The sequence below is a fragment of the Ricinus communis genome, chromosome 7 (genome assembly GCF_019578655.1).
Source record: "Ricinus communis isolate WT05 ecotype wild-type chromosome 7, ASM1957865v1, whole genome shotgun sequence".
NCBI classification, from domain to species: domain Eukaryota; kingdom Viridiplantae; phylum Streptophyta; class Magnoliopsida; order Malpighiales; family Euphorbiaceae; genus Ricinus; species Ricinus communis.
Window position 1 is genome coordinate 22,032,589 of NC_063262.1, and position 72,089 is coordinate 22,104,677.

Sequence of the window (72,089 nt, forward strand, 5' to 3'; positions counted from 1 at the left end):
ACCTCCCACACCGACAGTATGCTACTCAACTCATCTTTTAAAAGCATTATATAAACTTTTAAAACATATCTTTTTTTAAAATGACTTAAAATATATTTAATTATTTCTCCAAAAATTATATTTTTGTAAAAAAGTGATATTTTATTTATTTCTTATTTTTTATTAAATAAATAATAGATACATATTTCTAAATAAATTAAGATATAATAAAAAGTTAATTATTTATAATTTAATAAAAATATAAAATATTATAAAGTCACGTTGAGAGTGTGAGCAAGTTAGTAGGAACATCTAATAACAATTACGCTCTTGACTTCTTTTTATCAACTTAAAGTGATTTTTAATTTTATTTTATTTAACATCTAAAGTTATTAAACTCTTAATTAAATCAAAATATATTTTTACTAGTTTATGCACATGATTTTAAAAATATTATTAAATAAATATTAATGTTTAATCAACGAATGAAAAATTGACTCACACTAAGCTAAAAATCAAAACTTTTAATAAAACAAAAAGAAAAGATTCTTTAGCAACCAATTGGGATGAAAACAAAACAAAATAAAGGAATGGATTATTTAAATATTTGAAAGGGGAGGGAATAAACTAAAAGGGAGGGTACATTCCTAAGAATATGCGGAGGGGGGAGAGAGAGAGAGGTGGAAAGGCCATGCGAGGACCGTGCGCCACGTACTATTGCTTTGTCACTTTGTGCGCTGTGCAGAAAGCGCACAAAGTGTACTTAAGCCCTCGAAGCCCCCACGCCACCACAGCCGTTTCCCTCCCTCTTTCCTTCCCTATATGCTAAAACATATCATACTTTCTTTTTCTCCTTCCCATTTTTTAAATATTGCATTTCTGACTAAAAACAAAACAGTAATGGAAACTAAATTATGCCTTTCAAGAAAAAAATGGAAAGTAAATTATTCTTCTTTTACAACAATTTTTTTCTTTTTGGTTAACAGGAAATTAGCTTCTTTTTTTTTTTTTGCTTTATATTATTGCGAGTGGAATCAATTTTAAAATGGGCACTGATGTTTATTTGCCCTCTAAACTTGTGGATAATAGTGAATCATTCCAATGTATTAGTCTATAATGACTTAATTTTTATATGTCTTTATATATTTACTGAATTAAAAATTTATAAATTTTAAATCTATTTACATAAGAAATTTTAATATGTGGTTATTATATAAGACTAAATTTTTTTTATATAAATTGCCAAAAAGGAACAATTTTTATATATATTTAATCTAAATTTTAGTAATTTCATGAGTTAATATAGAAAAAGATTAAAAAAATTAAGCCGTGTAAGTTACAATATTTTAAAATTTACCAATATATTAATATATTTTTGATATTTTACAAATTTATGATAATTAATACTATTTTAAATAGATAACCAGTTAATTATGTATATTATTTAGTTATCAACTAGTGAAATATATTAATTTTATTTATAACATTACTTACTTTATAATTTAATTAGTAATATTTGATAATTATTAAATTTATTTTATATAATATTAATTTATATAAATAATTAAAAAACTTATATAAACTCATCAACCGTCTAAATTAATAAAAATATAAATTAACTAGAAAAATACTGATTATTTATTTAGTGATTAAATATAATACTCTAATAAAACTCATTAAGAGATAGTTATTCTTAATTATAGCTTTATATGGCTAATTATTCTCAAACGCTTACTTTAATAAACATGTGTATCTAGTTTGAGTTAACGATACAGTTGCCTGAAACTCCTAGCACGATCTCAAATTCAAAAATGGAGGCATCGGATATGGGGATAAACTTGGACACCTAATTAGAGCCAAACACCTAAACTGTTTAATTAGTTTTAAACATAAATATTAAATAACCTAAAAACATTTTAAACAAGGAAAATAAATTTGTTACTTTAATTTCTATTAAACTTCAACTCGATTTAAATAAAGTTTAAACTAATTATCTGAATTCAAATTTAAACTATTCAAAATGGAGCACGAATCCGACCTCTTGAAAACTCGATCCCTACGGTGCTGGTTTACGCCCATAATACGGCGCATGGTCACGGTTCTCAAGGAGTGACGTCAGACTCATCATATGTGTACATGGGCTGTCCTCCCATGAGTAGTAGTTGTTGATTTGGGGTGGCGTTCTGCCGAGCTAAGACAACTGTAGAAATTTGTTGGCCTAAGAATTAAACATTAGAGTAATGTAAATATCTCATTAACAAATTAATTTTAATTATTAATATGACTTAATTAAATTAACAATTTTTTTATTTTATTTATATTCTCTTGTCTATCCAACGTCGGATAATGCACAGAGTCTACTTGTCTGTAGCTCACATGGGCGGAGTCCATGCAATTCTCTTGCTGATATAAGCAGACTTATTTTATACCAGCAACACAACTGCACTTAGTAAAGCGTCCAGACTAAATTCCATTGGTAAACAATCAGCATTGCAGAAAGAAAGTGATCACTGCCTCAAAATCGAATTTCAAAAATTAAATTAAAAGTTGAAATGTTTAATTGGAAAAAAAATAGGGAGAGAGAGTGCTGTTGTTGTTGCTGGAAAAGGCAGCCCTATTAGTTGTTGTTCTGTATTTTGAAAGGTTGGTTGGGGAGGACAGGCTGCTTATTGCCTTAGTCATTTTGCAAGGAGACATCCTCAAATATTTATCAGATGACCCTTTCTTCTTTTTTCTTTTTATTATTATTATTATTATTATTATTATTATTATTATTATTTTTAACACTTTGATATAAATAAATTCTATAAAATTTATTTTTAAATTTATAATTTTATGCGTTTCATATAAATAAAATTTGATTAAATTCTGTTAGATTTTGAGAGAATTGCTAAATGAGTTTAAAATATATATATATTTTTTTATTTTTCATCTATTTTCTCTCATGTCTCCGACTCTAAATTAATTATTAAATAAATTTAATATTTAATATATATTATGCTAATAAGCAACTTTATTTGTAAATAAATATTATAAAAACTCAAAAAAATAAATTTGTTATAAGATTTGAATCACACACAATATTAGTACTTTTATTTGTAAGATTGATAGGAGTAAGTTTTAAAGAAATTATACTTTGAGCCAACAGATCAAGGAGAAGATAACTCTACTCTATATTCATAACATATAAATAGAATAAAGTTCAATTTGACCATTAATTTTCTCGTTCGAGCTCAATTTAAACTAAATTTATAGTTTTTTTAGCCTAAATCCTTGTATTTTTTATCACAAATTAACTATAGTTTAGAAGAAAAAAAAAAGAATGAGAGTTACTCTCTCTCAAAAATAACAAAATAATTATAATAATATTTAAAAAATATTTTATAATTTTAATACAATTAATATACTTAAGCAATAAGTAGTTATTACTACTATTATTCTCGCTGAAACAGCTCTTACCTCCATTGTCCTCAACACCACCACCATTGAAACTGTTTTTTTCACCGTCGTTATTAAAAGAAAAAACAGAACGAACACTAAAAGTAGTAGTAATAACTTTTTATTGTATTTTTTAAATATCAAAATAAATTTTTAATTAAACAATTTAATCTAATAAAATAAACTAACATCTTTTATTTTTTATTATATCTACTCTTTTTTAGAATGTGTAATTCACTTTCTATTTTTATAAAAAATAAAATTAATTTGAGCTAAATATATAAAAATTTAGACTAAAATCTATAAACTTAGAAAAAAAATTAAACTCAAACAATAAGCTGAGTGATGAAATTGGAATTTATTCCCATATAAATTGTAACTATCTATACAAATAATAATAACAATAAAAGTGGTATATATATATAAAAAATAAAAGTGGCTGAAATAAAATTTTCGTAACTTATGGCAGGGCATGTGCAAAAAAAGAAAAAAGAAAAAATAATTAGAGCAATATTATAGATTATATATACAACTAATTGACTATTAACAAAGAAGGCAGGAAACAGGCCTCCCGAGTGTCGTGCATCATTCCACACAGGTACACAATATGTTGCCACACCCAAACATTTTTATAACTTAAACCTTTTATATTACAATAAAAAAAAAACCTCAAATTTGAATCCTACGTTCACTGATGAGTAAATATGTCATTGCTGACGTTTCTTACTTTATGTTCATAAATTAACAACGCCGAGTCTAGACTGTGTTTTCTTTATTTATTATCCTACTTTTCAAATAATCATTATTCAATATTTGAATTAATTACATAAAAAATGTGTCATGTGAAAATGAATACTGTAAGTGAAATGTGATAAAATTAAATTTTATTATATTTAAATGTAATCATAAATTGTACTTGGTCTAAAGTCTATGATTATAAAAAAAAATTAATATATATTTTATTGAATTACTAATATTGATATATATTTTCTAATTAATCTCAAAAAAATTGAAAATAAAAAGAAATAATATTGTGAAGCTATTTTTAGTTTGGAGATTTTATATCTTGAATATGAAATTTTAAATTAAAGGGCTTTAATAAATTCAGACACAATATCGATAATCCTTACTTATTTAAAAAATTTAAAATAAAAAATTCAATCTGTAGTAAAATATAAATAAATAATTTATTATCAGTTCTTTATAATTATACACTTTAGTTCAACAAAGATTAATATTTCTTCACAATATAAATTTTATTTAGTTTAAAATGTATGATTGTGAGAATGTTATAATTTAATAGAAATTTAAGTACTAATTTAATTTATGAAATTATGATAAAAAATTAAAAATATAATATATTTTAATATCTTATTATATTATATAAATTAAATTGATGAGATAAGAAAATAACACCATAAAATAAAATATAATATAATATAATTATTTTTTAAATTTTATATATAAATATTATTATATAGAAATATTTTTAAAATATAATTAAAAAATATATTTTATTTTAATAAGGAGTTTATTTTTATTATTATTATATAAAATACATTATAGGGATGTTTGCCGTATTCCAGAGGTGACTGCATTGACAAATTAGGAAAGCCGGCGGTGCTGATCATGCAATAAAAGGATTAATTATAAGAAATCTATAAAGGACGATTACTATAATGACATGAAATGTCAACTTATCATTAAATAATTATATAATATAACCGAAAGTCGCCAACGCAATTAGAGCTTACAATAAAGTTTAATATATATAAATTAGCGGTCCATAACAATTTTAGCGATGTAAAGTGAAAAGCAGTTTGTTAGATTTTGGGTCCATTTATGATTTCCTCTAATGTTTACAACAATATGTAGTTTTTTAATGGCAAGGGGATAGACTATAGTTAATTAGTAATTCAGTATGCCTTTTATATTGTCGATCAATATTTTATTTTTGAGCCAAATCATAAGAAACTGAAGTGTCTTAATTTATTTTACTAGAGTTTAATCTGCATTAATCATGCAACTATAATTAGTTTAATTTAATTTAATTCACTATTTGTTACAAATCCAGTGACATTATTAATATTGTACCTAATAAATATTTAAATTTAGTCTTTTAGTTGTTAAAAATAAGATTTTTAGACTCTGGAAGAAGAAATAGAAACACTGGCTTTGAGAATTAAATTCTCACAGGGGTTTAAATTTCTGATAAATTAATAATAAAATTAATAAAAGTTTATAGGGGTGAGTTTGACATTGTGTTTTTTTAATTTCAATTTTTATTTTGAATAATCTTTTAAGTTTTAAAAATTATTTTTTTAAAGCAAGTGAATTAATATTTTTTTTAAAAACAGATTTGAGAAAAACGGTTTATAAATAAATTAGAAATTTAATATATTAAATCAAAAAATTTAAATTTATTTTTCTAATATCCAATCACGATCCCAAACCCACCCAGAGTATTTAGCATAATAGCTTTTTATTTTCTACCAAAAAATGTTTAGCTATTCTTTTTGAATAGCAGCCTGTAGTTGTAGTTGTTATGTTACTGAAGAACTCCAAAGTTTTAGTTTAAAAATTTTACCAATAGTTTTCAGTTTAAAAATGAATAAATTAATTTTTTTTTTTTATTCTTTTAACAATTATAACTGTTATTTTTTTAAGTTTAATTTATAGTAACTTAATCTAAATCTTTTCTACCAAAAAAGATTGAGACTAAGATCAGTTACATGCCACCTATTCTAGCGGGCAATTTATTTTGGAACAAAATCCAATTTGGCCACAAACTTTATTACTCAGGTTTAATTTAATTTTTCTCAAAATTTATAGATATTTTAACTTAAAATTTTACATATTTAGCTCAAATTGGCTTTATTTTTTTTACAAAAAAAAAAAAATAGTGAGAATTTAGCTTAATTAACAAGGAACCTCTCTGAAAAATGCAAGGATCCCCCTCCGCCGCATGTAGAGGAAGACATGAGTGTTAAATGCCCTCACGTTGTGGAACAGAATAATATTGAGGATGGTGGTGTAACATTTAAAGATAAACTTTTAGAGAATCACATGAATATTGAGGAAGAACTATAGGAAGAGGATGATAGAATTAATTTTGAGCAAGAGGATTTCTGTGTAGTAGGAGATGATGGAATGCCAAAAGCTATGTTCTCGCAAAAGATCAATTAGAGAAGCCCTGGAAAATAGCAGTTGTGGTTCGGTTGTTGGGTAAGAGTATTGGTTACAAAGCTTTGTGCAATTGGCTAGATGTCTTGTGGAGTAAGGATGCGGAATTCTAGGTTATAGATATGGAGAATGACATCTTCTTCGTAAGGTCTGCTCATCCCTCTGACGTTGAATTTGTTCTTATAAGGGGGCCTTGGATGATTATGGGTCACTACCTCATAGTGCAGTCTTAGAATCCTTTGTTTGACAGGGATGATGTGCATGTAAACTCTGTGGTTGTGTAGGTACGTCTCCTCGGTATGCTATTGCACTTCTATCACAAATGTGCTCTCAAGGCAGCGAGTAAGTTTTGCAAGATCTCGGGTATTCTTCTCAAATAATATGCCTCGTGGTCAAGCTAAATAGTCTCAATGTAAGTGCCACATATGGTCTTGGAGTTTACCATGACAAGCCTCTCTTGCACTCTCGTGTTAATAAAAATACATAAGAGGGGTCAAAGTCGTCTTTCTAGTTGGAATGACTCTGGCCTCTCTATTGCTGGCATTAATAATGTCTAATTTATTATTATTATATATAATAAATATATAAAAATAATATCTATATACATGATAAATTATTAGTTTACTTGTTTGATAATTTATAATTGATTTGACTTGATTCACATGAAAGAAAGAGGGAATGAACGATTCTCATTGACGGAGTAATTTCATTCCGATTTTGGTGTAATTCTTTATAATTCAAATACCAGTAATGGAAAACACTGATTCATATTCTCATTTCATCTTATTTTTTCACGAATCAAACCGCTTATATAAATCGACTTAAGAAAATAATTAAATCTTGAAAAAGCTAATACTATTTGAATTTGAATTCACCATAAATAAAAATTCATTACCAACTAAAAGGGGTAGTCTTTTGCTTGTAATTGTGAAATTGGCCACTAATGTCAACTAAAGAAAAAGTCATATGTACAGGAGGAGTAAGCATTATGGGGTGGCTTATTTTTCTTTTGAATAAATGACCACATTTCTCTACTTCCAACGCCCAAGAAAATGAATGAATGCATTATCCAACAAAGTCAGATATAGACACCGTGTTACGAAAACTGTGTGCATGTCTCTATTCGCATGACAATTTCTATTTTTTTTTCCCTTCCAAACCCAGTGTCCATATTGCTCAACAATTTGCATTTATTAATTTTGGCGTATGCCCTTTTTTTTTTCTTTTAAATTGCATAATAAATAAAATGACACATATTTATTAATTTTAAATAATTATTATATATTAATTATTTATATTAAAATATAAATTATATATACATGTCATTCATTTAGCATGTATTTTAATATGCATAATATTATTAATTGTAAGTCAAACTTAACTAATCATTACCTGTGCCTTCTACTATTATTATAATTATTTTGATTATAAATAATAATATAAATTAAAATTATAGATAAAATTTAATATAATTTTTAATATTTAATGATTATTTATGATATTTTAAAAAAATAATAACAAATTAAATTTTTAAATGTCTCTCTTATATATTTTTAATATTTTAAAATTTTATTAATATAATAATATAATAATTATTTATTAATTAATCTTTAGTATTTTATAGATTAATATTATATATACGATTGATATTATTATTTTTTAAGATTAGAAATTATTATATGATTAAGAAATTAATTTATTAGTGAATATAATATTAAAAAATATTATTTTCTAAAATTAGAATTGTTATGTAATTAGAAAACTAGCTTTTAGTTAATATAATACTAAAATATAAATTAAATACTATTTTTGGGATTAAAATATTATTTAATTAAAAATCTAATTTATTAATCACTAAATTAAAATAAAATTATAAAATTATACATAAATTTAAATTTTATATGTCAAAAATAAGTAAAAATATCAAAAAAAAAATTATATATCAAAATATAATAACACATATAAAAAATATTACGTCTCGAAATTTTATATATATATATAGATGCTTTCTTAAATTTAGATCATATATAATCGCAAAAGAAAAGTGTCATCTTTCTATCCAATATTACGTCCCTGTTTTAAAATGGGAAAAGAAGAAGCAAAAAGGGCAATGGGTAAAGTCATTGGAGTACCCCATCAAAGTTTGAAAAGCATGAGTCCTATTAGATCTATGTGGTATGATGTAATGTAATCTCATTGTTTCCCTTTTCTATCTTCATCGTCTTGTTTTGCTCTTAGTCAATGACAATGAGGCTGGCTTTGCCCATGGAAGCCAGTAGGCTTGACCTTTAGTTCCTCTGCATTTTCTGTTTTGCTTGGGTGATATCACTATGGCACCACCATTAATTAATGGAGAAAATTTGAATGGGTTTCGCAGAAAATATGTCAAATGAAACGACAATATTCACTTCATTCTTATGATTTCTTTTCTTCACTGTTTCAGAATGTATTACAATATGTTATTATTGAATGAGCAATATAAAACACATGTGGTTTTCTTCTTGAGATTTAAGAGAAAATAAGCAACATAATATATATATATATATATATATATATATATATATATATATATATATATATATATATAAGATACACATATATAAATTAATAATTTTTTATTTATACGATGGTTTTTTTTTTATCTTCTACTCCACCAGCTGAGCTATCCGATCATTTTTGACGTGCTATTTTTACTTTACGGAATTATTTTTTATTTATATCAATTAAAAATGATAAAAGAAAATGTCTAAAATTTTATCCAGACTCGAAATATTTTATATTTTAAAAAAATAAATATGAAAACAACTTTCTCAAGTAAATTTCAATTCAAATAATATTTTGAATTGTCAATTATTTCATTTTCCGATGGAATGATGGTTTCTTGTTTTACTCAAAGATGTTTATTTTATGTATATTATATTTATTCTAAGACTTATGAAAGAAAAAAAAAGGCAGAATGTGTTGGTGAAAGAATCTAACGAATGAAAAAGATTATACAGTTTGAACCGTTGAGAAAAAGAAATAAGATAGAGAGCCGAGCGGGCACGTATATACTGTGTGTTACATTTACAGAAAACTTAAGCTCCACGTCAAGCACCAAAAGTAAACTAATTAAAGAAAATATATCAATTTTGTTTAATTATTGTTGCACAGTTGAGAAGCAAAATTATTTTGAGGTTTAAGGGATTTAATATAAACCTAAATACTCTCAAAATCAACTAAATAATAGGACCTAAACTCGGGTATGCAACAAAAATCAATCAATTTAAAACTTTTTATTTTCATAAAATAAAAAATTTATAAAACATGTTTACTTACTATTATATAAAAAAAAAATTATTTAGATAATTTTTTATAAATTTGGAATAAATAAAATTAAAACTCTTTATTTTCATTTTAAAATAATTGACTTTTTATATAAAGAAAACATAAAGAAATATGTTAAATTTATTTTTAAAAGTATAATTATAATTTTCATATTAAAAGTAAAATACTTTTTATTTTTATTTTATAAAATAATATAAGTAAATATAAAGTTTTAATTTTTTCATTAAGATTATTTTATAAAGAATTGGCATAATCTTCTATAAGTAAATAGCTCCATAATTAACTTTCCAAAATATTCAAAACTTAATATGACGATTGAGAAATTTGAAAAGCAACTTGAAGTTATTACACTTCTGAAAGTAAAAGTGATGCAAAAGTGGGTAAGATATTTAGCGTTCATTGCTAAATATATAAAAATTTCTTAAAATTTATTTTATTTTTTGCATTTGGCTCTTAACTCAACTTTGATTTAAATAGACCTTTTAATTTTACAGATTGTTAGTCTAAACTCTTCCAATTATAAATATTATGCGTATATATTTTATTCCATCTAAAAAATATATAAATTTAATAAAATAATAATATATTTAAAATATAAAATAAGTAAAAAATAAATTAAACAATAAGTTTTAATCTTTAAACAAAATTCATTTTTTTCCTTGTTACTGTTACTAGTGTTGGCATTGCCTGTAAGCATAAACAGAAGTTTTTAATAGTATAAATATTGAAAGCTTACAAATAGATCATTTTAGTACTTTAAGAATATATATTATATTTTATTTTATGAAGTTAATAAAATAATTTTAATATATAATAAATAATACATATAAATAATAAAATAATTTTTTCATAAAAAATTAATCTAATATGTTTAATCTAATACGGTTAATTTTTACTTAAAAAAGGTTTAAGTATGATAACTCATAAATTTAAATACAAAATTGAATCAAAATTAAGTTAAAAAAAGATTTGGAAGAGGGTGCCCATTAACAAGGAGTATATAACTTAATAAACTCATGGCCGACAACTTCTTTTTCTGAGCTTCCTACATTAATACTTTAACTGGCCAAACTAAGTGGTGATTTGGTTACTTTTTCTATATTTCATGAATGGATAAAGAAAAAAAAAAGTTGAATTTCTTATTGTTTAATAAATATATTCCAATAAGTTGATAATTTAATTATTTATGTGGTGAACTATAAAATATGTATATCTAACATATTTCCTTGCTGGGCCATTCCAAAAATTAGCAAAGGCTGGGTTGAGGGACAGTTCCATTTAGTGGGCTTAGCCCACGGCCTACCTGCTCACTCCCCGTATGGCCTCGAATATAAAAATTTATAGAAGAAATTTCATAGCACACGATTTCTTTTCTCTAAAATTTTATTTTTATAATTTTTTTTTTCAATTTTTTATAATTTTTTTATAATTTTATTTATACAGATATTTATTTTTCCAAAACTTCATCAGAAAAAATATTTAAAAGCATACCTAAAAGATATGGAAAGAATATCATTTTTAATTTGTATTATTATAGATAAGACAAATGAGGTAGATTTATCATTTTTATTTTCTACCTTTATTTTTGGTATTTATGAATTGAATGATATTATATATATTTTATAGCAACTAGTATGTTTTTATGACACGTAGATGCGTTATTCAAATATATATTATAATATACTAGAATACAATTAGTAATACATGAAGGTACAATTAAAATAAAATTAAAAGAATATTTAGCCAATTAAGATAATAATTTTGTGTTTATAGCAACTATTTTAAATTTTTATGATAATAAAAAGATGGATAGAGATTAAGAATGAAAATAATATTATTATAATTTTATTTTAAAAAATAATATCAAAATAATAATATATCAAAAAGATATTACAATGCAGTTTCAAAAAAAAAACCATATAAATAAAATTTTAAGTCATAAAAGATATTTTAAACCGTAAAAATAAGATTTTGCAACCTATTTCCTATATATTTGTAAAAAAAATACGAGTATATAGTTATTTCAACACAGAGTTTCTATTATTATTTATTAAAAATAATAATCTCTTAGAAGTTTTATTTGTATGATAAGTTTTCTAGTTATTTGTATTGTTTAGTTAATTTTGAAATTCTTAGAAATTTTTGAATATTTTTTGCATTTGATTTTACAGACTCCGAGTATTAATTATTATAAAATATTATATTAAAAGGTTAATTAAAAAAGAAATCTTGAATTATTGGAAGCACCATTACAAGAGAGCAACAGCAAATGAGAGATTCCTTCCTATGCATTAGCAGCACCAATTTTGTAATACAATAATATTATAGAGATCGCAAATCCCCACTTGCTATTGGCAGATCTGTAATGCATCCTCCTCTCCATCTCGCCATCTAATTATATTAGAGTTCGTTTGCTATCCTTCTTTTTGTTTTTTCATTTTTTATTTATAGAAAAACTTTAAGAAATTTATAATATTTTTTCTCTTTTTTTTTTCAGAAAAAAAAATAAATCTTCATTCATAAAAATTAATTCATATATTTTCGATATGTATGCATATTACAATTACAACTACAAAAAATATATAAAAAAAATTATCAGATTTCTTTAGATCTGTTTATAAAATTTCAATATCGATAAATACCACTCAATTAATTTTTATTTTTTATTTTTTAATAATATGGTACATACAAATAATTATTTATTTAAACTTTCATGTTGGAAGACCGAAAATACCCCCACATTCACGATGAGACTGAAAACACTTTCATATATAATGATCTATAAATCCCAAATTAATATAAAGAAACTAAACATAAACAATTAACGAAAAAGAAACTAAAAAAGAAGGGTGGCCACCATCAATATTCACTAATACTGAAGGCAGCCAAAGGAAATTGTGGAAGAGATACAAATATGTAGAAAAAATTAAACACAGTTGATTTTCTTTTTTTAATATATATTTTTATTTAATTTATATAAAAAATGTAATGAGAAGAAAAAGAATAAAAGAAGAGAAGATTGGAGAAAAAATAGGAATGCAAAATATAAGAGTATACAAAGATAAAAATAATAGAAAATAAAAATTTAAAAAACAACATCCAGTGATTTATTGAAATAGGATTTTATTTTTAAAATACTATGTAAAAGAAGATAAATAAAAATAACTCTAACAGACATATTTTATTTCTTTATTATAAGTAAATATATACAATAATAACAATAACAAACACCTCCTTAATTTTCTTGGATACACATGATAATTGCTGAGGGTCAAGTCTTTGAACATGAATTCTCGCCTCAAATCAACCTCTTTCCCACAAATTGGACTTAATTTCAGGAATTAAAATAGGGTTGCCAACTCAAAGGAGCTCTTAATGATAAATTGGAACAGGCAAATTGAACTTGATTTCAACAATTCAAATAAGATATTGAGGAATTTAATTAGGCATGATAATTTGGAACAGGCAAATTGAGCTTAAATTCAAGAATTCAAATAGTATATTGGGGAATTTACTTAGCCAGCTTAAAGAAGCTCTTGATGATAAATTCCATATGAACATAATCTTGAAGCACTTGAAGAATTTTCATGAAAAAGTTTGATTTTGAGATAATTAATTATTACAGTTTTTCATAAACACTTAGTTTAAGTTTTCATTATTTTTTTAAGATCTAAGGTACTTTTTAAGAAGTGGAGACTGATGACCAATCTTCTTCCTACTTGAAAAAATTCTGGATCTAGAGGGAGCTTTAATTTTCAGTATTGTTTTATATCTTTCTATTTAATACCATGATCATTGGGTTAAATATGTTAGACTAGTTTTCATAAGTGTTTAGTTTAGTTTTTTCATTTTTGTATGAACCTTGTTATTTATTTATTTAATGAATAATTTCCTTACCTTCATATCTTTATTAGTTTCAGTTTCAGTTATTATTGTTAGTTAACCATCATATTAATTTAGCAACAATAATTGTTATGAAGATTTTTAGGTTTAAAAATATTAGAAACATCATCTTTACTTTAATCTATGTTGGTATAAGAAACCTGGATTACATCATTAGCTTGAGCGATTTAGGGAAAAAGACACATCACTATCTTATTCATTAGATATATACTTAAAGTAAAATAAAGAGATTACTAAATAAATGGCTAGACTAAATACTATTTTTAGCATATAGTTTTAGATCATAAGCATTTGCATTTGCATTGCATATTTACTTTATGAATATTACTCTATCAACATGCTAATTTAGAGTGTTTAGATTTACTTTTATTGTTTTGTGTTGATAATTAGTCTTTATAATAAGTGGCCTCATAGTTCCTTAAGAGATCGACCTCGTAGTAAACTTATTTTTACTATAGGAACGGTTCGTGCACTTGTGAGTACTAAAAAAGACACATCACGTATATACTTAAAAAAGTTTTTTTACACTTGGAAGTCAAATTTAAATGGCAAGAATATTTATTTGTATGAGTGAAATGTTTCACGTTCGAGTTTGTCTCTTCATATTCACTTTTACAATTTGTGTAAAAGAATGACCACCATGTTGTGTAGTTTATGTCTCATTAATCTCTTAAAAACAAAAAAGATGTCGGTATCTTCTTTTATAGAAAAATATAAAAAAAAAAAAAAAATTATCTAACGGCCGTAAAAATTAAATCATCTATATAATAATAGAGCATATCATCCGTTTCAGATTTCCTAACTGTTGCATATAATTCAAAATATGGGCCCAAAAAATAATTAAACATTACCCTAAATTATTTAATGGCAGTAGGCGCTGGGTTCACTCATATGATAGGCATTGATTTGATTGGGGCACACTTTTCTGTATATGTAATCGTTAAATTGAGCCAAAAGTATCTAACAAGATACTAGAGAAAATCATGCACATATAGACAAACATATATTAATTTCATTATCTTTTCGGTGTATTTTATAAATCTTTTTAATATTAAATCATAATATATATAAAATTGCGAAAAATAGAGATAAATAAATTTACTGAAATATCTAACTGATTATTTAATTAATTATCTTAATATAATTATTTATTTAAATTTATTAATAAATAATATTACTAAATCATCAATTATATATGTAATTCTAAAAGTCTAACTATTAGAAGTTTTAATATCAATTATGTTGTTTCTATAATATCAATTATAGGGAAAAGGACAAATAAATTTAGCAATGTTTGTGCCAATATTCTTATAACAACGAGTTAAAGAATGAGTTAATTTAGTCATTAATAGGTACAATCTAATTAGTAATATTATCTAGATTTAATAATAGTGTTTTAATCAAATAGCATTAGCGTTAATTGAATAAGTAAATATTTTTAATTTTTTATTAAGTAAAAATTATTTATAGGATTAGAAATTTTTTAACTAAAATTTTAACTTTATTATTTTTTCGCCTCATTTTGATTTTTTTAATCCAACCTAAAACATAGTTTATCTTTTTAATTATTAATTTAATAGCTAAATATCAACAAAGAAAAAGTATGTATTAGAGTGTGATTCATCTAATTCGGAAAAAAGTGTAATAAGAGTATTAAAAAAATATGACAAATTAATGATTTTAACCTAAAATTTATTCTTAATAATTTATGAGTAAAATGAGAGTGGCCTGTCAAATTTATTTAACGGAGATAAAGAAAAAAAAGTTTTATTAAGAATTTATTTTAATAGATTTGTTATTTACAAATTAATTATTATCTAAAAATATTTATAGAATTAGGACCTATAATCTAAATTCTTATTTAATTTTATTAAATTAATTAATTAAAAAAGAACAAGTTCAAATATTGATATTCATATATAATATACATGAGTAAAAACCCAGTATGTATAAAAGTGAAAAAAAGAAGGAAGATAAGTAAATTTATCGAAAGAATCTTATAATTAGCATTGCTAAAATTAATTGATTTAATTTGTGTTACTATTTTATTATAATTTAATTGAAAATATAATAAATAATATTAGTACAGAGAAGTTGCTGATAGAGATAGGAGACTGATAATGAAAGTGTTTGATGCAAACTAAATATAATTTAAAGTAAAGCTAAGAAAAAATAAAAAGATAAAGGAAAAAATAAAAAGGGTGGAATTGTAAAAACTTGTTTTTCTTTTTTCAAAACTCTCTACCATTCTCTTTTTTTTTTTTTTTTGTCGTATTTAGCTTAGGGCATCATAAATAAATTTGTGATATATAAATAATTAGGTGTTGACTCTATATTTGAATTAATATTATATGATCACGTATATTTTATTTTAAAATTTAATAGATGTAAAAATGTAATATTTTTATATCATTTTCTTTTAAAATAATAAATAGTTAATTACATATGATCCAAAAAAATTTATAAATATAGCGAGTTACATGCAATATTTAAATGTGTATTATTTTATATTAAGTAAATAATTTACTTTACTACGTGAATAATAAGTAGTTAGAACATAGAAGAATTAAATTAATTATTTAAATAAAAAAATCAATAGTTATGTGATGCACTAAAGGAATTAAATTAAAACTTACAAAGAAGAAATACGTAATATTTAAATTATAGTGATATCAACTAATTTCATTAAATTCGTTAATTATTTAAAATATGATCATTCAATACATAATTTTAGAATATAGAAGAATAAAGAAAAACTAAAAATATTTTAAACTAATAATAGTAAGTGTGAGTCGAGCGGCCCTGTTTTGGGGATACACGTCTTGCTTTTACTGCTATATCGGGGAATGTATTTATGTTATTTTAGTATTAATAATTTTTAATTTAAATATAATAACTATTTCATTTAAATATATAAATAATAATGAGTCAATATATTAAAATTTATGTGCATGAAAAACTAGATAGTCTTAAAAGAATTTCTTTTCTTGAAATGTAAGTATTCTCACGTCCAAGTTACCAATCCGATAATAAAATTTGAATATAACATTCACTAACTCTAACCTTTTTTTATAATCTTTTTAAATATAAATATTACATTATAAAAATTAATAACTACATGTAATATTAAAAATAAAATAAATATCAAATATCAAAATGTATATATAAAAAATATTATAAAATATATACAAAGAAAAAAATCTACTTATAACAATCATATATTGATGGCGCAATATATTGCAATTATACAAGAAGTATGTTCCATTCAGTAGCAATAAGCCATGTATCGACTTACAACACCAATTGAACGTCGTATTGAATTTCTTCATTTTCTTTACTATTTTCATTTAGAAAAAACTTCACAATTCCATCACGACTTGAATAAAAGGATAACTCAACGCTACTATAATAAAATTTTATAAATTATTAAAACTAACTAAAATTTAATTATTAATATTAACTAATATAAAATAAGAAAAAAATAATTATTAACAATTTAAAAGTGATTATTAGGGGACCAAAAAAATAATATTATTATGATAAGTAAGAAGTAATAAGATAGAAAAAAGAAAAAGGGCTAGGTTTTTTCTGGTTTAGAATTAGTAAATTAATAGGTATTGGTAACTTTTTCAAATTGGTTTTCTACAAGATTTTAACACATTGAATGGTTACATTAATGGATCCTGTCTTTAGGGCCAAACATTACCCTAGAAGTAAGGTTGGTAGGATCTGCCAGCTTGCCATTATATAATTATTCGCATAATATGAGCATGCTTGTACAATCCCATAATTTTTCCTAAATAAAATGATTTTTTAAATATTTTCTGTTAGAAAATTTATCTATATATACAAGATGTAAATTTGCAAAGATATTTTGATTAATATATGTTTAATTATTTAAAATTAATAAATATATTATTTAATTTTCTATTACTTAATGAAATAGGTAATGACATACACAGAGAGTGTACAAGCAATTTTCATTGACAGAAAGAGGCAAGGCAAACATTCACTGGACTTGTTCAGAGTAACCAAAGGCTCATGCATTTACACTGCATTAGTGAAAAAAGAAAAGAAAACAAGTAAAAAAGAAAAAGAAAAAAACAGAAAGGAAGAAGTGAGTAATAAATAAGAGGACCATATGAGATTGACTAGACAATGCAGAGAGAGCAGTGAATAATAATTACATACGACATGAGAATTAGGGCATTGTGATTCTGTTTTGTAGGAATTCAGAACAATGACAAACAGAGACAAAAAGGAAAAGGGCTGCACAATGGATACAGATACTACAACATTAAACTTGTAAGAAACCAAAAAAACAAAAAAAAACATAGCCCTTTTCTTGTTAAATTTCTAGGGTCCTGTTTATGTTATTTCTCTTTCCTGCTGTGTTTTTTTTTTTTTTATAATTTGTTTCCCCTCTCTTCTCTTATGCAGTGGAGATAGAGGGAGAGAGAGAGTGATATGGGTTTTTTTCTTCTGCTGCATTTAAGGCGTTTGCTTAATTAGGAATAGATGGTGTGCAGAGGTAGTATCTTCAGTGGTCAAAGGGCCAATTGCTTAGCCTCTGTGTTATTATGATTATGAGCACTTGTTAAATGCACCACCCCTTCCTTCCTTCCTCTCTTACACTGCTCCTACATCAATTCTATTTTTACTTTTTTTCTTTTTTTTTTGTTTCAAGTTGGATATGCCATGATGACAGGAAGAGAGAGGGAGAGAATTACTGCATTAGGGCAAAACTTTGACTTGCACCCTTTACAGGGGACCACTATATATATATATATATATATATATATATATAATATGCAATAGAACTTCACATAAATCATAAGCAGCTCATATATTGTACCATCAGATTTTTGCCCTCTCTGTTTATTTTTTCAGAAAAACTATGCTCTTTCAGCAAAATGAACTTATTACTTGGGTGGTTGAACCTAATCATAATAGAGTACTGAGTAAATATTATATGGATTGAGAATGAGAATCTCCTCTTGAATATCTGTACTTAATCTGTTAAATTTCTTGCAAGCACCAGCGTTAAATTTATTCTTTAGTTTGCTACTACAAATTTACAAACCAAAATTAAGTACCCAAAAACTCATAGTGCACTCTATTACAGTATCATAAAGATATTTCTTTTCTTTCTTTCTTTCTTTTTGTTGGGACTCACCTTTCAGTTCAAAGCTTTTTGAAAAAGCAAAAAAAAAAAAAAAAAAAAAAGAAGTATTAGGGTTTAAATTCTCATACTCACATGACTGTTGAAAATGCATTAGATCATTGGACAAATAGCACAACTACTAGTTAAAGAAATGTAAAAAAGAAAAAGGTTGTTTTGACTTCTGTATGCAAGAATATTTTCAAGAAGCCCTAATGGTTATTGCAAACAGGGAAAAAAATCTTGCCCCAGCCTGGAAATGAATAAGTTTGCTATGGATATCAATTCAAGAGACAAATTGCTATTATTCTTACTGTCTCTTTCTTTACAGAAAATGACACATCAATCCCATCTGTTTTTGAAACACCCAATTGTACCCTCGGCCTTTATTTCATGCTGAAACCTCATTTTCATCTGTATATATAAATAGGACCATCCATATGACATTCCTTATCTTTCTTTCATAACACAAAGGTCAAACCTCAACATGACCTCTTGTTATCTTCCTTGTTCTCTGGTTTCAACCATGGCTCTCCAAGTTGCTAAGAAACCTGTGTTTGGAGCCATGGTCATTGACTTTGGTCTATGTCATACAGCAACAAACTCCAGTAATTTAATGTTGTAGAGGGCATGGCGGTATCTCTCCTGAGCTTATCCTTCTTATTTCTTCTTCCTCCTTCTTCCAACTATACAAAGGCGGCTCAAGTTTTCTTGACCTTGCAAGTCCGAGAAACTGACATTTCTAGTCAAAGTCGTCTTTTCCATTCTTCAAGAGGACCCAAAAATGAAAAACCTATCTTGAATTCTGGAAGTTCTTCCTCCCTTTCTATCCCTCCTGAGCTATATCCTTGACATCGAGCACTTTTAGGTGTGTTCTCATGTTGTATATGTCGAAGTAGTTTTCATTCTTATGTTTCTTGTTTTCTTGTTTTTAATTTGTTGAAGAATACGTTGTATATACAATACATGTATGAAGCAGACATAGCTTGTATGGATACCTTAACCAGTTTGTTGTACAATGCTATTTTGGTTAACATATTTTTATTCTTCATTGTCAGTATCTAAAATTATGTAATGGAGATGCAAACTAAAATAGAGAAAATATAGTAACTTTTTAAGTGACATTTCGTACCCACCAAAATTTGGAGAAGTGGTGTTTTCCTGATGCGGCATTTGTACCATTTTTTTCATGTCTTCACTTCACTTTCAGGATTTAATTATCATCTAAAGCTATAAAGTTCACGAAGGAGAAAAAGGTCCGATTTTTTCTGTTTTAGGAACTCGACGAGCCACACTGAAATGGATTAGATTAGATTTGTATTTTAGGGTTCTGCATTAGAGTTTCGTGACTGTAATATCACGTGACCTTTGTTAATAAGAACTAAAGGCTACACATGACACATATTTGCAAGCAGGAGGTTCACTTTTCTTTCCTTATGGATGGTGCATGTTTTCATTTATAATAGATGATTAATATATATATTTATTAATTTTAAATAATAAAATATATATCAATTATTTAATATCAAAATATATAAAACATATGTTACTATCCTGTTAGCTATATATATATTAAATTAGATAAGAATTTTTCCTCAAATAAAAGAGAATTCCATCCATCAGTGCACGTGCTACTCTTACTCTCCATACCAAAATGGAAAAGTTACTTCTCCTCTCTGGTATTCTATTATAGAAACATACAATTTTTATTGTGTATTTTACAAGCTAATAGAAATAAGTTTAAAGGTAAGTTAAATTTCCTGTACGGATAAACCCTGCTGTCTGCATCATTTTAAATGTTCCTAAGAAAAAGTTCATCAATGCCAACTACATTATAAACAGTCTTGCCAGAAAACTTGCAACAGCTCATAACTTTTATGCTAAAGCCCTTCATATATCAGCCCAATTATAAGTTCTCCCATATGAAGCTGGGGAGCAACTGTGAAACGTTTCTCACAATTGCCAATTCCTCTTGGGTCGAGCTTTGATGTTTTGAGCAAGACACTGGTCAGATATGTGACAAAATCCATTAACGAGTCTGTAGATATGAAAGGTAGAAAAGCCCATAGTTTTTCAGAGATCAAAGTATTTCAGATTGTAAGGTGCCGAAGCAAGACTAGAATCCGACTTCCCTGAAATTCATACCTACTATATATAGAATTTTGAGTGCAATAGCAAACATGTGACTACATTTGATGCGAAAAAGCTTGTACTATTATCAGCCGGAAAAAAGAAGAAAAGAAGAAAGGAATTGAAGAACCACAGGCTCCCTAACCGCCCAATTGACATTTCAATGATATATACAAGACAAAAACCCAATCACCTATATAATACACCACTAGGTACTTTCAACACATTCATTTCATTTTTCTTTCTCTTGTTTTCTTTTTTCTCTTCTACTTTTTATCATTTACTTAAGCTGCAAGAACTAATACTTTTATTGTACCCTGGCTATTTGCTGTTAGCATTGTCGGACTATCACTCTTCCAGCAGACAGCACTAATGAAGTACGATCCTGCATCCTCATCAGCATCGTCCATTTCCGGTGAACCAAATCTATGCCATGTCACAGGTCTTGAAATTTCCTGAAAGTAAATTTAAAGAACTTCACTTGAATTATCTTGTAAAAGGAGAACTTGTGAATGTGTAGAGGTCAAAGTTGTGTGTAGCTAACCTTGTGGTAGACATACACTTCATTTGTTTCACTCCCACATGCAATGTAATCACGATTGACAGATAGACCCACAAAATTTTTCTCATTTGTGTGGCCTCTGAATGTACGAACCTGAAACATCAGAAACATAAAGCAAATCAACAGGGTTATTAACTTCTTCCAAATGTATTATTTGAGACAAAAAGAGTATAAATGATGCTGATGAAACTCCAGATTAACCACCATAAAAAAGGTAAAAGAATAATGATAATAAATCCCCTTACTAGGGTGTTAAGAACATAATAGCAGAATAAGACAGGTTCAGAATATCCTTTGTAGTCTTGTTCTCAATTTCATGCACCATCTTACATTTAGTTCTTTTTTAATAAAAAAATCGTTATTTCCTAAAAATTGTCTTGCATATTCTTCTTTTTATGAAAAAAAAATATGAAAAACTATGAAATAGAAAAAGAAAAAAGAAAAAAATCAGAATGGAATAGAAAAGTCTCCATTATCTAATGGATGGGAAAGAGGTCTTCTAAACCGTTGGTATAGGTTCAAATCCTATTGGACACAATTTCTTTTCATATAATATAATAATCTATATACAGATTTTATATAGAATATAAAATAAAATTATTATTTAACATCAAAATCTGAAAATTGAAAAGTCTGCTTCAATATTATTCAGTTATTTGAGAGCTATAGGATGCATAATGCTGGTCATTTGGGGCTAAGACATAATATCAAGCATAAAAATATAGAAATGCCCATCCAATCTGCTTCCTCAAACATATTACTTACAGGCAGATTCTCCTTCACATCCCATAATCGTAAAGTACTGTCTGTAGACGCCGAAGCAAGCTCACTGTTAGACAAGAATTTGACATATGATACTGCTTTCCTATGCCCACTGAATACATGGAGCGGATGGCTAACATTTCTCAAGTCATAGTAATGGATATGGTGGTCTGCTGAACCAACCTGCAGAAAAGGTGAGAAGAATTTTCACTTTAGGGCTACATGTACTACACTAAAATCTTGCCATAACATTGGGTGAGGCCACATGTTATCAAGGTCTTAATGATGATATATGATAAGTTATACTAATGAAAATTCACATCAAATACAGTTGATCAAACCAACATTGCCTTTCAATATGGCATCATGTATGTACTTCCTCCTTGAGTTTCTATAGTTCTATAGCTACCAGGCCCATCTAACTCCATTACAGGTTCTACAAAGGATGGGCAAAACCAAAGAGTGCATTCCCAATCACCAAACAAACCCAAATGAGGACTCCAGAGAGGATAACATCTTGTTTCTATGCTTAGAGTTTACTCAGAGCATCAGAGCTAAGTGTTAACTCTTAGGCACAGTAGCCTATCAAATCATTTTACAAGCAATACAAGGTACAGGATTAAGTTGGCTTCCCAGAAGGCAAGTTAATGTTATACAGTGAATCCATAATGTTACTGAGAGAACATACCGCAATGTAATTGCTAGATCCAGGATTATACTTGACACAACAAATATTTGCTTTCATGTCAATGTTGAGAACACTAGCTTCCTGATTCGTGCACCAAACTTTGACCTGATTATTTCATAAAGCAAAGGCACAAATATAGTCAGCTAAAATGGACTGGCCAAATGCTGAAAAGAAAAAAAAAAAAAAAAAAAAGAAAAAGAAAAAAGAAAAAGAAGCACAGAGAGAGTGGTATGAAGCTACAACTAGACATGTGCCACAATCAAAATATTTGCTAAAGATTCCACTCTAACAAAATGGATTTGCATAGTTATCTTGAAAATATACAAAGACATAATTACATACTTTCTATATTCACCAACCCTTCAAATCCATTTAATTAATGCAAACAAAAATCACATATCCAAACACTCTAAATTCATCATGATAACAGGGTTAGACATGTTCAACAGTGATAATGATACCAGGATTACAAATTTACATGACTGAATTGGTGTTATACAAAAACCATATTTTCCATATATTTCTTATGTAATAGAGAGGGGGAAAAAAAGAAAAAGGAAAACTGAAACTCCATAATTTCACATAGAAGAGAAGCAGGTCAGCATTGCTAGTAAGCCCAGTATGACTTTCCCAGCAGCAATAGATTGGCAGTCATATTTTGTCCAGTGCTTTCAGATTTGATTTGTAACTCGCGTAGGCATTTCACAGAGTTCACAAACACTGAGCAAGAGGCATACCACTTGAAAGTAATATTATTTATAACAGCTATTGGGGTGAAAAAAAAAAAAAAAGAAGAAGCAAGTATGACAGCCATAGGGGACAAGCATAAGTAACCCAACCTTAGGCCAAAACCACACAAAAATTCCAGCACTGCAGAATATATGGTAAAGCAGATATAACACCAGCACCATCGGTTATTAATATCATGCCTTTTCAAGTAACTAAGAAGGTGACTTAGTTGAAGATAAAAAAGAAATTTTACCATACCTTACAATCATCACTGCCCGATACAAGCATTGAGGGCTCTGTACGAGAAAAATCAACACTCCATGCACGTTTTTCATGCTCTTCATATTCCATCACACTCTGCAGAAAGGGTTATGCATGATTTAAAACAAACTGTGAAAACATATCCAAAAGCTATATATTTGGATGTATAGAACAGAATTGGAAAAAAATTTAAATGAATACAAAGGAACAACTTAAAAGAACCATGATAATTCAATCAGTACCTGCCTGGTTGTCACGTCCCAAACAGTAACTATTCCTTCATAATCACTACTAGCTATCTGATTCTTAGCATACTTGTTCCAACTCAAGCAACTAAGTTTAGAACGTGTTGACATCTCCTCAACAGGGCAATGCACATCTGCAGGGTCATTCAGAACCTGGCAAGCAATAGCATAGACAAAGATAAAGAAACATCTGAAAAAAATAAAAGAATCATATTTATCCTTTCACTAAACCCACCATATGCACATCCAAGAAAACAATGAAATCAAAGAGTTTTGAGAGAAAGTAAAGCTAGACTATTCTCTATTTGATGATGGTACCTAAGAAATGGGCTTGGGTAGAACTCATTCACAAAAGCTAGCTCAAAGAAAGAGGGTGTCCAATCCACTTATATACATTATAACAGCCCAGTAACCAAGCGATGTGAGGTAAATACAACTTCTAACACCCTCCCTCACGCTTAGCGTGACATGCAAAGGGCTGAGTCCAAACCCATCATCGCAGACAAAAGGGCAGCTCTAATACCATGATAAATGTGATTGGGTAGAACTCATTTTCAAAAGCTAGCTCAAAAGAAGAGGGTGCCCAATTCACTTATATACACTATAACAGCCCAGTAACAAATAGATGTGGGATAAATACAACTTCTAACAGTACCAATCATATTTTACTTCAAGGTATTGGGGGATGACAATTAAAGTGTATGAAAATATCAGTCCAACAGTTGGCCAAGACTTCTGTCTTTGTATTTTATGCATCATCCAGTATAAAGTGTGATAAAGTAAAAGGAATTGAAATTAATATCTTACTGTGGAGAAGTCAAAAACTTTGATTCTCCTCGAGACTCCAGCAGTAGCAAACAATTCATCATCTCGGTCAAATTCTATGCTGCAATCCAACATTTCGAGCAGATGAGCAGATTTACCTTTTAACTGATATATAGAACTAAGCACCGGCATAGAACCTTCCAGTAGAGGTTTTCTTTTATAATTACTATTTGTGTGGAGGAGGGGGAATGCAGTATACGGTCATCAGAAAATAAACAAATGCTAGATTCAAACAGGATTGGCCATTCAAAGATTTTAGTATTAGCAATGTTTCACTTCTATATTATATGAGCCAGGAGAATTGGAGAGAAGATGTTAAAAAATCAAATAAACTAACTGATAATGTAGGGAATAAAACAAAGCTTCTTAAGCTTTTGTGTGGATTTGTATGTTATACCAATGGCCAATTAATGATGATATTGATAAAGACAAATGATATTTTATTGGGGAAAAATACCCTTTCATGACTAATTTATAAATGAAATTTACTTCTATACAGCTTTAAGTAATGAAAGATTCCTCTCAAATTTATCCAAAAATAATAATATTCTATTATGCAAAAAACAGTTAGCTCACCTTGACACTATATTGGCTGAGTGGAATATATCACCATGTCTGAGCTCAGCAATGACCCTTAACCGACTGTTTAAAAATAAAACAAGGAAAAATTGATATAAATCAGTACTAAACAGTAATTTCCAAAAAAAATTACCAATTTACAAATATCAGAGGGAACAAAGAATGATATTTATACCTGTACTGAGTGAAGGTACTAAGGACAGATTGAAAATCCAAAAGACCTGTACTATATCCCTCCCTATGCATGACATTTTTATCCTTGTCTTGCTGGTTATGCAGTTGGTTAGCCATCTGACGACGCTTTTGTAGGTAACACTCTTGTAGGTCATTAAACTGCAGGCACAAATGGAAGATAGGAATCAGTCTACATGCAAGGAAGAAGGATAAAAACAAAAGGACCTAGCTCCTCATTTTCCAATTTTTAAATATTTAACACTAATCAAGGTAACGGTAGACCCCTTCCTCTCAACCAGGATATATGGAAAACATGAATTTTCAAATTGACACTAATGAATATAACTCTGCAAAGTTTCCGTTGAAGGACTACAAACCTGTGCATGGACTCGCTTTTTCCTTACAACAGATAACCCAGAATGATTAAATTGAGAGTCAGACCCACTTAACGAATCCTTTCTTTGAAGCCCATGAGAGCTTACTTGAGCCTTACCATCCATTTTCTTGGTTGGAAGGTTCCCTGTAATCATTCCTCCTCTTACATTAAAAGCATTGCTAATCACACCGCCGTTGCTCTTCTCTATTGTTGGAGACCAAGGTTTTCTCGCATTGGGATCATCTCCAAGCATCCTCAATTTCATAGAATATCTATCCCTAGCATGATATAACTCAATTCTATGTTTCTCTACTGCCTCTATGTCCTCCTTAATAAACTGGAGATCAGTCCGTACCTATAAAAGGTAAAGAAATATTTCGCAATTATGCAACTCATTAAATGAATCATGCATCAGTTAACAAAACCAATAATACAGAAATGGGAATGCAAAATTAAGCAACTAAGACTTCATCTAGCAGGAATAGATGATTATGATGTATAAGTATAATTGTTTGTTTGGGAAAAAGGAATGGTAAAATGGGTCCAAACGCATAGCAAACATACCTCATTTAATTCATCAACTTTTTGCTTTCGTAAGTAATGTAAGAAGTCTAGCAATATTTGCATATTCCTCTCAGCTTCTTCCTGCTCCATTTTTCTCTTCTTCTCGGAAAGCATCGACATGAGGGTGTCCAGCTCCTTAATTGAAATTTCACAGCCCTGACTAGTGATCACAAGAATGTGTCACATTAAAATATTCAACAGAACAACTAATCTTACTAGTAACTGCGTCAGTATGTCACTTTGTATCTAGCCTAACTTCATTTAAACAACCATAAGTTCATGTGGTTATTTTGAATTTAAAACAAAATCTCTCTAAACTTGAATCCTTGCAGACTTCCTCACAAGCATCAATAACTTGGTCTATATTTCACTTAAGCCAAAAGTCAAAGCTTCATTTACAAGCATTCGATCCAAACACATTTTAAATAAAACTGCTTTGCTTTAATTAGCCAAATGACCTTAAGAACAACAAACTCTATGTAAAAGACTACAATCTCATAAGTTCTTTTGGAGCAAAAATAATAGGGTTCAATTGAATCAATTTCTTTCAAGATTATGTCCTTTTCTTCTCCTTCTTCTTCTTTTTTCTCAGTAGAAAGAATTTAATTTCAACAAACCAAAGAACAAACCATATTTTATTTGCATGCTTGAACTTTTAGACTTCCCAAACACAGTTATAATCTTCAACAACTGACCTGTTGTAATGCGTGGCGAAAATGCTCAACAGGAGATGCAGTTTTCGAAGTTTGACGAGCAGAAGCCTTCTTTAATAGCTACAATAATGTAGTACAGAGAAACCGTATTACAACAACAACAAGAAGCTGCATTTTCCAAGTAAAGCAATTTCGAAATTTTCAATTCACACAACAAAATAAAATGAAAGAATAACAATAATCAAACCTTCTGGAGCAAGAAATTAGGGAAGAGCTGATTGGTAGTGAGATAATGAGTACAGCAAGGGCAATCACTTTTGTTACGAAGATGAGTAATAATACACATATAACAAAAACTATGTCCACAAGCTGTTAGAAACGCGTCTTTTATTATTTGCATACAAATCGGACACAAGAAATCCTTTTCCAACTCCGACAACCCCGCCTCCTCCTCCTCCGCCGCGGCAGGCTCCGACGAAACTGCTGCGGCGACGGCGACGGAGGAAGAAGATGGCCTTGGCTCTAGCTTCACTGCCGGGACTATTGCTCCTGTTGAAACCTCTTCCATTTCTTGGGTATGTGCGGATTTCTTGTGTTTGTGCTCCTGGTGAAAATGTAGAAGAAACGCATTTGGAATCGCAGAGAGATAGGGAAGAGAGTATGTGAGTGTGGGGTCCAGAGAGTACGTTGTGAGGGTGAGAATAGTCCACGTGATATTTTATTTTCTGCCGTTGTCTTGCAATTAATCCCATGGTTGTCTAGAGGGATACTTTAATCATTCTTTTCCATATATAAATTCTTTTCTAAAATTTCTGTCAAAAAAAGTTTTCTTATATTAAATTATATTTATATAGTATATATATATTTAGAAAGCTGCCACGTCATAATTCTGATATAAATTGATTTGTAGACACTATATCTCTATAATTTTTGTATTTATAGTTATTCTTTATTAGATTATTATATTAATACATTAATTTAGATTTTAATTAAATAATAATTTAATTTTATTATTTTAATTAAATAATAATTCTAATTATGAAAAGTGTTAACTATATTTTAGTCTCAGTTTTGAGAATTATAATTAATAAATTAGTTAAATGATTATAAAATTTCATTTTATATGGTATTATATAATTATCAATTATATTATTAAATGGTTATTATTTATACTCAATCTTGTATTAGCTAAGTTTTATATATAAATAATTCATATATTAAAACAAATTAGAATTTTTCATTTTTCTAAAGTTCCTTTTATATTTTAAAATTTTGTTGGTTTCAGTAATAATATTAAAATTATTTAGAAATATTTATTAGCTGATTTTAGTATTATATAAATTAATACTACAAAAATAATCGATATTATTATTTTGTATTTAAAATTACTATATAATTAAAAAGTTAATTTATTAATTTAAAAAATAAAAAAATTATCTTTAAATTTAGATAACATTAAAATATAATTCAAATACTGTTTTCAAAATTAAAGTTATTATTTATTTAGAAAAATAAATTATACATAAATCTAAATTTTTTTTGTAAAAAATAAAAATATATGTCAAAATAAAAATTATGTGTCAAATATAGAGATATATGTTATATGTCTCTAAATTTAATACATAGTAGTCATTTACCGTACATCACACGGTTATTATAATTATTTTGATTATAAATAATAATATAAATCAAATTTATAGAAAACATTTAATAGAATTTTAATATTTTATAAATTTTTTATAATATCTTAAAAAGTAATAAGAAACTAAATAATTTATTTCTTAGTAATTTTTTTAATATTTTGAAGTTTTATTAGTTTCAACAAAAATAAGTGTAAAATATAAAAATTATTTTAAAAATATTTATTAATTAATTTTTAATATGATATAAATTAATGCTATAAATATAATTAATATTACTATTTTTTAGATTACATTTTTTGTATAATTAAAAACTAAACTATTAGTTAAAAGATATAATTTAGAATAATTAGAATCATCATCTCATTAAAATACTAATTTATTAGTTAATATAAGTAATTAAAATATTATTTTTTTAGAGTTAGAGTTATTATTTAATTAGAAATATAGTATTATTAAATTAATAAAAAAATATTAAATTACATATAAATTTAAATTTAATGTGTCAAAATAAATAAATATATATATATATCAAAATAAAAAAAAATTATATGTCAAAAATATAGGGATATCTGTCAACAAAAATTTATGTCTTAAAAGTTTAAAACATTCTAATCATTTACTCATGGTTGCACAAAATCATTGTTATTTTAATTGTAAATCAAATTTATAGATAAAAATCGATATAATTTTTAATTTTTATATTTATTTATAATATTTTTAAATTAGAAAATTAATTATTAACATAATAATATAAAAATATTTTAAAAATATTTATTAACTGATTTTAGTATTACATAAATTAGTAGGAATCTTTCAGAAATGCATCCGAGAATTCCGGCTAGATTGGCACCCCCTTAGCACCAATCATCACAAAGAAACCTCTAAGAAATATATTAATACAAGAAGAAAGAATTCATGAAAAACAAAGTCAAGAGAAACGAAGATGGAGACATTGAAAGAGCTGCCAATGTGGAAAACTTCACATTCTTTGACAGCTTTAAAAATAAAGCACAAAGAACTAAAAATGGAGACATTTTCATCAGCAAAGGCTAATTGATTACAAGCATATACCAGATCGCCCAAAGAACAGTAAGAAAAGTCGACAGTAAAAGAGAACGCACTTAGGAGCTCGCAAGTTCATAATCTTATCAAACAAATCTGCAGGAGATAAAGCTGTAGGAGTAATGAAAATGAAAGCATCACTAACAGCAGCCTATAAAGAACGAGCATAAGGACATTCGAGAAAAGATGGTTCACCGTTTCATAATCTTGTAAACATAAACGGCAGCAGGAAGTGATAACGAGACCCTTATGCCGAAGAAGATCATCATGAAAATTTTCCAACATAAGACTGACCTTGAAGGCGGAATGAAATGCTTCCAAATCTGCTTACACCAAGAATGCACGACATAATGCGTCCAAAGATGATCATAAGCCAACCTACAGGAAACTTTCCCATGAGAAGCAACAGTCCAAATCAACATATCAGAAGATTGGAAACGGTGGAGACGTTGGATTTCATCAACGATAGCTGGAAATGCCAAAGAGAAATAAGAAGGAAAATGCCACTCATTCTCAATATAGAAATAAAAAACAATCCCCGAGAGAAACTTCCTCCTATGAATGGGAATGTTCAGTTTAGAAGCTAGAGAATCCCCTAATCAATTGTCATGCTATAAACTGAGATTAGAACGCTCACCAAAAAGCCATATGGACTCACTATGAAAATGCTCAGGAATATTTTTGATAGAACACCAGACCAAAGAAGTAACCAATCTGGGTAGCTTCCTGATATTAAAAAACCGAGCTCGCAAGAATCAGAAAACAAATGACTCATCCTCCATTAAAGAATGAGAAAACTTATAGAGCATTGCTGAATTCAAAATCTTGAGATTTTTAATGCCAAGACCACCTTCATTTCTTGGAGAGCAACAATAATGCCAAGCAACAGAAATGTCCTTTTTCTTGGCGAAAGAACCATTCCAAATGAAATTTCTCAAGTTTCGAAAGAAGCTTAGAAGCCCATCTATAAACCATAAAGCTATGAATAAAAGAGCTTTGAATAACTGAGTTAACTAGACAACACCGGCCTACCATAGATAACAGAGAGCCCTTCCATCCCTCCATTTTAGAATAGATTTTATCCGCAATGCTTTGAAGGTGGATACTTTTAGGAGCACCTTTGAAAAGATGAATACCCAAATAAGTAAAAGGAAGAGAGCCAAGCTTCATATCCGAAACCTGGGGCAACTGAGAAGAACGCCACTGACAGATAGGAGCTCCCAAGAAAATTTGAGATTTCTCCCAATTGACCATCTGACCGGACATAGAGCCATAAATCGCAAAAATATGAGCAAGAAGCCTGATATTGGATATCGAGGCTTTTCCAAAAATAAGAATTTCATCCGCATAAAGAAATTGAGATGGCACCTTAACACCATTACCAGCATACATTGTTCTAAATTGACCAGAATCAACAAGATGAGAAATCCACCTGCTTAAGAAATCTTCACCAATGAAAAACAATAAGGGGGAGAGGGGATCTCCCTGACGAACCCCACGCGAACAACTGAAATAACCCTTAGGAGATCCAATTAAAGTAATTGAAAGCCTGGCAGAATGGAAAATGGCAACAATCCACTTAATGAAAGGATCAGTAAAGCCAACAGCTCGGAGAACTTCAAGAATGAAAGACCAACTCATGGTGTCAAACGCTTTTCAGATGTCAATTTTAACAGCCATATGACTAGACTTGTCTAGGATGTTAACACATTCTGAAGCGCCAACAACGCAATGCTCTATATGCCTGCCCTTAATGAACCCAAACTGATGAGGTGAAACAATGCAGCTCAGAACTGAAGAAAGCCAATCAGCTAAAATCTTGGAGATGACCTTATAAATAAAATTGGTGAGAGCAATTGACTGAAAAGTGGTAATATCAATAGCACTAGCAATCTTGGGAATAAGAATCATGCGGCTAGAATTGAAACCCGGCTCCATATGACCAGAAGAAGAAAACTGCTTAATTGCTTGACAAACATCTGAAGAAATAAAATCCCAACAATTAGTGAAAAAATTCCCAGTGAAGCCATCAGGACCAGGCGCACTAGAACCATCCATATTAAAAATAATAGCTTTAATTCAGCATTAGAAGGAGGGTGAACCAGAGCTTCGTTATCTTCAGCAGAGATAGGTGAAGAAATAATATGATGAATAAGAGAAATATCCATCACAGACTGAGAAGGAATGTCACAAAATATCATCATTGATTCTAAGATAACGATTATGAGTTAAAAGCTTGCCGTTGGGCAACCGCTGATTGGTAAAAAAGCAGTATTGCGATTCCCATTGAAGCCAATATAATTGATTAAGAGTATAGACTTAAGAATATAATTTAAATTAGGCCTAATTATTAATTAAATCACCAATTTTATATTTTTTAATAATTTTAAAATAAATTTATATTTTAATCTATTTTAAAAAAATTTACAATAATTTTTAGAATTTTAGAGTAGAAAAAATGACGTCAACGTGATTGCATAAAATACCACTTATTTATAGAATGGACGTGGGACCCACGCAATGCTTCCAAAGGAGAAGAATCGTGCATCACACACGATCCAATTCAACGGAGATGATATTGAGAACGGTGAGGATCAGACGAGATTAATTCGATTTATTTTATACACGGAAGCACAATAAAATAACCTTAAGCTTTGAGAGAAATATAAATTGCATAAAAAAAATTGATACAAATGCTAATTTATTTGCCAATAGACACACCCCTTCGTCTTTCCCTCCATAATCTATTCCCATTCCCTTTCAGTCTTCACTCTCCTGGCCATAAGTGACAAGGTAAAAATTTCTCTCTGCTTTCATTCTCTTACGGTACCGTTTCTTTTAATCTCTTCTCTGTTTGCTTTATTGTTTTCTGGTTTGATTTTTGCTTGTCTGGCTCTCGCTTTACTCAAGTTCGTGCAGTTCTGTAACTTCATTTTGACTCTTTGTTTCTTCTTTTTTTTTTGCTGTTTTGTTTTTGCTCTATGAGCTTAATCGCTGTTGCATGGAGTGTTATTTTAGGGTAATTTCCTCTGCATTGTTATTTATTATATGATTTTATACTTTTCTGTGTGTGAAACATACGCCTTCTGTTATTCCTATGCGTTTATTGAGCGCCATTGTGATTTTAATCGGCTAGGGTTGTGTTTTCGCTGGTTAAAATCTGTTTACGTATTTATCTTTTATTTGATCCTTTTTCTTTTGGTTTTTGTGGTAATTTTTTTATATATTATTATTTGCTCTATTCCTTCGCGTTTTCTGATGTTCTTATGTTGATTTTTCTTAGAAGTTAAATAACTCTCTTAATTTCTTCTCTTAGTTTCTTCTTCGCTTTTTTTCATATTCTTGTTTTTATTTTTTTAGGAAGTTAATTAAATCTCTAATTTATGGTTAATATTTTTCTTTTCACTTTTTTTTAAATATAAATCTAGCAAATAGATTTAAATATATATACACACACGCAACTTGCGTGATTTATAAACATAAAAGGTGTGTGATCGTGATTTATTTATTTCTTTTATACTTCTTATCAGCTTGTGCAATTACATTTTATATTTCTATTTGTAAATTATATTTGTTATATTATTATTATTATTATTATTATGTTTTTCTTTTTAGTTTTTTTGGCTATATTTATGTTCTAAGTGTTAGACGATTTCTAAGAGTCCAAATTGAATTTCTTTTCCTTTAAAAATATAAAGTTTCAGCCGTTGCATGTTATACTAACATTTTTAACCTGGCTAGCTTTCTTTATTTAAAAGAGCATAATTTCTATAATAAAAAGTATATTAAGGAATATTCAAATGTAACGAATAAAATATTTTAGTTAACTCCAATGGACTCTTTATATTTTATTTCTTATTTTGCTTTTGTTTCCATAAACATTAATGGTTTTAATTTTTCTTTCCTTTTCTTTTTAATTTTTATCAATAGGAAAACAATATTACAAATATCAATTAATCAAGTGAATAGAAACTTGTAGTGCATTTATTAAATATGAAGTAGAGAGCGAAGTTTGACTCTCCATTTGTAGAGAGCTAAATCCACTCTTTACTTTATATTTAAAGAATAAAGAGTACATTGGAGTGTGATTTTGTTACATGACTCTTTAAAATAAAGAGTTCGACATATATAAAGATGGAAGAAGTTTAGGTTTGGTGACTTAATCTTTTATGTGTCGTATTGGTGATGTCGTGTTGTCCTTCTTTTTCTTGTGTCTATATCCTACTCAATGGAAGGATGATAGGATGCAAATCAGTGCCCATTCTGTTAATGATATCCACCTCACAGTCCCTTGTTTTATTGAATGGCTATTACTAACTTAAGTTAAATCTACATTTGCAGTGTGAGCTTTCTGTGCTTCTTTCCTTTTTCTTTTTTTTTTTTTACTTTAGTTTATTGGTGAGAGTTTTATTATTGATTACTACAAAGAGCGCAATTTTCTCTCATCTGCATGATTCTGTTTCTGCATTAATGGTGACATAGATGTCAAACTTACTTGGATTTTAATCAATTCACAATCCTTAGATCTTTTATTCATGTAAGTGCCTCTGACATGTTCTGGAGCTGATAATTCTCCCTCTCACTTTTGAAATTGTTGTATTTTCTTATACTGAAGTCTTAAGGAGTTCTGATTTCCTGATTCTGACTAAAAATGGACAAAGAAACTGGTGGATCCCCTCCACCTCCAGTGCCAACTAATGGGAAGACAAAGAAGGCAGATGCTCCCAAACATTCTATCGTCAGTAGGCAGGGATTTGGAAATAGTGGCCACCGCATACCTTTGCTCAGCAACCACTTTAAAGTTTCTATCAACATTCCAGATGCTGTGTTTTACCAGTATAGTGTATGTTTGTTTGGCCATTGTTTCTCCTGCTATCCGGTAGGTTATCATGCGTTTGTGTAAGTATGTCTTTTATTCAATTTTCAGGTTTCTTTTACTTCAGAAGATGACAGAGTTGTTGAAGTCAAGGGAATTGGCCGAAAGCTAATTGAGAGGCTCTACCAAACATATTACACTGACCTTGGTGATACAAAGTTTGCTTATGATGGCGAAAAAACGCTCTATAAGTTTGCTTATGATGGCGAAAAAACGCTCTATACAGTGGGCCCTCTGCCACAGAACAAGTTGGAGTTCACTGTAGTGCTTGAGGAGTCATTTGCAAAACAGTATGTGAGCTTATCACTCACTTCCATGTTGTGCATTTAAATATTTTATCTGCAATTTATGTTGCATTACACATGCATGACAGTGGAAATGGGAGTCCAGAAAGTGGTGGGAGCCCTACTGCAACTTCTAAGAGGTCAAAACGCTCTTTTCATTCAAAGTCTTTTAAAGTGGCAATAAGCTATGCTGCTAAAATTCCCTTGAAATCCATTGGTCTTGCTCTGAAAGGAGTCGAGGCAAATAATAGCACTCAAGATGCTCTAAGAGTATTAGATATTATCTTGAGGCAGCAAGCAGCTAACAGGTACTATAGTTGCTTTCTCTCTCTCCCTCTCTCTCTCTCTCTATATATATATATTTATAGAAACTGTTCATATCAGTTATGTCTTAATTCTTTAGCATTTTTACCTGAATTACATAAATATTGAACAGGGGTTGCCTTTTGGTGAGGCAGTCATTCTTTCATGATGATTCAAGGAACTTTATTGATGTCGGAGGGGGTGTAACTGGTGTTCGGGGATTCCATTCCAGCTTCCGTACCACTCAGTGCGGCTTGTCTCTCAATATGGGTATTAGCTTTTTTTCATGTTCTTCTAGCCATATTGCAGTTGTTATTTTGGGGATTAGTACTTGTTTTAGTTAAGTGGAGCTTGTATTGTGGAAAATCTATTATTGCCACTTGATCACTGATGCACTGCCATTCTTCTACTTCTTCTTCTTCTTCTTCTTTTGTGGTGGCTTGCAGATGTGTCTACAACAATGATCTTAACACCTGGACCAGTGATTGATTTTCTGCTAGCTAATCAGAATGTACGGGAACCACGCTATATCGACTGGGTAAAGGTAAGAAATTGCTAAAACTGCATCCTCACATTTCAGTGCTTTTTCTGTAATTTCATTTTGTTTTGCTAATATGCAGGCAAAAAGGATGTTGAAAAATTTGAGGATTAAGCCTAGGCACCGTAACATGGAATTTAAAATTAGAGGCTTGAGTGAGAAGCCCTGCAATCAGCAGTAGTATGTGCTTTTCTCCCATATTTGCCTTTTCCTTCGTTTAGTTCTTCTCTTCACACTTCTTTTTGAACTCCCTTGGAAAATCCACTAACTTTGATCTTATCACATATCCTAGTTTCCCTATGAAAATGAAAAACAGTGAGAGTGCAAATGCCGAACCACAGACTGTGGAGATAACTGTGTATGAGTACTTCACTAGACACTGTGGCATAGAACTCACCTTCTCCGCATTCCTGCCTTGCCTTGATGTTGGAAAACCAAAACGGCCAAACTATCTGCCAATAGAGGTCTGAAAGCTTCTTCCATTCAACATTTTCTTTTAAAGCTTGTTTTGCTTAAACTTGTCTTACTTCCTAGGATTTTCCCTGCATTGCAGCTTTGTTCGCTTGTTTCACTGCAACGCTATACAAAAGCTCTATCATCAGTTCAAAGGGCATCTTTGGTTGAAAAATCTCGACAAAAGCCACTGGATAGAATAAAAACTGTGACTGATGTAAGATATTCTTTGTCATCTGTATGGACTTTTGTTCTTTGCCTTGATATAACTGAATTTTGTGTGATCTGGCAGGCTGTCAGGAACTACCGCTATGATGATAATCCTATGCTTTCTGTATGTGGTATATCTATAGAAAAACAATTGACACAGGTTGAGGGTCGTGTACTTGAGACTCCAAAGGTAAGCAATAGCTCTGCCTCATTTCCTTTTTCCTTTCTTTTATGTGTACATGTGGGTAGGGGAGGATGTTGGTTGCATGAGATTGGTCACTTTATTTAAATTGATAAAAATGCATTTGTGTCATTTGCAGTTGAAGGTTGGAAACAGCGAGGACTGTGTCCCTCGTAATGGACGGTGGAACTTCAATAACAAGGTGCTGTTCTTTTTATATTATAGTCTGACTATACATAACATTTACTGATTGTTCATTCTATTTGAAACTTCTTATCTTTCATATGCCTCTTGGCTAAACTTAACCAAATTGCCATTACTGGACTCTCTTCAACTGCAGACACTTTGGAAATCCACTACCATTGAACGCTGGGCTCTTGTCAACTTTTCTGCTCGCTGTGATACTAGTCAAATTTCTCGTGATCTTGTTAACTGTGGAAGAAGAAAGGGCATAGTATGTTGCAACATATAATTTACAATTTTGAATTTGGAAGGCACTGTTATTTTCAAACTTCAGCTTATTAATTTCTCTCTACCTGTATGTATGTATTCGTCCATGAAGCAAATTGAACGACCATATACATTAATTGAGGAGGACACACAATCTAGAAGAGGCGGTCCTCTTGCCAGAGTAGAAAAGATGTTTGAGCAGATTAGAGCTAAGCTTCCAAGTGCTCCACAATTTATTTTGTGTGTCTTGCCAGAGAGGAAAAACTCTGATATTTATGGTAGGGGTTCATTTTGTTTCTCATATTCCGTCTGTCCTACTAGCATTCTCTAAAGTGGGTCATTCAAATTGCTTAACCTATAGATGTCTTCATGCAATTTCCAGGACCATGGAAGAAAAAATGTCTGAGTGATTTTGGAATCGTCACACAGTGCATTTCTCCTTTTAAAATTAATGATCAGTATCTTACAAATGTACTTCTTAAGATCAACTCTAAGGTAGTATATCTTGAGAATAGAAGCTTGAAGTATCTTTACTTGTTTACCTTCTCTTTTTCTCAGTTCATATAAGCCATCAAGATTACCTTGTGTCGATCTTGTTTATAGCTTGGAGGAATAAATTCTTTGTTGGAAATTGAGCATTCCAAACAAATACGCCTCATAATGGATACTCCCACAATGATTTTGGGCATGGATGTGTCTCATGGCGCTCGTGGTTGTTCAGATATTCCATCTGTTGCTGCGGTATGTTGTCCTTTGCAACAAATTTTTGTAATCTTACTTTTGTTTTAGTGGAAATAGTGCTATTTGTAATCTGAAACTATCAGGTTGTTGGGTCTCGATATTGGCCATTGATTTCAAGGTATAGAGCATGTGTAAGAACACAATCTCCTAAGGTGGAGATGATTGATGCTCTATTCAAGCTTACAGACGATAAGAATGACGATGGCATCATGAGGTATTCCAGTGAAATTATATTCATATTACTATTTGTAATGGTTGGTGAGTTGCTTATATGTTAATCATCCATATATCCCCTTGCAAGTCGAATCTCTGTGTTGGTATATTTTTAAATTATTACCTCCATCACTAATTCATTATTTATATTATAATAACCTGAGTTTAAGTTAGTCAATTCATTTGTAAGATCATCAACCTTTTAAATCTTTTCTATATGTACTTGGATCATTTAAAAACAATATTTGTTTCTTTTTTTTTGGACTTCTAGGAAATAAGATCCAAGTATCTGGCATCAGCAAAACCGGTCTTCTCACTTGTGCTTATGCCTGGAAACTGATGTTTACTCATAATTATCTCTATATGATGCTCATTTAACCTCATGCAACTGGGCACCAGTTTTAAAAATTACCCCCTCTCCTTTTTCCTTTATTTTCTACCTGTTCTTTTAATTCTAATATTCTATTAAAAACTTAAACCTTGGTATTGTTCCTTGTTACAGAGAGCTGCTAGTGGACTTCTATCAGACTAGCAATGGACGCAAACCAAAGCAGATTATTCTCTTCAGGTCCCACAGCATTTTGTTGATTTTTTTTATTTTGATCTCTGATTGGATTATTGTTGACAATATTGAAAACTTACAAAACACATGGAAAGAGAATTGCTTTAAGGAAAGACTGGTTCTGGGTTCCATCTTAGAACAATTCTCTAGTAGGATACTAATTTGGTGGTGTCCTAAAATAGATAAATCAGGAGTCTTGGTTTATAGGTGCTTTTGTTGGATCTCATTTGTTTCAAATACTAAGCAAACATTGAGGTTATTAAATTTAAAAAAAAAAACTAAGGTAGTTTTTATTTCCATCCGGACATGAATGCTTGACACTGAATCTATTAGAATATAGACGATCATGCTGGCCCTATAGCTTGTTGTTTTGTTCACTGCGGTCTAAGGTTGGGTTGTTGATTCCTACAAGATTGAAGGAGCTTTGGTGCTATCATCCTTTTATTTGAAGCAGACTTTGAACATTGGGATGTATTAATGCCTTGATTTTCATTTTGCTTTATTCCCTGGAATTTTTTTTTTGTGTCTAATTTTTGTCTATACTGGAATCCATGAGAAGCTTTTTGAATATCATTTGTGCCTTTCATTCAACATTTAATTGAAGGACTACAAAGTAAATAGGAGGATTAGATTATCACTGTGGCTGCATACAGATTATCAATTTCTAACAATGAGCTATGGGTGCTCTCTGTGTTTTATTATGGTAGATCATTTCCTTTTGTTATGAGTGCTTATGGATGCTGCACTTAGTGTCCCTGCAACATTTTTGTACTTGTCAAATTATCTATTTTTCACCCCAACTGTTAGGATATGCATTTTGTAGTCAGATGACAAGTTTTAATATGCTTATTAATTTGCATCAATTAGGAAAGTCTTGAATTGGTACTAGTAATTTCTCTGTTCATGCAAAATTTTGTTTGATATTCTACTGTAATTATTGCAGAAAATGCAAAGCATATGATGTTATGATTGATTTCGTGCATTCTGCATTTGGGATACTTTCTGTCATTTTATTTTTGGTTTGTTGTCTGAGTATTGGAGTTATTTTATTTTACCGATAATCTGGGTTCTTTCAGGGATGGAGTGAGTGAGTCACAGTTTAATCAGGTTTTGAACATTGAAGTGGAGCAAATCAAACAGGTTCTGCTAGTCTTTCTTTGCAGATATATTCTTAGTTTCTATTTTTCATCCTTGTTGATCCCAAAAATAATTAGATCCTCATTTTCCTATATGTTCAAAATTTGTGTACTCTAGCTCTCTTGGGGATAAATTGATTTTCTTATTGAAAGATGAATACAAATTCCTCATTAAGGCTGATTATGTGTCTTAAGACTTCACAACCTCTTGAATGCATAATTATTGTTATCCTGCCTTTTTTTTTGCCTTCTGCTGGGACTTTATAGGTTGCTTGCCCTTAGGATCTGCTGTCTCGTATATTGTGGCTCTCGTGATAAGTGGAGTTTCTCTTTGAATAATGGGTCCCATTTCATCATTTAGGCCGAAATTGTCCATTTGACCATTAGACTTCAGTACCTCTGAATACATAATTACTCCTGCTTTTGTGCCTGTTGGGCCTTTTGCTGAAGATCTATAGGTTCTGGATTGTCCTTGCCACCTGCTTATTTGGAGATCCTTATTGTTTGATTTGGTTAATGTATGATTTTACAGGCCTATCAGCATCTTGGTGAGGCTGAAACTCCCAAATTCACTGTAATTATTGCTCAAAAAAATCACCACACAAAGCTATTTCAATCTAGTGGCCCTGAAAATGTTCCTGCTGGTCAGCTGGTTCTGAGTTTTGTTTAATATTTATGTTTTACACAGTGCAAGCTGTATTGACTATTGTTGCTATTCATCTCTCTTTCCAGGGACAGTTGTAGATACAAAGATTGTGCATCCTAGAAATTACGACTTCTACATGTGTGCTCATGCTGGAATGATAGTAAGTTCTCTCTCTGATAATTGACTGGCCTTGCATCATATTGTTAAAGTCTGTTATAGTACGAGACTATCAGCTTTTATATTCACTTAAATTACTGGGGGATTTGATGCAAGCATTCAGTGATTAGGTTCTAGATGGAGATAAATACCACAAGTAGGCAAATAGAACGCTAGGGGCAACCATCTGAGAGAGACATTTCTTCAGTGGTTCGGCAAACATGCATTTTCATACAGCATATTCTTGATTTCCTTATTCATTCCTCAAAAGTTCTATGTACATAAATCATTTTTCTTCTCCTTTGATAGGGCACTTCAAGGCCAGCACACTACATTGTCCTGCTTAATGAGATTGGATTTTCTCCAGATGACTTGCAAAATCTTATCCACTCTCTTTCTTATGTGTAAGTTTTTCTGAGCTCCGATTACTTATCCATGGATTAACTGTACACGATCTACATCATAATTAGAGTTGATTTTTTAATGATTTAGGTACCAGAGGAGCACTACTGCCATCTCTATTGGTAATTTCACTAAACTAGTCAATTTTTCATCTTTAACAAGGAATTTTCTTGGAGTTTCTTTAATAACATTATTCTTTTATTTCCTGCAGTGGCCCCAGTATGTTATGCTCACCTTGCTGCACAGCAGATGGGGCAGTTCATGAAGTTTGAGGATTTGTCTGAAACCTCCTCAGGACATGGAAGCATGACTTCTGCAGGGCCTATTCCTGTTCCCGAGCTGCCTAGGTTGCACAAGGATGTCGCGGGTTCAATGTTCTTCTGCTGAGATGCAGCTGACAAATCTCGTAAAAATTACTTTATATATTTGCCTAGTGGAAATCTGGACTAGAATTTTTGCTTGCATTGCCTAGCGCCGCTTTTTACCAGGCACACTACTAACTGCCGTCTTTGATAGGGTTGCCTTATGCCCTGTTCATTTCTAATTACTTGTTTCTACAAAATCTTTTTGTCCTTGGAAGCATATACTGATCCCGGAAAATTCAAATAGATGCACATGGTTAAGATTAAGAGAGAGAGAGAGAGAGAGAGAGTGGAGTTTGCCTTGTAAAGCTAACTGTTAGTTTTTAATACACAATTGGTTGTTGCATAAAGGTGCAACCATGTTGTCTGTGAGATTGCTAATGTTTTTTCTGTTAAATTCTTTTTATGTTTGTTTTCTTTTCTGTAAGCAGAAAGTAGTCTCGGAAGCTTTTAAACGAAATGGATAATTGTATAGGCCGTCGGCTTTTGATGCATCAGGGCCAAGGTTCTGTCATCTGTGTTATAATTTGTTGCCATGCCTATGCCTGTGCAGGCAGCTAATCACTCCGACTTGCTTACAGCTGTGAACTGGAGAAAAAAAAAAAACGTAAAGCATGCTGATATCTTGTATTGTTTCTTTTAATTTTTTTTGCTTTATCATATCTTTCCTAACGTTGCATATGATATCTCAATAATTTATACTTTAGATTTTTGAGTTAGTAAAACAAATAATTAATTATTCGATGAAGACTCAAAAAATAGTTGATCCCAACAGAATCGGTTCCCTGGATAGCTGATGGTATCAAATCCAAACATGGTTGCATGAATATTATAATGTGGTTGAAATTGAAATGAAATAAATGTTATAAAATTTTATTGAATTTATTTGTAAAGTTAAAATTTATGTGTTTGGTTAAGACTTTTATATAATTAAATTTGTAAAATTAGTTAAAATTAAATTATATCTTAACAAAATAAATAAAAGTTTTTATATGTACATTAATAAATTAATACATTTTATAAAATAAAAATAGTCCTTCCAACTTTACCATTTTACTTTATATTTTCTTGTCTTTTTTTTTAACTCTTATTTATTTTATTAAAATATTCATTTCATTTAAAATGACTTTATAAGTATGAAATTTCATTCTCAAGTAAATTCTAAATGAATACATTTACAGTTAAAATAAGTTTTTTTAAATAGATTTCAGTCATTCATATCAATTTCTTGTTGCTACAACTATATGACGTGCATTATTACTATTTTGGTACTAAACTAACTAACTCCATAACATGGTCAACTAATTTCAAGAAATTAGGCATTTTGTGGCATTTAAATAAAATAAATATCGTGCGAGTCTAATTAGTGTAAAACATTAAATTTCAAATTAATAATTAGAAATGAAAAACAAATTTTGAGAAAAGGCCCATAAGAGCACTCTAATTAGGAAAGAAAAACAAATTATTATAGTTTGTTTGGGACATTGGATTGTAACGTGGCTCCTGAGCATTATTTTAAAAACCGAATGAAGTAACCAACTGGATCGAGAATCGATCGTCAGTTTGATCCAGTTAAGATTTAGAAATCAAAATTCTATTTAAATCCAATTTTTAACAAATTGAACTTGCTGTTCTGAAAAGGAAAAGGAAGAACACTTGCACTAGATAAGTACTTAGACATACCCAAGCTTCAAGCCATCTTCAACTGCCCCAGCCTTCAATAAATTCGCTGAAGGAGCCCAAGTAACTGGAATTAACTCGTGAAGCAATGACCAGATCAATTCTTCTTTTTACTCTAAACATCATGTTAGAGGAGACAGAGGAGTCTTTATTGTAAGAAATAAACCAGCACTCTTGAAAAGTAGCTATAGATTTTGAAATTGAGAGTGTTTGGTTCAACTGTTAAGAATTAGTTGTTAACTAATTTACACTCGACACTTGAACAAATTTATTTAATGAGGATTTAAGATCAGCTGTCTTATTCTCTTAGAGCTTTTGGCTAACTTGTCAAAACAATATTATCACTTATACTAATTATTAGATTATTCTCTTTAAATTACATTTTTATGCCCAAGAGAAATACATCCTCCATATTCCTCTTTAACTTTTATTTATTATATTAATATTCTTATATATATTTCTCACCTGTGCACTTTCATATTTATCTTAATTTGCCAATATCTTGAATCAATAGAGATAAGAAACAAATACTTTATATTATAATATCTTTTTATAGTTGTATATTCAATTCGCACTATTGAGCATAAATATTTATTTTTTTAACTTTTTTTTATATATTTTATTTATATGGTAATAATCTAAATATAAATTATATCTATATTAATTATTTTACAAACTAACAACAACTCTAAAAAATACTTATGTGAATTAGTTATCATCTATCAACTGTATTGACCAGTTGAACCAGCTGTACTAATAAGTCAAATTAAATAGATCCTAAATATATGGTTTCTAGACTAAAACTTAACTATTATAATCAAATGGATTGATTGTGTGTGATTTATATAATAAACAAAGGACTATTTTACCTTCTAACTTATGTCAGAGGATCATATAAGTCGATTTCTTTTTCTTTCTTTTTTCTAAAACTCCAAACCGTATTTTCTTCACAACCTTGTAAACTTTAATTCCAAACATTAGCCTTGGGGAAGGCTTTTGGTGCATGTATCTCCGTCTAATGAAAACCCAAAAGTCAAGAGGTGGTTTTGTTTCCTAGCCTGACAGAGGGTTGCCATGCTTGGCTGTGTTGCTGGGCAGCAGCCAATTGCTGCGACTTGCCTACAGCTGCAAACTGAAATTAATAATAAATAAATAAGAGCAATGCGTGCATGTTGTTGGCACATCGGACTCTTTTTAGAGAAATGGGACAATGGAAAAAGGGTGGGGCTGCTTGCCATTCCTTCTTTTAAATATTTTTCTCTTCTTAACATTTTGCATATGACATTATTCAATAAATTCATGCTTCTTTGAGAGTTTCTTTGAATTAGTGAAACAAATAATTTAACTATGTGATCAAGATTTGAAGAATAGTTCCTCCCAATAGGCTCAAGATTCTTATTTTATTATATTTTAATTTTTTAAATAATTATTACTTATTTAAATTTTATTTAAAAATATTAGTATCACTTATAAGTATTTAATTTATCAATTACTTTCTTTTATTTTAATAAATTACTGACATTAATATTTTTAAATTATATGTATCTAAATATTTTTTTAACGTTTTACTTTCTAATTTTTAAAAAAAATTTGTATTCCCATGTTGTATTGTGTTTCTCATTTCTATTTTCTCTTGCAACTTAGCAGATAGCTGACGGAATCAAATCTTTCCTTGCATAGATACCTATATTCATATTTTAGTACAAATTATAAAAGATGTAATTAATTTTCTATAATTTTGCAGTTTTATATGGTACAAATCATCTGATTTGTTATATTCTTTTACTACTCTATGATGTGTGTTATTACTATTTTATGACTAAATTGACAAACACAAGCCTTGACAAGGTCAATTCATTAATTAATAAATAAATAAATAAAGATTAGGTGTTATGTGGCATTTGAGAAAATATTATGGGTCTCATTAGGTGTGAAAGGAAATAGTTTTGGGAAAGGAAAAAAAGCCTCTTAAGAGCAGACCAAATGGCATTGTGGGTTCTGAGTTCACATGTATAAATTGAAAGATAGAGATGGTTGTTCCTTGTAAATTTGGTATTAGTAATAAGAACAAACCATAGGAAAAGTAGTAACCAGTTCTTTGAGTGGTGAAACACAGAGAAGAAGAAAGAAACAAATTAAAGTCTTTATGTGGAAAATATGATTGGTCAGGTCAAAGAGTCTAACATCTTCCTTTGCTTCCATTTACTTTCAAAATTTCCATTCTTATGTCATGGGTTTGCTCACCACTTCCCCAATTTTCTTCCCATTTGTCCCACCACCAAACCTATTCTACTCTCTCTCTCTTCCTCCCTCATCTCCCATTCTTTTTTACATATATTTTGTACCAATTCCCATATATTGCTTTTCTTTTCCAATAGCTTTTAGAAAATTAATTCGTATATAAAGGCTTATGATATTGAAAAACATCAATTTCTATTTTATATAACTCGCTTTTTATAATAGTAAAAAAAAAATAAACGCCGTTTTGTATCGCACGGATAATATAAAACTTTATTATTAAAAATACAACAATTTGCATCTTGTTTAATGAACTGAATTAATGATAACTTCATGTAATAAAATATTACAAATTATGATCTAAATTTTCTTCAGAAATGACTAAATTAAGTAATAATTGATTATTTAATTTAAAAAAATGATAATTTCTATGTATTTACAATTCAGAAGTCCTTGGACAAGAGTTTAACAATCAAAGAGTTCAGAATTTATGGGATTTCAAACTGAAATCACAATTATCATGAATCTGAGGGTGGTTATAATTCTTATTTAATCAATTTATGAAGATATTAATATGAGTTAAAATCTCTAGTTATCAACACTGCAAGAAATGACATTTCATTCAATTGGTAATTGGAATTCATAATATAATATAAAATCTTGAATTTTAATAACTTTATTCTTAAATTTAATATGACATCATATAGTATTATTTTGTGGTTAGACTAAAATACAAATTGAAATTTTAATTAGTTTTCTTGAAAAAATTAATAATAACAAGATTTTCTTACAAAAGGAGAAAATAAGAAAACCCTTTCGGACACGTGTGATATATGCAGTGGATTAAATAAGCATTTCACTTTTCAAGTGGTGTCAGTAGGGATGCATTTGCACAGTATCTGTCTCTTTGAAAATAATAACTTTTTATTTGGGACCCACTGACAAATTTCTGAGATTTCTTGGCCCAAAATTAACTCAGTTGGACCATATTACCCTTCTTCAGGTTTTCGTTAATTTTTTCTTTAAAAAAAAAGAAAAGAAAAGAAGAAGTTATTCTTGGACCATTTTAACCTCACAATTGGGGTTTTGGGCTCTGAGAGAGAATTAATGGACGTGTGTGTGTTAGGGACCATTTCTGTATGATATGGCACGAGTTCACGTGCGATCGGGTGTTATTGTTGGGATTTTATAGTCAATCTTCTTTCCAATGAGAAAAGGGCAGGTGTCACTACCAAAATCAAAAGCTAACCGCTTCAACCAATCAAGTTGTGGTCCAAAAACTGTCATTTCCTATTTGTAGATTTTGTCACATGCATTTCCAAACTATCCGCTTGTAATCCATGCCGACTCCACTTGCTATGTCGATTTACAAGCACACATTCATACTAGGTGCAAACATTGGCAGCACCTTAATGTTTGTGTAGTTTCTACCTTAACCCTTCATTTAATTTGTATTAACTCTTACTCGTCCGATCTAATATATTATAATTATTATTATTATATATCATATGAGCGAGATAACAATTAATATAAATCAAACTTAGATGTTTGATATTTTATTATCGAAGTAGTTTAACAATGAAATAAAATAAATTGTATCCTTTATGAATTGACGTGTTGATATGTTAATGACACGTTTAAACTATTAATGTTGTATAATAATAAAATTTATTATTGGTGTTTTAATATTTAATTTATTAATTTTTTTACCAAGATTATCTTCTATAATATATATTTAAATTTATAATAAAAATTTGCTTTTATTATTTTATTAAATAAAGTTGTAATAAGTGTGTTATATCTTGTTATCCATTTAATAAATATATTGTTTATAGGTTTAGAATTTTAATTCCATTAGCTTATTATGTCGTGTTTAGTTGTCAAATTGTATTATGTTATGTCTCGATATTATAATGAACGTGGTATATTATCGCAAATTATTGCCTTAATGAAAACCAAACGGAAAACTATTTAATTATATTTACACTTAAATTTAATATTGATTCATGCCTAGTAATTTTGATTAATAAAGAAAGTTGATCTAATTTTTGTTCAAATTCTAAAGCCTACATAGATTTTGACCATATTTAAATTATTGACCCATAAGTAAATCATCGACCCACTAGCCAGGGGTTCATTTAAATAATCCTTAAAGATTAATGATATGTGAAAAATGAGGAAGCATAAAGATAGGGAGTCAGTTAGAGTATTCTAAAATCTTGAAATACGTTCTTCTAATGTGGGGAGGAAATAATAAGTGTCGACCAATAAAAAAAAAGTGTGAAAGTAAAACATATTCAAGAATAAAAAAACACATATATTTATCTAAAGAAGACGGTTAAAGTAAAAGTAAAAAGTAAAATGAAATGTGAATATGAAGTTTAGAAGAGTATGAAAGTGACAAATAAGTTATATCCTTAGCAACATGTGTAAAATGTGAAAAGCAACAGTATATGCTCTAAAGGTGGGAGAGTTAATTGAGGACCAAGCTAATAATGAAGAATATACCAAAACATCTCTCAAGCCATAGAAGTCTATGAATAGACAATAACCCCTACTGAGCAAACCCTAAGCAATAAAAAATAATAATGACCCAAAGTTTATTAATTTTATCTTTATATTTATCCTTAGATTAATCAAGCAATTCCTAGATTAGAAAAAGCAATTTTTAATGCAGTCAAACAATCACTTATCATTAATTTCCAGTACGATCGAAGCTTTTAAGTGTTTCTCAGCATTCAATTATATAGTGTAAGTCATTTACGTTATGCAATTAAATTTCTAAAGTTTTCCAGTTACTATTTCAGTGTCATTTATTTCAATTAAATTTCTTAGCTTATATTTCATATTACAGTTCTTAGCTTATAATAGTTTAACTCTTAGCTTGATTCGTTCAACTCATTTTGATATTTTCGACTCATTAATTACATGCTCATAACTCAATTTCACATTATTAGTTGATATTTACATGCTTATAACTCAAGTTTACATCCCTAGCCCATTATTAGCTTAATCTTTAGTTCATTAATTAGCTTTTATAGTCATTTGAGTAAAACTACGTCAGTTTAGCTAAGAATTTAAGATAGTTTAGATCTATTTATTACATACACAATCATCTAGATTAGAAGTCAAATGGTCACATATTTTATATTTATTATATCCATAATAATTATTTGAGATAATTAACATTTGACATGCTCAACAACCAATCACATTTTATATTTATTATATCCATAACAATTATTTGAGATAATTAACATTTGACATGCTCAACAACCAATTGCGTATGAAAGGGCTAAAATATTGACCGAACAAATTATTAAGAACATCAAACTGAATTATAACTATTTTTTTTCATATAATTTTTAGTTTTTAATCTCTGATGCTTAATTAAACCAAACCAAAAGAAATTGAATTGGCATTAATAGGTTATTTATCTTAAATATAAATTTCTTTGAGTTAAAATATTTATAGAGGAATTTTACTAAATGTATTAGATTAACTTAAAGAATATAATAATAGTATAAACTTCTATATTATATTAATAAGATGATATAAATATTTTAATATCAGCTTATATAGGATTTTTAACATACAATTTTGTGTTAGCTTTATAGACATATTTAGGACGGTTTGAGATTGTTATTGAATATTCAAAAAGTAAATTTGTGATTTAAAATAATATTAGTTCATCTGTTTTTTATTAAAATATAAAATAAAATATGGGGTTGGAAATGAATGCCAAACACACCCTCACTTATCGATTTGATTCTGAATTGAGATTCTTTTATATAAATATTTTTCTTTAAAAGGGCGAACATATGTCCATAAGAAAAATGCCAAGGCGATAGCCTTTTCTTAGAACAGAAAGATATTTACAAGAAGAGAAGTTTTGGGCCTACCATTGTGCGTTGGAAGATATTTACATTTTTCTTTTGCTTTTCTTAAATTAGGCTGAAATCAATTATATTGTACTATTTGCTTATGTGGAAATACATTACTTCAAAAAAATGGTTAACTCGTTCCTTTAGATTTCTTTATTTCATTTTTAGTCTTAAGTCCGACTCGATTATTTTTATTAAAATAATAGAAATTATTAGTAAAATGCGGACGTACTTTAAAATAAATTACAATAAATAGGCAGTTGTTTATAATATAATAAAAATATAACTTAAAAAATTAATGTCTCCTGATACCAACAGTAAAAAGAAAAATCAACACAGACTTTTCAACAAATGAATATGAATATTAAGCTAAAATGAGGATGGGCGTCCCTAGTGCAACTAAGTGCTAAATCATTTATTGTTAACATTTAAAGTAGGGATTGGGTGGTGAATTATTACGGTTCACTACCTAATAATAGACAAAAGCATGCATCCTTATCAAAGTCCTTTTTTTGTAATATATATACTCAATAATTATCTGACTTTTCGTTCTATATTAACAGTCACATTTTAATAATTTATTTAAATTAATTATAAAAAATTAGTTATTTTATTAATTATATTATTTTATTTTTTTATAAATATTATAAAATTTATTACACCTATTTTAAATATTTATAAAAAATTAATTTGAAAGTAATTAATAAAAATATCATATATGTCAAATAATTATATTAATTATTTTATATAAAATTAATTGTAAAATATTATAAATAGATTAGATTTGAAGCGTTATTATAAATTTACTAAATAATTTCTTTTGTTTTTAAAACTCGTCCATACGTATGGAAAAGAAAAACTTGACTTTCTGTACTTTTTCTTTTCTTTTCTTTATAAAATAATATATACGCCATAGCTTTATTAAAAAAAAAAAAGAAATAAATAAATAAATAGAGGCCTATTTCTATGGCGTCGTCTGATATGTCTCGTGGCTTTCGGTCGCGTACGGTGGAGGAATGGCCGTCGCTGTCTCAGAGATGTGGGGCCCACAACCCCCCAACGCAATGACTCCTAGACAACCTCCTTTTTCTTTCCACTTTCTTGGATATGTGGGTCCCTTTCTACCTTTTATAAAACAAACAATAAATACCAAATCCAACGGTCCGAATCGTCTCACCCTTTGACGGCGACGATTCTTCACATCTTCTATAAAAAAATCCTACGCTGCCAAAAAACAAAAAAGTGAACCAACAATAAATAAAAACATATCACAGGATTAAGTCTGTATACTCCTTGAGGTTAGTCTTATATCTATATTATTTTTATATTACAGTAGAATTCTTTATAATTAATAATATTAATAAATTAGAAAATTATTAAATCTTAAAAATTTTAATTTCTTAAATTCGTGAAAAGTAAGAATTATAAAAATAATATAAAATTGACGTATGCAAAGTAATATAAGATATTTTTTTAAATATAAGACAAATAATTGATTTTAAATTCAACAAGTAATTGCCATAAAAAGAAAATATCTTAAAATTATTAATAATTACATTTGCTTTTAATAAATAATATAATTTTCACTTTAACATTTTTTAGAATAAAAAATTGTTTATATTTAATAAATTATAAAATTCTAAATTTACTACTAATTATTACTATTAAAAATAAAACACTTAACTTTTTAAATAAATTTCTTATATTTTATCTGTTGAAAAATAACTGAAGGATTCGTTTCAAATGAGAATAAGTTATAATTGAAAAATAATTTATAGAATAAAAGACATAAAAGAGAAACAAGAAAAATTAAAATAGTAAAGTTGGAAGTGCTATTTTAATTTTATAAAACTTAGTGGTTTATAAATGTGAAGTTCATTTATAAACTGTACATATTTTTATTAAGATTTAGTATAATTATAATCACTTTCATTAATTTAATAAATTAGGATTCTAAACAAAATTTATTTTAACTAAATAAATAAATATTAAGATTATAAATAAGTTTTAACAGTCTTTTGTAGAAGTTACTTCAATTAAATAATGTAATAAAAATAATAATATTTAGATAATTAATATTTTTTATTTTTAATAATCTAATAATTATAAAAATTTCTCTAAATTTTACTAATTACTGAGTAATAAAATTATTAATTTTCTATTGAGGAATGGAGTTGAATTATAAATTTATTAAATATTAAATATAAAAGTATCGTCTATATATCTCTAATGTTTAATATATTATTAGTAAATTATTAATTAATATAATCGAAGAATTTAGGTAAATTATAATTTGATTTTAGATGTGTTTTTAAGTATAAATTCAACCAGAGTTATACTTTTTATTAAAATAGAGTAAATGCTTTTACTTTTAATAGGATTTAATTTTAATGCCTATAAAATTAACTATGATGATTTTTTTACTTAACTCTAGCTTTTACATTAAATTATATTATTTAATCAATATTTTAAACTAAAAATTTCTTACTATTTTGCTAAATAAAATCTTTTTTGACATTTATAATATATTTGAAATCAATTTTTTTAATTCAATTAATAAAATTCTTCCTCAATGAAGTTTAACCATTTTAAAAAAAATTTCTCAATGCAAAAGTTAAGATATATTTAATAAATAATAGAAATGAAACCTCATATGTACTTCTCGTATATCATTAAAATAATAAAATAAGATAATTTTAACTCATAAATATTTCAAAAAGAATATTATTATAAAATTAACAATATTAGTATAATATAAGTTTCTCTAAAGTGCTTTAATTTTCTTTTATCTCAATGAGATAAGATAATTTTCATAATAAAATTATGTTAATTATTTTATTTAGATATTTTATAAAATTTTATTTAATTTGATAAAAAAAATGATGACATTAGATATCTGATTATAAGTTTAAAGATTTATTAATTAAATATTTTAAACAAATTGACTAAGTCCTAAACTATTAGAGAAAATTAGTGCAATAGGGTAAACTCAAGGGTATTTATATATTAATTAAACTGTATATTATAATATATATATATATATATGGATTATGTTGTGTCTGTTAGTGGAAGAGGAGGAGAAGAAAGGGAAGGGAATGAAAGAGCGAAGAAATTGAGTCTTTTCTTTAGAAGACGAGAATATGAAGTGATTTGAGACCTCTTGACCCACAAAAACCTTTGTCCTTCAAATTAGGAGAAAATCCATGCAATTACTCTATTGCCCTTTAAAATGTCATTAAATAAAAAATCGATTGGAGGATAAAAACATAATTTGATATTTAAAAATTCCTTTTATTATTTTTTGACAATAAAAAAATCATCTTATCATTATTTTTTGTCTCTTTAGTTCGCCTCTTTCCAAATAATCTACACTTATCTTTTCTTTTTTCCTTCACTAAATTCCCCCTTCCTTATCTTTGTTCTTAAATAATGAATTGTTATATATAATGATTAAGAAATTTATTTATTTGTTAATTTAAAAAATTAATGTATCTAATGTATTAAAATAATTTTAAAGATAATTCTTCTTTTTGTCTGTCTCAAATTATAATTCTTTATTTTTAAATATTAATTTTATAGATAATTTTCAAAGATATATTTTATCAATTTAATAAACATTATGAAATACACAATTAAATTTCACATTTTACATTATAGAATTGCAATTTCTCTAAATTTTAATATAAGTATTTTATATTTTAATCTACATGTAAAATTATTATTTTGAATAGAGAGAATATATTTAATGTATTAAATAATATCTATAAAATTAACCTCAAATGAAATAAAATTTTTATTTAAAATTATAATAAGGAAAATTTCATATAAGGAAACACATGAGAAAAATTGAATAAAATTAGCATTAATATTTTAATTTTATAATATTAAATTATTAACGTAAATTTTGTTTTTATCTAATTTATTAAAACTTAGCTTACTAATCGTTAAATTTAATAAAATTATAAATTAGTTTTTATTTTGATTAATATAATTTCATATAATTAAGTAAAAATCATTTCAATGTAAACCTAACTTGTAGACTATCGAAATATTTAGAGATGGGAGCTAGGCAGGTATTTGCGGATCCGACTTGACTGAATGCTAATAGTATAGATTCAAATAATAATAAACGAATTTAGACTTTGTTTGAAATTTTAATTACTATATGTGTCAGACGGATTTAAATCTATAAATATTTCGTTACCTGAATTCGATTATGTTAAATTTTATTATATTTTTTAGTTTTTATTACTTAAAATATTATTTAAGATTATATCAAACTTATGCTTCAATTTTATTAATATATTATATATTAAATATTTAAATTTGATCATTATATATATATATATTTTTTATTAATAATTTTAATATTTAATTATATTAAACGAGTTTGATAGATGAATATTTATTTACTATTCAAATATTTATATAAATAAATATTAATGAATAAAGTACTTACTATTTATTTAAATATTTATAAAATATTTAATAATCATATAATTTAAATAAATTCTAAATAATATAAAATATTTCTATTCAGCGTTCGGATAACAAAGAAATGCCCTCTTGATCTGTCCTCCAACCCAATGGAACAGCAACTTGGGGTTATTTCTGTCATTTCGTTCATGAACGATCTGAGGAATTTCCAGCGGGTCCCAATTCGAAATCCAATGGCCCACGGCTTGCAGTCGGCCCTTCAAGTTCGCGCGCTGTGACTGTGACGTTTTTTCTCTTCCTTCTCATTTCTTTTTCCTTTAGAATAAATTTTTTTTTTTTAAATGTTTACCTTTTTCCCTCGAAGAACCAAAATTTTATTCCGTGATACTTACGCCTGCTTACTTCTGTGGGCATTTAAGACCAGCTTAAAGACATAATTACCCTTTAGCTTCTGTTTGGGTTCTGAATCTGTCTGCCCCACCACCACGGATCATTAAGAAGAAAATAGAGCAGACTTAACTTCCTATTAGCCTGCTAATGAAAATAATTGATCATATTATAATCTTGCTATTTCTTCGCATTTTAAGATCTTAATCATTATAGAAAAATAACGTAAGTATTTAAATATACTTACTAAAAATTTAATAATTATAAGTTAATAAAAATAATTTATTATAAACTTAAATAATCATTAAAAGTTTTATATATATGTATATTTTATTTATTTTATATTTATATACAATAAACTTTTTGATTTCTTAATTTTTATTTTACCAAATAAGTTGGATTGCCACATTATTTTTTTATTGTAAATTTTAAGAATTAGTATCTAAGAATATTTTTAAAAATAAATTGAGAAAATATATATTTATTATAAAATTTTGAAACAATTATTTAAAATTTAATTGGTATTTAAATCTAATTATAATACAATCATTTACTTTTATCTTAAATAAATAGTACGATGGGTGCGGAAAATGACAATGATAAAATTTCCCCTTTTTCTTACATTTCTTTAATTAGTTTCTATAATTTTTACAAGTATCTAGAGTGATTATAGAAATTAATAATATAATTAAAATTAAATAATTTTTTTTAGAGAAAATGAAAAAGATAATATGATTCAATACTAATACTAATGTTGTCCGTATCTAATGCCCAAGTCTCGTTTATTATTTCGTATATAAAATCTAGTTAATGATCCACATTTAAATTGCTTCTATATTTAAATATTAGGATATATATATTTATATATTAAATAAAAATATTTTTGGTGCGTGACATTATTTTTTGACATATAAAATTTAATTTATAATTCTATAATTTATAAAAAATATATTTTATATTCTAAATAATAATAATTGCAATCTAATATATAATATTTTAACTATATTATTAATAGATTAATTTAAAATTTAATTTCTAATTTTAAACAGTAACATTATGTATAATTATAAAATTAACATATAATATACCTATTTATTTTAATTATAAATATTTTTAACATAAGTATTTATTATACTGATATATAATTTTAGCTTTTATTATATATTAATATATTAATTTATAAGATGTTCTTATAACTAAAAATCGATTGTAATTCTAGAAAATAATATTAATTATATTTTAAATATTAATTTAATTAATTAATTAATTTTAAATTATATAATAATTTTAAATTATAAAATAACATTTATCAATAATATTTTTATGATTAGTTTTGTATATAATTAATATTATTAATACATCAATTAATCTGTATTTTAAAACAATTTTACATTTTATTGCATTATAGAATTTTAGATATTAAAAATTAAACACCAATAAATATTTTAATTTATTATTATTTTTGTATATAATAAATAATTATTGATATTTAATTTTTTAATATTTTTAAAAGTTTACTTTATTTAATTTTTATAATTAAAATAATTATAATAACTGTGCAAACACAAACAAATAATTAGTTACTATTTTGAATTTGAATGCATTTGCACTATTATAAAGCACAATCATGCTTACTTGAACATATTAATAGAAATTAGAGATAATTAATATTTCATAATTACATAATTAATAAAATCTGAAAAATTATTTTTATAATTATTAATTACCATAGAAAATATTTTAAAATATTTTTCATTTATATATTATTTTTATTTCAATCTATATATAGTTAAATTAAATTTTATAGCATTTATCTATAAATTAAAAATTCATATGTTTAGTTAAGATGAATATTTATTTGTAATTATTTATAAATTAATATAATAATTATAACAAAATGATAATAAAATGAATAAAATTTTGTAAACAAATTTCATATAATGAGCTAATTAATTTTATAATAAATATTTCATCAACTTTTAATTAAAATATTATATTAGTGTTACTAATACTTATAACTGGTAGTTAATTTGACATTTTAAAGTTGCTAAACATTACTAATTTTCTTACATATATCATCAAAGAATAAATACAAATAATATTTTTACACATACCACTAAGAGAAAAAAAGATAAAGTGAAAGTTATATTATCTATTAAAAAAAATTGTAATTATCATAAAATTATTTATTTTAATTTATGGCTATCCCTTAGCAAATTGAAAACAAAAGTATTTAGATTATATTTTTAATAATGAATTTTTTATTTTATATAGTAATTTATTAACTTCAAATTTATATATGTAACTTAAATTGAAACCATTAATTTTATATATTGTTTATATTTTTTTATCTTTTTATAAATTGAAGAATTAATATATTAACATTTAAGAATTTTTTAGATATATTGATTATAGGATTAAAGTCATGTTTTGTTAATGTAATAATTTCAAATTCGTTTAGACACAGAGGCTACTTTAGTAATTTTAAAGTCAAGCGAAAAGCAAAATATACGAGTGGACCCACATATCAGACAAGAGAATTAACGGCAAAGTATGTTATTTCTTCCGCGAAAGCAATTAGCATTTGCTTAATTATTATACTTACAGTTAAATTAATAACCGAAATTAATTCATAAGCATGCCTCAGTGGCAATACCGTCATTTAAAAAAACCAAATAAAATTTCCTAAATTATTATTATTTTTTTAAATTGAAGAGATCCGAAATTGTCCTTTTTTATTACCTCCTTCTCCTTCTCCTTCTCCTTCTCACCCCAGAAAGAATAAAAAGGAATAAAATGAAATTGGATGAATAAAGGACAGGGAGAAAAAGGAGGAGAGAATTTAATCGAATTGGAATAATAATATTTATATTTATAATTGTATATAATATATATACATACATTTTGCTAAAAGATTTTTTTTGCTAATTTGATTCCTCCATTTCAATTCTCTCGCTCACATTTCTTTTTCTTTCTTTCTTTCTTCTTCTTTCCCTTCAAATTACATCGAAATTTCCTCTGATCACTTGTCTTTTTCTTTTTTCTTCTGTTTTCTTTTTCCGTGTTGATGTGATTCGTGTTGAGGAATCAAAATTTTTGTTTTTGTTTTTTGTATTTTGATAGTTTTTTTATTTATTTCTTTGTTGAGTTTTGATTGTTGATTGCAAGCTAAAAACCAAAAAAAACAAAAAAAAAAAAAGAAAAAAAAATTGATAGAAATTGCGTGTGTTACCGATGCCTGATAATAGTAATAATAATAATAGTAATAGGCAGGTAAAGAGCAATGCTGTCTCAAATCAATCCCCTGATAACATTGAAGGTACTGTTTTTTTTTTTTTTTACTCTTTTAGAGCAGTGTAAAAGATCTCTTCTTCTTCTTCTTCTTCTTCTTCTTGGTTTTGGTTTTTGTGGTCTATGCGTTTAATTACAGATATGTGATCATGGTGTATTTGTTTGTTATTTTAGTTAAATATATAATGCATATACCTTTGTATAAATGGCTTCGTTTTGGATGGTTATGGTCTTTTTATTGAACGAGTTTTTTGGTTTTGGTGAAATATTTATTGATTGATTTATTTATTTTTTATGAATGTCATATTTTACTTGCTGTATGATTAAGAAAGTTTATAGCTTGTTTGGACTGTGCATTTTTTTTTTTAAGACTCTTTTGGTGATACGGTGGTTTTTTATTTTGAGTGTTTTTCTATCTATTCTCGTAGGGAGATTCTGATTTCTTGTTGGAATCAGAATTTTCTGGTCTGTATCTTTCCCTTTTTTGAAGCATTAGTTTGAATTGAATTGAGTGTGTTTTAGACTCTTTCTTACATCTGGTGGTTTCTGGATTTAGTAAACATGATATATTAGGTCGTATATTGATTTGGTTGAGCTTCAATTGCACATTACAGAAGCAATTTGGCGATTAAAAATCCATGATAATCAAGAACAAGGCGGTATGGCTCCATCAAGCCCATACCCAGATCGTCCTGGAGAGCCAGACTGTGTATATTATCTGAGGACTGGATTATGTGGTTATGGAAACAATTGTCGTTTTAATCATCCTCCTTATGCTGCACAGGTATAGAGATTTTGCCTTCTTTAGAAATTAATATCTCTCTGTCTTGTATATGCTGATCTGTATTGGTTGGTTACCATGTGAAATGTGCTTTGGCCTATTCTTATCTTACACCTTGGCTTTGGGAATTTAATTTTCTGACTGAAATATTCTCAGGGTAATCAATTTAAAGAAGAGCTTCCAGAAAGAGTTGGGCAACCTGACTGTGGGGTGAGTTCCTTTTCAGTGAAAAGATTGTTTCTATTTCATGCAACATACAATAATGCAATTTTACCATGATCATATTAGACTGTGCTTTCTGTCTATTCATGTATGTTTATTTATTTTGGAGTTCTGTTTCAAGATATAACTATGTAAGAGGTTCATTTCTTTTTAGACTACAAAGTCATCCAAGAGATATATATAGTCATTCGGGAACAGAAGAGGGAAGAATCTTTTTATAAGGCACTTACAAAATCTCATTAGGTTCTGACCGTCTCAAAAGAAAAATTGAGGTGGACAATTATACACCATGCTGAACCAAAACTAGTACAGGAATTAAACAAGCAAAAAACTTATCTGCACAACTAAGTAACAAAACAAAGAAAAAAAATATTCAGTTGCACGCATGTCTTTTTGCAAAGTTGCGATTTTCACCTATGTAGCAGCATTGATTTTTTATTTGATATACGCAGATGTAGCTTGAATTATGGCATGCAATTCGATATCATTTGGTATTTAGATTCTAAAAACATTAATTGCTAAACACTACAAATTGTTTAAATATTATGACAGCCAAGATATTTCCTGAAATCACTTCCCCTTTCAGTCCCTAGCAACACCATCAGTTCTTTGAAACCATTTCTAAATTGTGTTAGGAAACCTGCTACTGACTAGCTATTCGGAGGCGCTGCTATTGAAGCATGTTGAGGATTCTGGGGCAAGATCAAATTTAGCATAGACCAAATGGTTTTACCTGTTTCTCTTTCCCGGAGATTAACTATAATTGGAATTCTTAAAAAACACTATGAAAAACAGTACTCTGAATGCAAACTGAATTTTCTGCTCTTGCTGCTAGTCTACTCCATTCGCCACTGTGCAAGGCATCAACAACCTTGACTTGCACAGAGCAGTGTATTACATAGCTCTTCTGCTGTATGATGTAATAATACGCTCCATAGGATACCAATTAGAAATATCTTAGGAAAGATACATTTGAAATGCAGGATCTGCAAACTTGAAAATATGAACTAAATGTAGTTCATGGTGCTGAACTACTACCTTATTAATGAGATTTTGAAAAGGTAGTCCAACCTATTCTATTTCGACCAGTTGCTTTTGTAATGAATTTCAAAAGGTAATGCAGTTATTACTGTTTGAGTAGTTTCCATATTTTTTCTGATTCTCTTTATTTATTAGAGTTCAGAGCATTCTGCATGTCTACTTTTTTGTTTTTGTGGGGCCAATTGGGTTTCTCAGTGGAAGTTATCTATTCCAAGAGTATATTCTATGGATGAAACATATATTTCGTGTCAATGTATATCTGCATCAAGAATATGTTGCATCAAATTGTAATTAGTTATGGTAGAAAGAGAAATGTGGCAAATGGTAACACTATAAAAGGAAGTTGCCTAGTTTATTTAAGAAGTCTGATGATTTTGAGCTCTCAGGCTGTTGCAATTTGTCTTAGTTATCTTAGCACTTTCTTAAGTTCCAGCTGAGCCTGTTGGTCAGATTGATATAGCATTTTATGGAGGTACGACGCAAGCTATGAGATTCATATATTACTTCTTTCTGTTTTTTTTTTCTTTATCATCAGTAACCATATTTTATTGTTTATTAAACTTGTAAAAAGACCTTGGTCTGAGATTTTTTGTATCCTCCACCAGAATTGGCAGATTGGTTGATAGGGAAGCGAAAAATTGTTATACTATATGTGGATATTAGATGGGTGGTAAAGAATATGACATGAGAAAATATCAAGGAAGAAGAAAAGAGAATAAAAATGTTACTCTTTTTTCTTTAAACAAAATCTTTGTTTGGCTAGAGGCTTAGAGCATGGAAGGAAAACATACTTATTTTTCCTTGCTTATGTATATACATTTTTAATTTTGAAGGTTGTTTTGCTAGAACTTTCTCTCAAGGGTAACATAGTAATTTGACCATTCAATCCACTTTCTTTTAGCTTTGATAAGTTTTCTTTTTCCTTATTAAATTTGTGACAATTATAAAGATATGGGCCTGAGGAAAAAAAAAAGCTCCATTGGATACATAATGAGAAAGTTACCTTCCCACTTTATTTTCCCTTGATAGTTTCTTTCCAACCATTATTTTCGTATTTCCTAACAAAGTGTTAGCATCATTTAGCACTTGACTTTGGTAGAAGAGTTTTTATAATTATTATTTTTATTTTTTTATCTGCTATCATTTCAATGGAATTTTTTGAATTTCTTGATAAATTGAGAAAATATTATATTATTAATTGTAAGGCTTTTTATCTGTTTTGATCTTTTAATAGTTTGAAATTCATTGCAGTATTACTTAAAGACGGGGACCTGCAAGTATGGATCGACATGTAAATATCATCACCCAAGGGATAGAAATGGTGCAGGACCAGTCTCATTTAACATTGTAGGTCTTCCTATGCGTCAGGTGCTGACTTTGCATTGACATTTGGATTCTTTTGCCTTTCATTTTCTGGGTTTGCTAAAATGCATTTGAAGCTAAGGATTGTAGTTACAATGTTAATTATCTGGCTTTTAGGATGAAAAATCATGTCCTTATTATATGCGGACTGGATCATGTAAATTTGGAGTTGCATGCAAGTTCCACCATCCCCAGCCTGCACCACTTGGAACTGGCTTGCCGTTCACTGGACCAGCAGCCTCCGGACCTATGGCGTCATCAAATTTACCTTCATCCGGTCTACCTTATGTAGGTGGACTGCCGACATGGTCATTACCAAGGGCACCATATGTCTCTGGCCCTCGTCTGCAAGGTCCGCAGACATATATGCCCGCTGTTCTTTCTCCTTCTCAGGGTGTTGTTGCGGCACAAGGCTGGAACACCTATGTGGTATGAAATTATCTCTAACTTTTAACTTTTTGCTCTAAGTAGGGGCATAACTTTGCATAAATGAGCTAGTGAGGAAGGTTTATAATTGTATTTCCTTTCAGTAAGAGTTGATCAGTATTATGATTGGGATTTGCCCTTATTAGCTTGGATTATCTTTTAAATGTCAAAAGGGAAAAAATGGAAAAGAAAATGCACCTCCCCTGTGTATGTTTGTGAGAGAGAGGGAACCATTGCTTGAATTGAAGTCAACTGTGGAACTTTTGCTGAGATCTCTGTCTATTATGGGAGAAGCTTTGATGGATGGATGCTCTGTACCTGTGGAAATATTGGATGCACTATTGTTATGGCAGCATTATGCAAATGTGCCTGAGATCAGAAAATATTGTTCTTATAACTGTTGTTTGGCTTTCATTATGCTTCTTCTTTATCTAGGATCCAATGGCATCTTGTAATATGTGATGTTGCCAGACAATTGCCATTGTGGATATATGGGCGGTAAAGATGCTAGTTATGGGATTAATAAACCTAGATGTAATAAAGGACTGGATAATTTCTATGCTTTCTAGTGATTGAATTTAATTTCTCTGATTTTGTAAGTAGCACTAGAAGCTAACTATTATATTAAGCATAGCAAGCGTATTGCCTACTGAAATTATTGTACGCAATGAACGTATTCCATATGCATCATCTGGTGGTACCATGCTTGGTAGACCACTTGTTATACAAAATAATGGATAGAGAAAGCAGAAAAGAATTAAGAATCAACTTTTGAAAACTCAGATTTTAGTTAATCAATCAATAATAGATGAAGTGATTCAAAATGCACGCATATTGCAGCATCCTGCAATGTGACCCACAGACACTCAAGAGATCTCTAGATGGAGCTTCTTTTTGATATTTATTTGCTTTGCTAAGTTGCTGTCCTGCTTGTTCCTTACTTTTTGCTCCCTGATGTCATGTGTTTTTATGTGAATCAGGGGAATTTGAGCCCCATGTCTTCTGCCAGTGTTCTGGGATCCAGTATTGTATACAACTCTAGGAATCAAAGTGAATCAGGATCTAGTGGACAAGTACATATGTTATCAACAACCAGCTCTAATCTTCCTGAGAGACCTGATCAACCAGAATGCCGATATTTTATGAACACTGGGACCTGCAAATATGGATCTGACTGCAAGTACCATCACCCAAAAGAAAGAATTGCACAACTAGCAACAAATTCTATTGGCCCAGTTGGTCTTCCCTCTAGACCTGTAAGTCCGATTTATTTCATGTTTGGTACATAATTCCTGGTTTGCACAGTTGACTTGCACAACTCGCGCATAAGCTTCAAATTTACTTGAAGGTATCATTACTGTTGGGCATGGGGGTTCTGCAAGTAGGTAATTATGTGAATCTGAATTGTGCATGTGCTACCCAAGCTGAGCGCTCTTGCGCATATGTCCCAGGTTGATAAAATAATTAGAATAGTTTTCTTACTTCAATCTCGAATGATCCAGATTTATCTCATATAGTTGGAGGGTGTTAATTTGCATTCTATATGTATCATAGCTCTTTATCTATTGGGGTGTATGATTGCTAAATTAGTGATTTCCATCACTTTGGGCATTGCATTAAACAATAGGATACCAGAGTAGACATTGCTGTTTCAGGGCAGTTACAATCTAACTTTGTTTAGTTGCATAAATTATATTTTGAAAATATCCTCTCCTTGGATGATGTTTGAGATGAACCCCATCTTATGTTCGAGAAAGCATTGTAAACGAATTAAGCATAGTAAGTTAAAACTGTTAAAATAATTATTTCCTATTTCTGTTAAGTTTGTTTGACAACTACTTAAATGTTGTCATTATTGTCTGGTCTTATTTGAAAATTAGTGAATGATTTGACGTAATCTAATATAATCTAAAAACTGGTTTCATTATATGCAGGGGCAGCCTATATGTTCAAACTACAGTATGTATGGACTCTGTAAATTTGGCCCAACTTGCAGATTTGATCATCCTTTCACAGGATATCCTTATGGCTACAGCTTGAGCTTGCAGCCCCTATCTATAATTGATTCATCTCTCTTGAGTTATCCAAGAATGTCTCCGCCTGCTCTTTCATCTGAAAGTCCTATCTCCCTATCATCAAAATTTCCTGATTGGGTGCAGAATCCTGATGGTGCAAGCAGCAAACATCAGAATTCAGATAGAAATACTAAGATCTCTGATGATCAGCCTGAACAGGCTGGTTCTCCACCGCCGCACTCCTCGCAGGCTTCTTCAGAACCATCACACGATTAATTTTGATTTGGTTGAGATCACTCCTGTTTGTCTTTTGTTGATACTTTTTGATATTTGGTACTTCTAAAGGAGATTTTTGCAACATTTTACCTCCTGCCCCCCTTATTTTCACCTGTGGTTCTCCGGTGTGTGATAGGTCGTCTTGAAATCAAATGCGATGAGCAAAATCTCCGGGGGGGTGATGGAGCAATTTTTTGTTGTGAATAAAATGCAGGTGAAAATTTGTAATATTCTTGGATATATTCTCCCCTCGAATGATATCTGTTTGTGATGATAAAGATTGTCTTAGACTTGTTCTTGCTATTATTATTATTATCATTATCATTTCTTTTAGTTGTAGAAAGTTGTGGAAGCTTGGTATTGTTAGGTCCTCAAGCTCTTGCCTTAAAAAATGACGCACAGTTGAAGTGATGTTGGCCGTATGAAACCATTTATGTACATTTGGTTATCGTTTCCTCTTCCATAGGCAAATTATGTGGCATTCAACCTTACTTCTTTAATCATTCACTAGTGTCGCAGAAGACTAATTTAGTGAATGATTATTGATGGCTTTGGTCGTCTGTCATTTGGCAGGGTAAGTAATTCCATTATATTTTCACCTTGGACTGTTAATTAATCTAATGTGTGTAGGGGGAGAGCTAGGAATTTACAAGCCAAGATGAAATCTCTTTTCTAAAAGTAAAAGAGGGAAATATTTCAAAATTAATTTAATGTGCCTCTTCATCCTCCTGGCTTCCTTTTGCCCCTGATGCCAGTAATAAGTTCAAGGTGCTCAAAGATGAATTGCATCGATTTCTGCCTTCTTGTATCTAATTAAAGTGAGAACAAAAGGTTGGAATATGCTAATGTGTATATGGGGTGGATTCGAATCCTGTCATATAATGGTTAGCATTTGAAGGAAATAATAGGTACAGTGTGCACAAAAAAAAGATTTAAAAAAAGGGAAAAAAAGAGAGGAAGCAATATAGCAAGTGTGTTCACAAGGTGCAAGGTGCATTTAAGTTTTTTTATAAAAGCAAAAAGAAAGAAGACAAGCGCTAGAAGGAGGGCTTGAACCTCCGACCTTGTGGTTAACAGCCACACGCTCTAACCAACTGAGCTATTCCAGCTTGCTTGAATATACTTTTCAGACCTATATTTTTCTCGAGCTCTACTTGCCAACTAGTAATGAAATTAAAAACAATTAAATTCTACATAAAGGATGAAAATGACAAGTGAGACTAAAAATATAGACTCTGACTATCATCATTTAAAGTTTCTCCAACTATTGATTAATTGAGAGATATCAACAGTCTATGACAGTTTTCAATCAATCTGAAATATGAGATTGAGACATCTTTAAATGTACTTATTTTTTTACTTATGAAATTGAGAGTTATCAGATTTCACATTTTTAAATATACTAATTTTTTATTTATGTGTATCATACTTAAATATTAATAGTTAAATTTATTATTTTATTATTTTTTATTAATTAATTTAATAAAATTTTATAAAAACTTAGATTATAGGCTCTTAATTCTACAAATATTTTTTAATAATAATTAATTAGCAAAAATAAATCTATTAAAATAATTATTAATAAAATATTTTTTTTATCTCCATTTGACAGGCCAATCTCATTTTGCACGTAAACTATTAAATATAAATTTTAAGTCAGTGTAATTAATTCTGTCATGCTTTTTTTAAAATATTCTTATTAATTTTTTTTGAGTTAGATGAATCGCATTTTAATATATATTTTGTACTGTCGGTTAAAATGACTAATAAAATATATATTTGATAATTAGCTATTAGATTAATAATTAAAAAATAAACTATATTTTGAGATCGATAAAAAAAGCATCAAAATGAGACAAAAAAATAATAGAATTGAAATTTTAGTTAAAAATGTTTCTAATTCTATAAATATTTTTACTTAATAAGAAATTAAATATATTTTCTTAATTAACGGAAACTCTATTTGATTTGCATAGATAAATAGTATATATGGGATTATATATAATCCAAATTATTAAATATTAAATTAATCTTTAGCAAATAATATTTTCATACTATTTGATTTAAATAGATTAGCAGTATATATGAAATTATATTTATAATCTGAATTAATAAATATCAAAATTAATCTTTTCCTTTTTTCTTTTTTTATTATTTTAGTTACTAAAGAAATATAATTGAGAGACTGACTTTTTGGTTAACTAATGTTTAGTGTGGTTTTTTATTAAAAAAAAAACAAACTCAAGCGATAATTTATTTTGTAAATATTATAGTATTAAAAACATTCTCGATGATATTTTTTATTTTAAAGAGTATAATTTTTATATGAAAAAATATTTTAAAAAATATTCAAATATAAAGAATAAATTTTTTATTTAAATTCAATAGACTCTTTATATTTTGTTATACATCTTGCTTTTATTTCTATAAATATTAATAATTTTGTTTTCAATTAACTTTTAGCAATAAGAAAGGAAGAATTGTAAAATCAATTAAATTAAATGCATAGAAATCTGTAATGCATTTATTAAATATAAAATAAAAAATAAAATTTGACTATCTAGTTTATATTTTAAAAAATAAAAAATATATTAAAATATCATTTTACAATATAATTTTATTTAACATATATAACTAATGCATTGAAAATACTCTAATACTATGCATCATGAAAGGTACAATTTAAAAAAATGAGAAGTTAATGAACGGAGAATTAATTTTAATTGTGTTTCGTAATATAACTTTTTTAAGAAGAGTAAGAGATTTCTTTATTACTCTTATAAAAATTAAAATTGATTACCCCTTAATTTGAAATGTAAAAAATTTTAATTCAAAAATAAATTAAAATATAATTAATTATTATTTTTATCTGTATAATTTTACTACAACAATTCTTTTCTCTTTCCTTTAATAAATTCTTTTATACAACCAAATATAATAAACAAAATATTTTTCTCTCTTCGACTCGCTTTCCTTCTCTTTAAAATAGCTTCCCCCTCTCCAGTTTTTATTGTAAACGAAATGTGCTACTTTACAACTAAATAATGGATTTCCATCCAAACACTGCCTCTGACTTAGCTTATTTGACAAGCTTTGACAATCTGATGTACAAAGGAGAAAGAAAATATAAAAAAGAAAAAAACGCAGACTAGAGTTAATTGTTGCTTTGAGCTCCAAGCCCGCCTACTCTCTTTGCATCAACCCAATTAGTTAAGTCACAGATAAATAGAATGCAGTATGCAGCGATTTAGAAGCAAAGGGACCACACTTTTAGGGTATTTGGCAGTGCCTCACCTTAAGAAGAAAGCTCTAAATTCATGGTCTGCAGTTCAGGACACTTATTCCTCTACAAAGGTTAAATCTTTTTCCCATTTAAGTTTTTGGACATCGTTTATTTTTCATTAATATTGTTACCCATTTCGTTTTTTATTAAATAAATATTTATATTCATTTTATTATTTATTAAATTTTTTTGAATGATTTGAGATGGTGTATAGCAATTTAGGTTTTATAGTACCGTACTTTGTTCATTCATTTGTTTATTTGGGTTCTGTATAATCGTTTCTACTTGCTAATTGTGCTGTGTTTGGTGTTTTGATATGTTAGGACCTGTTTGAGAGGCATAGGGTGGTGTTTACAGTTGGAACTTCTGTAGCATCAGTTGCTACAGCATGGGGCGGTAAGCTTTGTTGTACCTTCCTTTATTTTCCTTTTTTGTGTTTGGTTTTGGTTATCTATTCAATGAATGGATGAAGTGGGATCTAGGTAATATACCACTAAACTATTTCAGTCTTGCTAAAATTTCAACTTTTGCAACAATTAGAAATTAGGAGTCAATTGGCGTGGATATTAGTAGTTATTGCTGTATTAGTTCCATTACTTTTTATTCCTGCACTTTGAACTTTTAGTACTTGAATTTTTGTTGATGAACTAGTTTCAGTTTCCATCAATCAATCCATTATCCATTTTAAGCTAAATCTTCTGAAGAATTACATAAGATATTAGCAATGCTACCATATAGAAAATTTAATCACTTACGCTTTTTTAATGAAAATATAGAATGACAGCTATTTGATGGGAATACAAAATCAAGAGTTAATTCTTGTTAATCTCAAGCGTGACCAATTTAATTTCTTCAGTTTGCATTTATATACTCATGTACTGGTGTAAGTGCTTTTGAGTTATTTCCATTGATGCTTTATTTAGGTATCTGGGATGAGCATCTCAGTATAATTGTAAAAAATGTGCAGGGTATTGCTTACGCCATCTTTATGAATCAAAAGTTGATCAAAGGCTCGAATCAATTGAGAAAGCTGTGAGTCTTTGTTATATTATGTTGGATTCTTGTTGCTGCTTATATTTATAAATGCTTTGTCTCTGTTCGCATACTTGTCGTCACTAATTCAATATCATCTTAATTTCTTCTTGTCTGTTTCATATCATCAAGTTTGAAAAGACTGCATAGAATTACTTGTAACTTTGTATTAAATATCCTACCAGCACGGCCTCTTTGTTTGTTTACAAATTTTATGTTTCTCAAAGCCATCATGCATGCAGTCTGTGAATGTCTTCCTTTTCCTTGCCCTTCTCTATCCTTGGTGTATCTGTTAAATCTAATTCTAAAATTTTCTTGTCATTTGGCAGATGAAAAACAATTATCACCTTGAACATGCAGAATTCAAAAAGCTTGTGGATCCAGGAAGCTCCAGTATTGCTACCTGCATTGCTACTGCAGGGACGACATTTGTGGTCGGGTTTGTACCTATGTTTTTCTCTTTGCCCTTGTATTATTGGTTTGTTATCATTTGACAATTTTACAGTCCCTATATTGACCATTTCTCGGTCCACGATGGCCCAAAACCATCTGTTCTTTAATCTCATTCGAGTGCATTTGTTTAACCTGTTTTTATGATTGAAAAAGATGAGTGCTGCAGTAAGGTATTAGATGAGCGCTCAACTGGCAAGGTAATAGAGAGTAGAGAATTTGAAATTAGTCACTAAAGAAATTAACTGTGATTGGTATTAATTATTTAGAGTAAAAAAGAATTCGAAGGCATGTTACTTCCAATAGATCAAGGTAGTTTTATGCATTTCGTGTGAAGTGGAACTAGTTTAGGAAAATGCTTTTCTTCTAATGGCTTAAAACACCACCCTCAATTGAAATACATTTTGCATGTGGGAGAGATGCTTTGTGCTTTAATATGTAAGTTTCTAATCAATCTTATGACATCTGTTGTTCTGTGGGAAGAGCTTGGTAGTATGGTTTAAAACAAACATAATTTTTGGGACTTCTGTAGTAAGGTAATGCCACATTAAGCCTTGCATCTAGGGATCTGGAAGCAAGGCTGGGAAGATGTTCTATTCCTGAAATTGTTTTGGCCACATGTACTTGCCAAATCAGCATATGGATTAAATAGAGAATAAAGTTATCATGTAGAGATATTCTTCAACTAAGTCCAAGGAAATGTAACCATTCATTAGTTAATTTATGAAGGCTTGATATTATGCTAAGAAAGTATAAACTAAGGGATATTGGAAAAGTGTACCTTTCCATTAATTTCCTCAGAAATTATGTTTATATGCTGCTGTTATTGTCAGTCCAAGAGAACTATTAACATAACAACTAAAGAGGATTGAGCCCGACACATGGCGTATAAATTAATTGCTTGCTGTTAGTAAAAAAGGCTATAAGTTCAATTAGGGTGTTTCACATAGTTCTTTTTGTATGGCCATCCTAATATTTTGTTTTGATTTGGGACTTTGGGCGTCACAGGCTTACAGTTATATAGAAGGTATGTGACCTGTGGAGGCTCTCGGACATCATTGAGATCATCTTTTATGTAAACAAAACTCATAATTTCCTGTATATAAATAAGAGTGCCAGCCCCAAGATGCGGGAGGCTATACATAATATGTAGATCAAATTAAATGGAGAAAGCTGAAGAAAGTGGCAATTGAAAATCTAGTTATGTTAAAAAAGCCTGCACAATTGTCATGATAAAGTTGAGCATGTTCAAGAAGTCTTCACAGTTGTAAAGCATGTCCCATAAATGAAAATGCCCAAAACAAGGATAAGAACTTGGGTTTGTGACAATCCAATAAAACAGAAACATAATGATGAATTTATGATAAGTTGCGGCAGAAAAGTTTAGCAGGATGAAAGAAAGTTGTGGAAAATGGTTCTTCCGTTATGGTGAAAAAACACCTAAAGCATTTAAGCCAAGTAGGAAATTTACTAGGTTTCAGAAAGGCCAAGAGGGCCTCAATTGAAATTATGGCCATGGATTCAATGTGGTATATGGATTTAGCTGGAGGTAATGGCTAATGAAGGATTTACATTAGCTGATCCCCCGTATGCTAATGTTACTATCTTTCTTGTTTGGATCTTCTTCATTGAAAGGATAGATGACTGTTCTGTTGTTAGGTTCAGCCTTGCAAGGTGCAAATTATCCTGAAAGTAATTCAAGTTAGATGGCAGAAAGATATTTCAATACTTATATTTTTAAGCTAATATTTTCAACTGATAATAGGTTATTTGACTTCCAGTTTTCAATTGAAATAACTTTTAAAAATTGTTCCTTTGCCTGCTTTTGCTGAATTGCAGTTATGGCTTTGGTTGGCGAGGCGGAAGATGGTATACAAATAGGAAGTTCAGAAAGGAACAGATGAAAATGTTAGAGCAGATAAAACCCAAACGGTGGCAGTTGCTGGGTCGAGTGAGACCTAGGGAGTGGGAATTCCAATTTATTAAAAGAAGATTAACAAGATATAAAGCACCTGAAAACGGAGTTATTAACAAGATATAAAGCACCTAAAAACGGAGTCAGGACATGTGAAAGATACTGAAGGTGTCTCCTACTGCACATGATCCTGGAGAATTTACCAGTTTTGTTAGAATAAATACAGTTGTATTCTTTTATTATTTTTGTTTAGATATCCCAAAATCATGGGAAAAGAAAAAACTGGTATAGTTCTTATTGAAGATGGTTTTCTTTACTGAAATTGTGGGTGTAATGCATAATATAATCTTTTTTCTCTTTATCCTTATTTTAGCAGAATTTCCTAGATGTCCTTGCCCCAATGCAAGTTTATTCTAGGATTCTGAGTACTTAAGACATCTGCTTACGGAGTTCTGCCTATTCTTTCTCATGATTAATATCTCCAGGAAGTAATAATTTAGCTATGCCTGTATAATATTGAGGCACATCAATTGAAAAATTGCTGCCAATGTAGAAAATTTTGTACTTGCTGCATAATATGCTGTATCGCGGTGGCAGGAAATTATGTGCTTTAATTTTTGACAACTCTTTTTCAATTGGTGTTAAATGAGCAGGAACAGGTGGTCTAGATCCTCTATGTATCTGCCGCAACAGCACCTTGACTTTGTAATGATGCCAAATAGTGCTGCAACAAAATGTTGTTTTCTTGAATACCCATGCTCTTTCACATCTTCCAAGGCAAATTGATCAACGAAAATATATGTAGAATCTCTTGTTAGAATTCTGTAATAAGTTATCAGGCTGCTGCCTCAGGAGATACCTTTTGCTACCTGTTGACAACAATGTTCCCGAGCTCTATAAATTGTGGAACAGAGTGACCTCAATAGTTCTACTAACTTTTTTATATGGATCAGCATTTGGAAAGAGACTGAAGCTATTTTCAGTGAAAAGTCAGGATGTTGTTGCGGCATTGGCGCCATCTGCCAGATGGAATTTGCAAAACCCTAGTGGAGATAAATGGCTATGCTTGTGAAGACACACAGTAATGTGCCTAATGTTAATATTCCCCTTATGAAGTTTATCATATGATGCTAGCATATTACGGTTGAGAAAACTTTGATTGGTACAGGTAACTACACAAGATGGCTTTATTCTTGGCATACAGAGAGTTACAAAGGGGCAGTCTGGGGGAACTGCAGGAAACAAGACACCAGTTCTTTTACAGCATGGGATACTAATGGTAAGTGATTTTCATTTGGATAGCAATTGTTGTCTATACTAAAGATACTGTGGAAGTACCTAGTAATGAAATGGCTGACAGGATGGAGCAGTGTGGGTGATGTTACCCCCAGGGGAATCTTTGGCTTTTCTCTTGGCAGATGATGGATATGATGTGTGGCTTGGCAATGCAAGAGGAACTAAATCTAGTAGTGGGCACACATCACTAACTCCAGATGACCTGGTAATTTCTCTCTCTAAACAAAATTTTGTTATTTCAATCATTCTTCTTTTATTTGTTTAATAATTTGGCGGGTATTTTCCAGGCTTTCTGGGATTGGTCATGGGATGAATT

General features: G+C 28.8%; 4 protein-coding genes, 1 non-coding gene and 1 pseudogene across 7 annotated transcripts; 4 read left to right on the forward strand and 2 right to left on the reverse strand.

The window, feature by feature from the left end:
- Positions 1-21,119: 21,119 nt before the first annotated feature.
- LOC8266405 (E3 ubiquitin-protein ligase COP1) lies at positions 21,120-28,268 on the reverse strand. Its single transcript, XM_002534081.4, has 13 exons — positions 27,787-28,268; positions 27,582-27,659; positions 26,887-27,042; positions 26,324-26,677; positions 25,948-26,105; positions 25,770-25,835; positions 25,176-25,254; positions 24,366-24,521; positions 24,121-24,219; positions 23,134-23,238; positions 22,449-22,628; positions 21,666-21,776; positions 21,120-21,576 (listed from the first exon to the last, which is right to left on the reverse strand). The coding sequence occupies exons 1-13, from the start codon at positions 28,105-28,107 to the stop codon at positions 21,406-21,408; spliced, it is 2,034 nt and encodes a 677-aa protein (XP_002534127.2). The 5' UTR covers positions 28,108-28,268; the 3' UTR covers positions 21,120-21,405.
- A 4,608-nt stretch (positions 28,269-32,876) lies between these two features.
- On the forward strand, positions 32,877-42,131 carry LOC8266404 (protein argonaute 16). 2 transcript variants are annotated; one of them, XM_048377276.1, is made up of 24 exons: positions 32,877-33,037; positions 34,860-35,087; positions 35,172-35,279; positions 35,313-35,410; positions 35,494-35,712; positions 35,841-35,977; positions 36,154-36,251; positions 36,328-36,425; positions 36,538-36,709; positions 36,799-36,915; positions 36,991-37,098; positions 37,229-37,291; positions 37,430-37,543; positions 37,652-37,817; positions 37,922-38,034; positions 38,143-38,280; positions 38,364-38,494; positions 38,996-39,061; positions 40,132-40,195; positions 40,724-40,835; positions 40,924-40,997; positions 41,303-41,397; positions 41,486-41,517; positions 41,607-42,131. In XM_048377276.1, the coding sequence occupies exons 2-24, from the start codon at positions 34,896-34,898 to the stop codon at positions 41,780-41,782; spliced, it is 2,691 nt and encodes an 896-aa protein (XP_048233233.1). In that variant the 5' UTR covers positions 32,877-33,037; positions 34,860-34,895; the 3' UTR covers positions 41,783-42,131. The 2 variants fall into 2 exon arrangements, with proteins under 2 accessions (XP_048233233.1, XP_048233232.1); XM_048377275.1 differs by having other exon boundaries at positions 32,879-33,037; positions 35,172-35,410.
- Positions 42,132-57,164: 15,033 nt separating this feature from the next.
- On the forward strand, positions 57,165-64,103 carry LOC8265598 (zinc finger CCCH domain-containing protein 3). Of its 2 annotated transcripts, none has more exons than XM_015725243.3 (7): positions 57,165-57,702; positions 58,289-58,458; positions 58,612-58,665; positions 60,970-61,065; positions 61,198-61,509; positions 62,487-62,762; positions 63,441-64,103. In XM_015725243.3, exons 1-7 carry the CDS (start codon positions 57,618-57,620, stop codon positions 63,795-63,797), a joined length of 1,350 nt encoding a protein of 449 aa, XP_015580729.2. In that variant the 5' UTR covers positions 57,165-57,617; the 3' UTR covers positions 63,798-64,103. The 2 variants fall into 2 exon arrangements, with proteins under 2 accessions (XP_015580729.2, XP_002528968.2); XM_002528922.4 differs by having other exon boundaries at positions 57,167-57,702; positions 60,970-61,086.
- Positions 64,104-64,832: 729 nt separating this feature from the next.
- TRNAN-GUU lies at positions 64,833-64,906 on the reverse strand. Its single transcript has one exon. It is a non-coding gene; the product is annotated as a tRNA-Asn (tRNA).
- A 1,867-nt stretch (positions 64,907-66,773) lies between these two features.
- On the forward strand, positions 66,774-70,842 carry LOC107262042. Its single transcript, XM_015725241.3, has 5 exons — positions 66,774-67,151; positions 67,404-67,476; positions 68,048-68,112; positions 68,442-68,551; positions 70,402-70,842. The coding sequence occupies exons 1-5, from the start codon at positions 67,035-67,037 to the stop codon at positions 70,601-70,603; spliced, it is 567 nt and encodes a 188-aa protein (XP_015580727.2). The 5' UTR covers positions 66,774-67,034; the 3' UTR covers positions 70,604-70,842.
- Positions 70,843-71,130: 288 nt separating this feature from the next.
- LOC8265596 overlaps positions 71,131-72,089 on the forward strand; it is a 2,713-nt pseudogene continuing 1,754 nt past the window's right edge.

Coding starts and splice junctions, on each gene's coding strand:
- LOC8266404 (XM_048377275.1), top strand. CDS start 34,896: ATGGACAAAGAAACTGGTGGATCCCCTCCACCTCCAGTGCCAACTAAT. Junction 35,088..35,171: donor CTGTGTTTTACCAGTATAGT/GTATGTTTGTTT, acceptor TTCAATTTTCAG/GTTTCTTTTACTTCAGAAGA. Junction 38,035..38,142: donor TTCTTAAGATCAACTCTAAG/GTAGTATATCTT, acceptor TCTTGTTTATAG/CTTGGAGGAATAAATTCTTT.
- LOC8266405 (XM_002534081.4), bottom strand. CDS start 28,107: ATGGAAGAGGTTTCAACAGGAGCAATAGTCCCGGCAGTGAAGCTAGAG. Junction 26,106..26,323: donor AAAAGCGAGTCCATGCACAG/GTTTGTAGTCCT, acceptor TTGTGCCTGCAG/TTTAATGACCTACAAGAGTG. Junction 23,239..24,120: donor CGGGCAGTGATGATTGTAAG/GTATGGTAAAAT, acceptor TGAAATAATCAG/GTCAAAGTTTGGTGCACGAA.
- LOC8265598 (XM_002528922.4), top strand. CDS start 57,618: ATGCCTGATAATAGTAATAATAATAATAGTAATAGGCAGGTAAAGAGC. Junction 57,703..58,288: donor ATCCCCTGATAACATTGAAG/GTACTGTTTTTT, acceptor TGCACATTACAG/AAGCAATTTGGCGATTAAAA. Junction 61,510..62,486: donor AAGGCTGGAACACCTATGTG/GTATGAAATTAT, acceptor TATGTGAATCAG/GGGAATTTGAGCCCCATGTC.
- LOC107262042 (XM_015725241.3), top strand. CDS start 67,035: ATGCAGCGATTTAGAAGCAAAGGGACCACACTTTTAGGGTATTTGGCA. Junction 67,477..68,047: donor AGTTGCTACAGCATGGGGCG/GTAAGCTTTGTT, acceptor AAAAATGTGCAG/GGTATTGCTTACGCCATCTT. Junction 68,113..68,441: donor TCGAATCAATTGAGAAAGCT/GTGAGTCTTTGT, acceptor GTCATTTGGCAG/ATGAAAAACAATTATCACCT.